Consider the following 72,089-nt stretch of genomic DNA (forward strand, 5'->3'; position numbering starts at 1 on the left):
AAATAGGCTTGGAAGCCTTCCACCATGAATCAGCCTCATTCTTCAGTTGTAACCCAGCACAAATGAGTTTCTGGGGTTCTATGCATTCTACCACCTCAAATATCTTCTCCATTTCTTGGATCCATCAATCCGGCTCTAAAGGATCACTCCCCACCTTAGTGAAGATAGGTGGTAAGTGCCTCTTAAAGGATTCCACTACCTTTGTAGTAGTGGCTGTTAATGAGTAGTATGGGGGATAAGCTAGATAGTGTTGATACGGTGGTGGCATCATGTATGGAGGGGTGTCATAAGGTGAAAACCATGGAGTAGCCACAAGTGGTGTACCCCCTGGTTAGTCTTGTGGTGGTACTACAGGTGGTGACCTCCCTTGGGTATCTACAGGTGGTGCTTGAGGAGATGCACCCCCCAGTTGAACTCCGGCACTTGGCACAATAGGAGGATCTTATGGGAAAGGTACCCCATAGGGGTGTTGACCCATTTGCATAGGATTCAACTATTGGTGCACATTATCATAAAGGTTTGCTACTACTGAAATGCCTGTTGCGATTGTTGAATGAAAGCCGTAACATCATTTGGAGTAACAATGGGAGGAGGATTAGGATTTCATGCGTAGGTGAGTCCTCAACTATTTCTTCTCATCTAGGACTCACTCGGGGTCGAGGCCCTCAAGGATTAGGTGGTCGTCCAATAGGACGAGGACCACATGGGGCTCCTCGTGCACTACTACTGGATTTAGTGCGTACCATGATGCTTTGTATCTGAATTGCATCAAAGTTAAGTATGATTAAGTGCCACATTTATCACATGTAAGCACAAAATCAAATGCACATCATGCCCTTGATCATGTACTCATACTGCATTCCATCATTATGGCGCACATCCAAGTATTGATTTCCATATAGTAACATAATTACTGTCACACCCCGTTCACACAGAATTGGATCGATTACCGAGTTAACTCTTGTTAACCCAAAATTTGCCAGGATCATCTGATACAGTAACCACTACACAGCATACACACAACTAAAGAAAGCAATTTTTGTATTTCAGTGGAAGTCTTACATATGTATATGCCAGTAAATACCCCAATATTTTTTATACCCAAATTGTATTACATAATACATTTACATGTGGGCCTGTAAGCGTGATATACACACAAGAAATACAATTTAAACATCTAGAGTATAAAAGGGGGAACATCATAAAATAATCAAAAGAATCTTATGTAGGTATTAGTGTTGTTGTCCCATAACACAACTCTCGCATGGGCACTCGGCCCCGTGCCCAAGATCTTCAAGGACCCATCAGTCCTCAGTTGGAAACTCCACAGTGGATCTCGGCTCTAGCTCTTCAACCGGATAACCTACAAGATCATCTAAAAGTGATGTATGCGCGGGATGAGCTCACTAGCCCAGTAAGTGAAAAGAAAGACTAAGTAATCATTCGCAATACAAAGGCACCTATATGTATTAGTGTTGTTGTCCCATAACACAACTCTCGCATGGGCACTCTGCCCCGTGCCCAAGATCTTCAAGGACCCACCAGTCCTCAGTTGGAAACTCCACAGTGGATCACGGCTCTAGCTCTTCAACCGGATAACCTACAAGATCATCTAAAAGTGATGTACGCGTGGGATGAGCTCACTAGCCCAGTAAGTGAAAAGAAAGACTAAGTAATCATTCGCAATACAAATGCACTTATATGTATGCAAGTCCATTTTTATTATCCTAAACCTCCTAAACATCACATCTAAGTCATAGGCCATGTGCTACTCACAACCATAGTGCACATATACCCCGGGTACGAGTCTCGAACTCCATCCCGCGATAGCATATAGGGTTGTCGGAGAAAGCCAGTTGTGGGTACCGGAAAGTAAAATGGGCCTTGCCCTGCATTAAAGTAAAATGGGCTTTGCCCTACATTAAATTAAAAGCAGTATGATTGACCCTCTTGTTATATCATCAAAATTGTCAACCATCCTAGTGATCGGTCGGGCGTACTTCTAACCGCCATTGTTAGTACACAACCTCAAGCTCCTCCCCCTGGTGATGTACCCAATACCTAAACCCCTGTTGAAAATGGTCATAGCACAAGGATATGTCATTCCTAACCGCATACTCCTATATGAGATAATACTACTGCATAGTGCCACTGCGTCCCATTTCACGGGCCACCAATGCATTCGTTTTCAAGCTGACAATGGCATCTAGTTTAGCAATGCATCATATTCAATAATTTAAAATCATCCATCTTATAACTCAAAGCAAGAATAAGCATTTAACAATTAAAGATATTAGCATATCAAGTCATAAATAAATTTCATAAATGCACATGTCAATGCATGCGAATGGCATTCTTGAATGACTAGGCTACACATAGTAATGAAATGATGACATGGCTAGTCTACAATAATAATGGAATGATGCAAAAACCTTCCAAAAATAAAGTCAATGTCCTCTTCCCACTTACCTAGTTGTGTACAATGATCACCCTTGGTACGAGAAAGATCCGACGTGCGAAGACGTGAGTTTCTAGTGAAACCTATCATAAAAGAGGTCGAGTTTAGTATATCTCCACTTTAGGTTCACAATCAAAGGAATACGATAACCTTAACGCATTTAGAATCACCGTAGGAGGTTGAATAAATTTGGACCCAATCGAAACCCGAAGAGTCGGATTGGTAGATCAACCGACAGGTGAGGTACCTACCAGTCCTTGCCCGTCACTTGACTCAAGGGCCTTGTAAGGACCAACGGGCTAGGAGTGGCAGGCCAGGTGCCCACCGGTCCTCACTCACTACTCGACCCAGGGGCTTTGCCTAGACCGACGGGCTAGGTGCCCACCAATCTGGCTCGCCGGTCGAGCTAACAACCCATTTAGGACAAGCGGGCTCCCGATTGGTGGGTCTGACCATTTAAAGGCACCCACCACTCAGAACCAAGATTTTTGTTATTCACTCCCATTCTTCATCCCACCTTGGGGAAACCATAAGGGGTCAATTCGATTGCATTTTTCACAAATATAAGGTCCCATATTGTGATTCTAACATAGATCTAGTATCGATTCAAAGTTTTAAGCTTTGGTTTTACCTCTTTGCTCAAGAACACCTCAAAAACCTCAAATCTTCTCTCTAGCTCAAGAGATCAACAAATGCTTCTTAAATCTTGAAATTTCTTCTTATAAAACCTTCATAAACAATATGTAGGTCCTTTATTAAACCTTAGGTTCTCATTCTTAAGAGGGATAAACAAGATCTAAAGGATTCCAACCTAAATAATAGGATTTCACATAGGGTTTCATAAGGGTTTTAGAAATATAGTTTTTACTCACCTCAAATCATAAATCCCAAGGCGAGGATCACGCTTCTGGTGTCGAATTCAAAAGATCTGACCCCAACGACACACAACGATCATCTTCTTTCCTATTTCTTCCTTCTTCTTCCTCTCTCTCTCTCTCCTTCGTTTCTCTCTCTTCTTTACTTTTCTCACCCACCTTGTAAAACAATAAATGAGGGTGAAGAAATGTAGTAAATACTATTTATACTTGGGTCAAAATATCTAATGACTAGAGTGGTAAGTCACACTGGTGGGTTTGACTCACCCATAACCACCCACCAATTGGCCAAAACTTAGCCGAATGGGTTTCAATGGGGCTTGGATCCGATATGTATTTCACTCTCGGTAATTAATTAACACATGTACCTGACATAATATGTGGCTGTGTACCTTTATTGTGCGTACATGACCCAGTGATACATGCAAGTACACAGCTTGGGCACACGGACTTCATTAGGCACCGACTCCAACTCATCTGGCCAACCTGAGTTCAAAGTCACCCTCACCATTATGTTATAAGGTACTTGTCTCAACTCGCTCAGATTCAGGTCCTGTAAGGCTAATCCAAACCAACCGAAGAAATTAAGTCGGGTTTACAAAGTAGGGTATCACAATTACCCCACATAAGCATGCATGAAAATTTATTGCACAATAGCTTATAATTCAAGCAAAATTGGGGTCCACAAGGCTTGAGGAATAAATCCCCAAATTTTGGGACATTTTGGCCTAAAAATCCACACTAGCGGGTGGGCTAGGTTTAGGACCCACCGATGGTGACTCGCCACGCGCGCGTGAATCTATTATGAGGGCAAAAACGCCCTCATTTTCAAACACTCTTATTTCTCACTTTTCCCTCTCTTCTCTAAATCGCTCAAGGCAACCCAAAAGAAGGTCTAGGAGCTCTTACAAGCATTTCTCTTGCCACATTTGGATTCAAAGTTTCTCAACACCAACTTCAACCTCAGGTGAGTGGTTTTCTCTTCCTTCTCTCTCTTAAATTATGAGATTTCGAATATTCTTGTTCATTATACCCTAAAATTTGTTTTTCTTTTGATTTCTTCCAACTAGAATGAATGTAGTATGTAAGTATGCCATCTATTTCATGAATCTCATCTTTAATCGTCACATGTGTCATTTCCATGGTTTGTTTAACCCAATTTTCCTAATTTTTGTTGTTTTAGGATTTTTCCCATTTTCTCTCTCCTTCCTTGCATAATGTGTGTTCAAACGAGTCTATCAACTCACATTTGGTTGCACAATAGTGGTGAGAATGTCACATTGCACCTATGTCCCACTATCTCTCCTTGGCATAAATCTTCACCATTCCTATGTTAGGGTTATTGAGAAATTTGGGGGTTTTCCCTTGTTTTGACTTCAAATATGTTAAGATATATATATATATATACTTGTATGAAATTGAAGCCTCCTTTACATGTTATTTCCAAATTTACTCAAAGCTAAGACATTCATCGTTTATGCCCTTCTCTATGAAAATTATCCCCTTTTTCTTCCTTTGGAAAAATCTGTCAAATGTCTCAGATTTATGCCAACTTGGCATTTGCATGGCTTTATGCCTTAAATAATTGTTTCCACTTATTAGATTTTATTTGCATTATGCATCAAATAATAATGACTTCATAATGTTCACTTGTCCGTACCTTACATTTATCAATGCATTGCTCTATCGACCTATCATTCACACATGATCGCATCATGATTACAGCATTGCACCATAGGGATGTTCTCCTTTTGCTTGTTACTTGATATACATTGCACCTATAATGTGCTTAATATGAGAGGGTCATTCTCACTAATCTCCTTCTTGGGATCTTACTGTCTTGTTTTTTTTCTTTCATCCCTTGTTTTTTATAATTTCCTCTTGAAATCTTATCAGTTTCTCATGTTTTTCTCATGAATTTTTTAGAATGTCTTCTTGCAAGGGCAAGGAGGCTGCCTCATCCTCTAGGAGTGGAAATGCTCCTAGTAGAAAAAAGAGGGGTGTAGCCACAAGTTCTTCCACTCCTCGCGCCCGGGCTAGGAGGAGTGTTCATGTGGACCTAGAGGATTATGGTGAGAGTCTATTCAGGAGCCTTCAGGTTTCCCTCTCTTAGTTTACCTTCTCCAAGAGGCCAGTCCTTATAGGGAAGACTGTTGTGATAGAGGACTTCACTCAGGTTCAGATGCTTGAGAACTTCACTGCCCTTGGCTGGCAAGCCATGCTTTCTGTTGACTCGATCAGTTATCCAAACCTCATCAAGAAGTTTTATTGTAACTTGGAGATTTCGTACAATGACAGGATGTATACCATTACCAACCGGGTGAAGGGACAAGATATTAGACTCCCTATTGAGCTATTGCCGAGGAACTTAGGCATCTCTATGGAGGGCACTTGGTATTACTGCCCACCTAGGGGTAAGGCCTTGGGCCCCTACATGAGTGAGACCCTCCAAAGACACATCTACGAGACCATTTGTGGCCATGCGGTCTGCCCTAAGTCTGAGACTGCCTTCATCCCAAAGGTCTAGGTTTTCAACCGCTTAGTTTAGTTTAACCTGCTGCCCTGAGCCGATCATTGAATCAGGTAAACTTCATGAGGGCTTACATGGCATACTGCATTTACATGGCTCTAGGGAATGCCTCTTGCATATGCCTCCCTTATATTATCATGAAAATTATGGAGTACCATAGCGTGCATCCATCTAACGGCAACTACCCATACGCCCGGTCCCTTACCAAAATATTCGAGTATTTTTAGGTGGACTTACAGGGTGAGGAGGGAAGGTCCCCATTGGATAGATTCTCCCGGGGTATTTTGCATAAGATGGAGTTGTATGATCTGATGGAGCCCGCAGTGGGGGATACTAATCAAGAGGAGGTTGATGAGGAGGAGGACGTTGATTATATGCCCGAGGCAAAGGAGGAGGTCCCAAATAATGTAATTTCAACGGAAATCTTATTATGTATAAATACCTGTAAATCCACATATACTCTAGATACCCAAATTGTTATACATAATATATTTATATGTGGGCCCGTAAACATGATATTTATACAAAAAATAATAATTTAATTTTTGAGAGTACAGAAAGGGGAGTACACCAAAAGAATAAAAAATGAGAACTATAAATAGAAAAGTCTGCTATTATTGCCCCACAACACAGTTCTCGCACGGGCATTCATCTTCGTATGGGTTCCTCTACGGAATATCCTACAAAATCATCTAGAAAATGTGCGCATGAGGGGTGAGCTCACTAGCTCAGTAAATGGAAAGAAAGAGTCACACAAGCAATTGTAATTCAAATGGTACTATATGCATAAGATTTATTTTAATCTTGTTTTATATAAGCAACATTTCCAGATCATAGGTTACGTGCTACTCACAACCACAGTGCACATATGCCCCGGGTACGAGACACATTCTCCATCCCATGATACATCCATAGGGTTGTCGGAGAAGGCTAGTCATGAGCACTCAAAAAATTAAATCGTGGCCCAACCATAATAAAAATGTAAATTGTGACCGAACTATAGCAGAAAATAAAATAAGTACGATTGGCTCTCTGAATATATCACCAAAGCTATTGACTGTTCTAATGATCAGCTGGGCATATTTCTAACCACCACAATGGTCCGTGATCGGTGCTTCCCCCTAATGATAACCCAACACCTAAACCACTATTGGGAAGGTCATAGCACGAGAGAATGTGAAATCCTAGCCACATGCTTCTATATAAGATAATACGATTGCATAGTACTTTCACATCCCATTCCATGGTGTACCAATGCATTCAGTTCCAAGTCGACTATAGCATCTATTCTAGGAATCTCATACATGTTCGGCAAATCCTCATCATAATCCATCAATGAATAAATCCATGCTCAAGATTCATAGCAAGTAACAATTAATTAGATATATAAAGATAACAATATGTTCATTTCTAAATGCGTCTACCAGCAGTCAAGCATATGTATGAGAATGGCATTCGAAATGTCGAGATAATGTATGAATAAATAGGATGCCATAAACACTCCCAAAATAAAATCAAAGTCCCCTCCCCACTTACCTATTCTTGTAGGAGAATATGCACTAGTGGTACAGGTAAGATCCAGAGTAAAGACAAATGTCTCGAAACCTAACACAAATAGGAATTTAGAATACATCCATTTCAAAATTGTAAAAAGATGTAAGATATGATCACAACACGTATAATAGCGTGAAGAAGGTCATTGGTGAGTTTCAATTCCAATGGAGCTCATTTGGTCTACAGGTTGGTCATATAGGCGGGTAGGTGAACCCACCTGTGCAATCTACCTTGGCAGATAGCACCCAGACATAGACCCACGGGTCATGCCGATGGGTCTAGTACCCGTTGCTCCTACCCATCGATAGGACCTGGGGCTAACCCAGATCCGGTGAGCCTAGAGGAGACCGGTGGGTTGTCTTACTCGCCTATTGGTTCAAAAGGCCAGGTAAGACTGGGGGGTCGCACTAGTGGGTCTGACTACTCACCGGTGCTACCCATCAGTGTTCTGTGGGTTTCGCTGAACTTCTTTTCTCTTTCATCCCACCTCTTAGGAACCCAAGGGGGTTGTTCCGACTTCATTTCCCACACATTTTAGGCTTCATCTACTTGATTATTCAATGGATCTAAGTTAAATCAATGTTTTTAGAAACAAATCATACCTTGGCTCAAGAAACCTCAAAAACTTAAGATTCCTCTTTCCAAATCAGAATGTCACCAAATACTTTCAATCTTAGTTTTCCTTTCCTCAAATCTTCAAAGAAAACACACAAGATTTCTATCATCTCTTTGATTTGGCCACACACAAAAGGGTTTCATCACATTCCAAGGGTTTATGACGTTACTTACCTCAAAACGTAGATCCCAAGGCACCAGACACTACTTTGAAGACGAAAACGTATGTTGCGGCCTCAAAAATCTAGGGGGGAACCTTCTTCCCTCTCCCTTCTCTTCTCCTTCCTCGTTTCTCCCTCTTCTTTACTCCTCTCACCAAACTTTTGTCGAAATCATAAATAGGAGAGAGAGAGAGAGAGAGAGAGAGAGAGAGAGAGAGAGAGAGAGAGAGAGAGAGAGAGAGAGAGAGAGAGAGAGAGTGAGAGAGAGAGAGTGAGAGAGAGAGACATAAATGCTATTTATACCATGGTTTGTAAATATCTACTAAGGCTTGTTTGGTTTTGCCCCTTTATGGACCAAAACATAATAAATCATGATATCGGCTAAACTAGTCGACATTATCAAGTGCACTTGATTTCATTACTACGAGAAACCCAAAATACACGTGCTCACCCAAGTTGGGTTTGCTGGGACCCACATTTCCCTTACAAGTGGGTCACACTGGTGGGTCTTACACCTACCAGTTGGCCGAAACAAGGCCAACCTTACTATATTTTTGTGGGAAAATGGAATCTTAATGCGTATCTCACTCTCGCCACGTGTTATGGACTAAGTTCTGGTCATTCGATAAGATATCATACCTTTCTTATTCGTACGTGGCCTTATGATACATACAAGGGCATGGATTTGGCGTGTGAATCACTTTGGGTACCGGCTCAATCTTGTTCGACCACCCCGCATTTGACGTCACCCTTGCTAACATACACCATAGGGCACCCGCGTCAACCCTTTCCGGTTCATACCCTACAAGACCAAACTAAACCAACTGATCAATAAACCAGGTTTAGGGAGCAAGGCTCTACAAAAATATTTGAAACATAACCTCAATTGAGGACCACTACCCTAAAGGGAAGTTTAACTTCAAAATTCGATTGTTGTGCCGACGCCGCATCATTGAGACATGGAAAAAATAAGTGTTCCTATCCCCTTCTTCTAGCCAGTTAATTCTGGATTTTTTGTCTCCACATTTTCTCCTCCTTTCTCTATTTCAATTTCAAGAAGCTTGTAAACTTCAGATTCTCTCTATTGGGGAAATAGTGATCAAGGCAGGCCCTAAATATGCTCAAGTTCTGATTTAAGGTTCTCAATAGTCTCAAAAATGCTACCAAAGACCTCCATATTATATTTCTTAAAGATTGTGCCACAATGTTGTATCTTCTTCATAATTTTTTTCATTGTTGTTCCTGCTGGAGAAATCAACCAACCTCTGATAGTTGTAGCTCCACAGTCAGGGTGCATCATCCATATAGATTCAAACCGAAAAGGTCGACGCCCATAAGAGATATTACCTTCAGTATCAATGACAATAGGGCAATGGTCAGAGCCAATAGCTGGTTGGACAAAAACCGATACATTCTCATAGCTTTGCCGCCAATCAGGATTGCATAGGGCTCGGTCTAGCCAAATTCTAATGTTGGAGGATCCACTTTGTTTATTATTCCAAGTGTAACAAGGACCATGGAATCCCAAATAAAAAAAAAATTTACAAGATTTCAGAAAATCTCTAAAGTCATCAACATCTCTTGAAACTTGTTGAGAACCACCAATTTATTCGTGCCATGATACGTATGAGTTGAAGTCACCAAAGCACAACCAGTTACCCTGTCTAGTGTAGGCAATACTCGAAATATGATCCCACACCTGTCTCCTCCTATGTCTCAATGGGTCTCCAAAAACACGTATAAAAAAGAAAGGTGGATATCCAGTCATACTAATCTTTACATCAATTAACCTGGAATCTGAAGATAAAACCATATGATGGATATGATCTTTCCACCACAGTGCAAGACCACTAGCTGCACCTTGTGGGTTAATAGTAACATTTAAAATTGCCCTTTCTTCGAAACCTTTCAAGGAAAAGAATCTGACTCTTTGTCTCCATTAAAAAAGCCACATCTGGGTTATCACTTTTAAGGAGACTTAAAAAGGAACGCTTTGTCAGGGGACTCCACAAACCCTGACAGTTTCATTGTAACCTGTGGGGGTGATCTCCAGCTTCCACATGGGGTTGAGTCAAAGAATGGGCCAAGGAGACTTGAGTATTCTGATGAGTCATTTCTGTATCCTCCAATGAATGGGATTCATCCTGAGTAACCCTTGGTCACTTAGTACTTTGTAAAACCTATAAATGTTGGGTCAAGTCATGGAGTGAAGTTTGAGAAAAGGGTATAAGTGGTTGTGGATTAGCTATAGGATTGATTCGTGTAGAATTTGAGGTTGGAGTTGTAAGAGAGCATTCTGAAAGATGGGGGCAACAAAACTGATAAAGCTTGGGCGATTTCTGGGTCTGTGGAAGGTTATGTAGGTAGTGGAGAATGTGAGGACCCCGGAGTTCAATTGCGTGATGTATGGTGGGTGGTAGTGATTGGATGAAGATGGGCTATTAGATAATGAATGAGTGGGTCATTGGGTTGAAATAGGTCTACTAAGAGGGCAATATATGCCCATAGGATTGGCATTATAAATTGTGGAGTCTTTAATCTGGTGGTTGGGTGGATAATAAGAGCTCTCATTATGGGTGAGGGTGTCAATACATAACCAAAATTGTTTATCGGAATCGAAACCGATCGATTATAACCAAATCGAACTGCACTGTAGTAAATTGATCTGGTTTTGGTTTTATAGGCCATAATTCCTATTCAGAATTGAATTGAATCGGAAAATCGATGGTTGACCAGCACCTAGTATTAAATACTTAAAGTGTTTTTGTTAAGTTTGTCTCGAATTCTTGACCCGTTTTAAAGATTGACCTGATCCGACATATTTTAGTGGCGACCCAAATGGGACATTTTCTGAGATCTGTGATGGAAGCAGAGGACTTGGGCCGATAGGCCCAAGCCCGAAGCCCATCACTGATCTCGTATGGGGGTGCGGTGGCTATGCCCCCACTGTATGGTTCGATCAGATTGACCGCGACCCGATGGGTCAAACCGTGATTTGGAGTATATATATATAATGTACTATTGCTTGTTGAGAAAGTCATTGTATTCTAGGGTTTTCATGCAGCTAGGGTTTCACGGTGAGTTTTTTTCCTTGCCGCTACTAGGGTGTAAATCTCTCTTCTGCATAGTGAATCATCTTCTTCTTCGCCCGAGGACGTAGCACACCACCCGGGTGTGTGAACCTTGTTAAATCTCTGTGTCCTACGGATCTATTGTCTCTTTATTATTCGTGTTTCTTGGTGTTTATTCTAACAAACTGGTATCAGAGCTCTGGGTTACTTCGATCCATGGCTTCAATGAAATACGATATTGATAGGTTTGACGGCAACATCAGTTTTAGTTTATGGCAGGTTCGAATGATGGTTGTTCTCACGTAGCAGGGTTTGAAGAAAACCCTATTTGGGAAGGCGAAGAAACCTGCAACTATGTCTGATGATGATTGGAGCGATTTGAATGATAAAGCCCTTTCAGCTATTCAGTTGTGTCTTTCGAATAATGTTCTACAGGAAGTTCTCTCAGAGAAAATGGCTGCAGAGTTATGGGTGAAGTTAGAGAACCTCTACCTCAACAAATCCCTCACCAATAGGTTGAGATTGAAGCAACAACTGTATACCCTTTATATGGGTGAAGGTACTTCTATTAAATCCCACATATCTGAGTTCATTTCTATTGTTACTGATTTGAAAAGGATAGATGTTAAAATAGACGATGAAGATTTGGCCCTATTATTGTTATGTTCTCTGCCTCCATCTTATAAGCATTTTAGGGATACCATGATTTATGGTAGAGAGACAATCTCTATTGAGGATGAGTTGACATCTACCAATAAATCTGATGGTGTTGGTTTGGTAGCTAGAGGGAGAACGAATGAAAGGGGTTCAGATGGTGACAAAAAGAAGGCTAGATCAAAATCTAAGCACAAGAATTTAACCTGCAATTACTGTAAGAAAAAGGGGCATATTAAATCTGAATGCTATAAGCTTTTAAATAAGCAGAAGGCAGATGGTGGTGCTCAAAATCAACAGAAAAGAGATGATTCTGCAGAAGCTAGTATTGCTGAAGATGAGAGTGAGTCTGATATGCTTTTGGTGACTAATGATAAAGTTAGATCACAGGATGAATGGATTCTTGACTCTGGTTGTTCCTACCATATGTGTTCCAATCGTGAATGGTTCTCCACATACGAATCAGTTTGAGGTGGAGTTGTGTTGATGGGAAATAATGCTTCTTGTATGACTATTGGAATGGGAACGATTAATATTAAATGTATGCTGGCATTGTTAGAACCTTGTCTAATGTCAGGCATATCCCTGATTTGAAGAAAAATCTCATCAGTTTAGGCACTCTTGATTCAAATGGGTGCAAGTATACAGCTGAAGTTGGAGTCATGAAGATCAGTAAGGGTGTTCTCTTATTGATGAAAGGAATCAAGGTTGGCAGTTTATATGTGTTGCAGGGTACTACAGTCACTGGGTCTGTTGCGGCAGCTTCATCATCTATGTCTGAATCAGATGTCAAAAATTTATGGCATATGAGGTTAGGCCATATGAGTGAAAGAGGGATGGCATCATTAAGTAAAAGGGGCTTGTTGTGTGGTCAGAGTACAGGAGCAACGGAGTTCTGTGAGCATTGTGTGTTTGGGAAGCAGAAAAGAGTTAGTTTCAGTACTGCTATTCACAGGACTAAGGGAACTTTGGACTACATTCATTTAGACCTATGGGGGCCCTCCAAGGTTGCTTCAAAGGGGGCTGGTGCAAGATACTTGCTTACTTTCATTGACGATTTCTCTAGGAAGGTTTGGGTCTATTTCTTGAAGTACAAAAATGAAGTATTTATCACTTTCAAATAGTGGAAGAATTTGCTTGAGAAGCAGACCGAGAAACAAATTAAAAGGTTGAGAACCGATAATGGCCTAGAGTTTTGTGAAGGTGACTTTAATGAGTTCTGCAAAAATGAAGGTATTGCAAGACACCATACAGGTGTTAAAACACCCCAGCAGAATGGAATGGCAGAGCATATGAATAGAACCTTGTTAGAAAAGGTGAGGTGTATGTTATCAAATGCAGGATTGGGCAAGGAGTTCTGGGCAGAAGCAGTTAACATAGCAACCTTGTTGGTGAATCGATCTCCTTGCACAGCTATTGAGTGCAAGATTCTAGAAGAAGTTTCGTCAGGTAAACCTGCAGACTACTCAAATTTAAAAGTATTTGGATGTCTTGCTTATGAACATGTAAATGAAGGGAAGTTGGAACCTAGGGCTAAGAAATGCATTTTTCTTGGGTATGGATCTGGAGTGAAAGGATACAGGTTGTGGTGTCCTGATCCAAAGTCTCCAAAATTTCTTATTAGCAGAGATGTTACTTTTGATGAATCTACTATGTTGCATCCTAGGAAAGAAGCTCCTATTCATTGTGATGAAGGTCAAGAAAAATCTAGAGAGAAGGTGGAGTTTGAAATTGGTGGTTCATCTTCAAACAAAGCACAATCTACTTTAGTCCAGCTGCCTACTTTTACTGAAGGAGATGATGCTCAAGAGAATCAAGAAGAACGGTACAGCATTGCCAAGGATAGAGCAAGGAGAAATATTAGACAACCACAAAAGTATGGGCATGCTGAATTTGTTGCTTATGCATTGTCTGTTGCAGATACAATTGAAAATAGTGAGCCTGCAACATATTCTGAAGCTGTTGCTTCAATTGATTCTACAAAATGGTTGATTTCCATGAATGAGGAGATGGAATCTCTTCATAAAAATCAGACTTGGGAGCTTGTGAAGCCGAGAACAGGGAAGAAAATAATTGGTTGCAAATGGGTCTTCAAGAAGAAGGAATCTACCTCAGGTGTTGAAGATACTCGGTACAAGACACGTTTAGTTGCAAAGGGCTATAGTCAAGTACAAGGAATTGATTTTAATGATGTTTTCTCACCTGTTATTAAGCATAGTTCTATTCGTGTCCTACTTGCTTTAGTTGCTATGCATGATTTGGAGTTGGAGCAACTTGATGTGAAAACAACATTCTTGCATGGTGAACTAGAAGAACAGATTTATATGCATCAACCTGAAGGGTTTGTTATTGAAGGTAAGGAGGACCATGTATGTTTGTTGAAGAAGTCCCTATATGGTTTAAAACAGTCTCCTAGACAATGGTATAAAAGGTTTGATTCAGTTATGGTTAGTTTTGGATACTCCATGTGTCAATATGACTGTTGTGTTTATTTCAGAAAGCTCTCTGATGGGTCATTCATATATTTGTTGCTTTATGTTGATGATATGTTGATTGCAGCAAAAGATAGGAATGAGGTCAATAAGTTGAAGAAACAATTAAGTTCTGAATTTGAGATGAAAGATTGGGGGGCAGCAAGGAAGATCCTTGGTATGGAGATCAAGAGGGATAGAAAAGCAGGGAAGCTGTGGCTATCTCAACAAAAGTACACTGAGAAGGTATTGAATCGTTTTGGCATGAAAGATGCCAAACCTGTAACTACTCCTCTTGCATCTCATTTTAGACTTTCAACTGCTCTATCAACTAAGACAGATGAAGAGGTGGAGTTGGCTCTAGTGCAGTTGGCTCCGTTGTGTATGCTATGGTTTGCACTCGTCCTGACATTTCACAAGCTGTCAGTGTAGTGAGCAGATATTTGTCATGTCCAAGTAAAGCTCATTGGGAAGCAGTGAAGTGGATACTTAGGTACTTGAAAGGGACCTCTGGTGTTTGTTTGGAGTTTGGGAGGAATGGTGATAATTTATCTGGTTATGTTGATTCAGATTATGCAGGTGATCTTGACAAGAGGAGGTCACTCACAGGCTATATATTTACTCTTGGAGGAAGTATGGTTAGTTGGAAAACTACTTTACAGGCTACAGTTGCATTATCTACTACTAAAGTAGAGTATATGGCAGTGACTGAGGCAATTAAAGAAGCTATTTGTCTTAGAGGTTTGTTGGGAGAACTCAGCATGAATCATGGGGTGACTGTTGTCCATTGTGATAGCCAGAGTGCTATTCACTTGACTAAAGATCCAATGTATCATGAGAGGACAAAGCACATTGATGTTCGGTATCATTTCATAAAAGAGATAATTACTCAAGGTAATATTCAAGTGTTGAAGATTGGTACTGAAAACAATCTAGCTGATATGTTGACTAAGCCTTTATGTGTTGGTAAGTTTGAGCATTGCTTGAACTTACTTGGTGTTTGTAGTGTTTGAGTTCAGCCCTTTGGAGGGCTATTGGAGAAGATGAAGATATTAGCTATTTGTTTATCTGTTGGAGGAGAATTCAAGCCAAGGTGGAGATTTGTTAAGTTTGTCTCGAATTCTTAACCCGTTTTGAAGATTGACCCGATCCGACATATTTTGGTGGCGACCCGAATGGGAAATTTTCTGAGATCTGTGATGGAAGCAGAGGGCTTGGGCCGATAGGATGTTCATCTGCATTACATCTTCTTATCTTTATAATAGACTTTAGCGGCTTTCGTATATCCAACGCCACTCGAGCCCTAAAGTAGTTTAGCCTTTGTCCACTACGTACTCCCATGACATGCATCAATCTAGAAACCAAGCCAACCTTCTGGACTAATCTAGTCTCCAACAGATAATCTTGAAGTTCATTTGGAATCTCATGAAATTGCACCCAAAATCAGTATTAGAGAAAGTCCAGTCTTTGGTAGCCTTCTAGCGCTCCAGGTCGATCAAATTTCTTGCAATCGACCACAGTGTTTCATTAAACACATTTTGAACATCCATTGGATGATCAAACTTCAACAGATAAGTATTGGTCTTAATCGAGGAAACAAGGACAATCTCGTTGGTGTTCCATGCCAACACCAACGTTGCAGTTACCGTTTGTCTTCTATAAGACTTTCTAGCCAAAACATATCCTGCAAGAGAGAGAGAGAGAGAGAGAGAGAGAGAGAGAGAGAGAGAGAGAGAGAGAGAGAGAGTGGGAAAGACGATCTTCAAACTAATCATCAAGTTCAAAAACACCATCATCTTCAGAATTATCATCTTCAGGAATCAATGGTACATGGTTTGTGAAGTGGTAACGGTGGCGGGGGGAGAGGTAGAGGATCTGTACTCATGGTTTGGGGTATAAAATTTTAGACGAGATCACTCTAGGGAGGGAGGAAAGAGACACACCAGATAGACAGTGGAATTTCCTAATGTGAGATTACTTAGGAAATCCTCGAGTGGCTATATCTAGTCCTAAACAATTTACTGAGGTTTCAGTAGGAGAGGCTATTGCTATAAGAGAGGGTCTTTTGGCAGCCTTGGCTAATGGGGTAGATAAACTGTTAGTGGAGTGTGACAATCAAGAGATTATTTCCTCCCTTCAGTCACTTGAAAGAGATTCCACACTTTTTGTTAGACCAATTATTGAGGATATCAAGCATCTGGCCACTTATTTAGAAGAATGTAATTTTGTTTTTATTCCAAGGGTTGCCAACTCTGTTGCAGATTCCTTGCCAAAATGGCTCTGTCCTTTTCGAATAGGATAGTTTGGCCTATTTCCGATCCTTGTTTGTCTGCTTTTATTGTCACAGAGGGCAGGTGTGTAATCCATTCTACTGAATAAATGGACACAATTTTCACCAAAAAAAAAAAAAAGAATGGGGGGCCAATAACATTTTTGACATTGGAGTCTTAACGTGTAGGTAATAAATAATTGGCGGTTAGTAAGAGTTGATAATACTATGTAATAGGTAGTTAGATATCATAAGTAGTGGGTTACACGTAAAATATGTGAAAAAATGATAACCATTTTGTAACTGGCATACCCCCTATTTAGTAGAAAATATAAAAAATTGAATCTCTAATTAGTCTCTCAAGATATAGAAGCCAGCTCCCTCCCAATTACTCAACATGGATTCTTATAATCTTCCTCAATGATCTTCAATAATATATGAGATTTTCCAATTTTTTTTTTTTTTTGGTAGAATAGAAAATTACTGATCATTATGTGAACTAGCAATGACTTCAAACCAACATAGGTCATATAGCCAAGGAGTGGAAATAGGCCAATCTGTCACACACATAAAAGACAAGGCCTTCCGAGCCAAAGCATCTGCAATACTATTCAAAGCCTGTGGAATACAATGAAAAGAAATAGAGATGAAAGATGTTACAAGACTTTTCACATCTGAAATAGCTGTAGCCGTCTCAAGGGGGGGATTGTGCCTTGCATCATTTAAATACTCATACACTTGCTATCTGTCTCCACCTGAAGATGAGTATATCCTGCTATAATAGCTGAAGATAATGCTTGACGTATTGTTAAGATCTCACCTTGCAAGGGTGAAGTGAGACGTTGAAGAATAGAAACATCTTGCAATTGAGTTCCATTATTATCCTGAAATATGAATCCCAAACAGCCGTGAGACTTTCTTCTAGGTAGAGCAGCATCACAATTTACCTTCAAGTATCCAGTTGATGGAGGCGTCCACTTACCTTCTTCACTTTCTTCCCTTTGACTTGGTGCAGGTTGAGTCCACTGGGGTTTAGTTGTCACCATCTGAAATTCAATAAAAGTCTTCTCTGCAACCATAGTTACCTCTTGAGGGCTCTAGTTCTTTATATTAAATACCATATCATTCCTAGCCCGCCATGAGTACCAACATAAGAAGGAGGCTATAGACAGAGATTCACGAGCTATCTTCTTATCATGGTGAAAAATACTATCCCAACCAGCTGACTAGTTTGAAAATATTGGCACCTGATCAATGGGTGGGATGTAAGACAAATAACTCCCAAACCATATGGCTTTAGTAAACGAACATTCAAGCAATATGTGATCAGACATTTCCTTTAGTGCTCCACATCGTTGGCAAGAAGAATCAATATGGAGTTGCTGTGACTGTAACCCATCACCTAAAGTAATACCCCTTGCACACACTCTCCACATGAAAGCTTTTACTTTTGGTAGTAAGTTGGTAGCCCAAATACATTTCCAAACGGTCTCAGGCATATGCTCCTATTGGAGACACCTTGATGTGGATGCTTTACATGCAGCTCCATCTTTATCTCTAACTTGCTTTAAATTAGATAATAGATGATAAACCAATTTCACACTAAAAACACCATCCTTTGAGGCCCCCCATATCAGCTTATCAGCACTTGGGAATAGACTTAGGTTGATCTTTAAAATAGCATCTCTATCAGACTGATGAAAAAACTGTTGCAATAAATATAATCTCCAATACCTTGTAACAGGACCAATAATATTAGCTACTGTTGATAATGTGCAGCCTACTGGCTTTGGATATTGGAGTTTATAATGAGGCAATGATTGTATCCATTTGTCCTGCCAAATATCTACTAAAGCACCATCCCCAATTTGCCATAACAAACCTTCCTGTAGAGCATCCCTTCCCTCCAAAATACTACACCAGCCCCATGATGGGTTATGACCCAGTCTAGCACGTAGAAAATCTAAAGTTGGAAAGTAAATGGACTTGATAAATCGTGCCCAGTGAGTTTCAGGAGATGACCATAACCTCCATGCCGCCTTAGCCAATAAGGCTTGGTTTTGTAACCTTGAGTCTCTAAAGCCAAAGCCTCCTCTATTCTTCGAGCGACCCAATCTCTCCCATGAGATCCAATGGATCTTAGAGTCATTTTCAGAATCACCCCAATAAAAGTTAGAAGCAGCCTTTCTAACATCTTCATGATGTGAAACTGCTAATTTAAAATGTGAGCCTGCAAAGTTAGACATAGGGGATAATGATGCTTTCAAGAGAATCTCTTTTTCAGCATGAGATAGGTACTTCTTCTTCCATCCTTGTAATTTATTCAGAGTTTGCTCCTTAACTTCACGAAATAAATCCTTTTTAGAAATACCAAAATCGGTTGGTAATCCTAAATACTTGGAAGGGCCATCACAATAAGGAACTTTAAGCACCCTTGACAACCATCTTTTAAACTTAACATGAGTGTTTGGACTAAAAGTAAGGCTAGATTTCTTGAGATTAATTTCCTGACTCATAGCCTTACAATATAAGTCAAGGCATTGATTAAGAGATGAAATTTCACCTAACTTGACCTGAGAGAAAAAGAAGACAATCATCAGCAAATAGAAGGTGGGTGATTGGAGTACCTCTATGCCGAACTCTAATTCCATGTAGGACTCAAGACCCCTCTGCTCTTCTGATAATTGAAGTAAGTGCTTGTGAGCATAAAATAAATATTGTTGGTGGATGGGGTCTCCTTGACGAATCCCTCTTGTTGGAGCTATCGATCCTTTGATACATCCATTAATGAGGAGGCTATAAGAGACCGATTGGATACAAGACATGACTCTACTAACCCAATAATGGAGAAATCCCAGCTTCAGAAGCATGGCCTCTATGAAAGTCCATTCTAGTATGTCATATGCCTTGCCCATATCCAATTTCAAAGCTAAGAATTTATCTTTCCCCTTCTTTCTCCTCTTTATGTAGAGAAACATCTCGTGAGCCACTAAAATATTATCTGAGATAAGACAATTAGGGATAAAAGCCGACTGGGTAGGAGATATAATTTGATGCAGAGGTCCATGTAGGCGATCAGCCATTAGCTTTGTAATAACTTTGAAAATGATATTACAAAGGCTAATGGGGTGGAACTGATCAGTTGTTTCGGGGTGACCAACTTTAGGAATGAAGCAGATATAGGTACGATTCAAATCCATATTGATAGACATACAAATATAGGTCATCTTTGATAAGCTCCCAATATCGTTGAAAAAATACAAGTGGAAACCCATCTGGCCCTGGGGGCTTAAGTGGTGACATATTAAATAAAGCAAGTCGGATCTCCTCCATAGTAGGTGAAACACATAAAGAATCATTAAGTTCATCAGAAACAATTGGGTTCACAGTATCTAATACTTGAGTTAAGGCTTCATTATCAACTAACTCAGAAGAATAAATATCAAGGAAATGGTTACATAGACCATTTGATTCCTCATCTTCAGTGGTTGTCCATTGTCCTAAGTGCAATTTAAGCTTTAAGATTTTATTCTTGTGACGCCGCTAGACAGTAGTCATATGAAAAAAAGAGGTATTTCGATATCCAGATTGTAGCCAAGTAATCATTGATTTTTGCTTCCACATCTCCTCCTCCTTTTGCAACTCCATATCTAGAAGATTTTCAAGTTCTGATTCCCTTTGTTGAGAAAAGGTAGAATATGGTAAGCCTTAAACATGCTCCAACTCAGCTTTTAGACCCTTAATATTATCATGAATATTACCAAAAACATCCCTATTCCATTTTTTGAAGACAATATAGCTATTATTAATTTTCTTCATAAGCTTCTGAGTAGCCGATGCTGTCAGATTGATACTCTAGCCTTGGGTTGCTATATTTTTACAATCACCATGCTGCAACCATTTGGATTCTAACCTGAAAGGTCTATGGCCATGAAATTTGCCTCCATCTGTATCCACTACAATAGGACAATGATCAGAACTGATCGCCGGCTTAACAAAGACTATGGCATCAATATACTGTTGTCTCCACTCAGGATTGCAGAGAGCATGATCAAGCCTCACCCTTATGTTCGAGCTTCCACCACGCCTATTATTCCATGTATAAGTAAGGCCATGGAATTCCAGATCTAGAAAATTGCAGGAATCCAACAAATTCCTAAAGTTATCATTGGCACGATTTGAAGATTGAGACCCTCCTACCTTTTCACGCCAAGAAAGATAAGAGTTAAAATCACCAAAGCATAACCAACCTCCTTGCCTTATGCAACCAATATTAGATATACGGCCCCAAACTTCTTGTCGCCGATGCCTCTGCAGATCACCGTACACACAAAGTGACAAAAAAAGGTGGGTCATCAGCTGTAGTGATTTCCAGATCAATAAGTTGTGGATCAACCATTAAGATATTCACTGTAAGACTATCCTTCCACAATAGAGCAAGGCCGCCAGAGGCTTCTTGAGGTTCTACAGTTTGACTACCATTAAAATTCCCTTTATGACGTAATTTGTCAATACAAGAAACTCAACACTTTTGTCTCCATAAGAAATACAAAATCCGGGTGCTCAGCCTTGAGGAGATTGTGAAAGGAATGTAATGTTGAGGGACTCCCTAGCCCTTGACAGTTCCATCCTAAGAGTTTCATTGTATCCCGTGGGGCTGATACTCGCCAGCCACCATGGGGGTTGTCCCTAAAAAAGGAGACAGAGCTGCAGACGCCTCTTGATTCACCAGTTGAGTAGCATTCACCATATCAGTATCCTTTGATGGCTAAGACTCTTAAGTAGCAATCCTTGGGTGTTTTAGAGATTGGACAGGTCTTGGGTGATGTAGCGGGTCATCCAATAAAGCCAACGGTTGAGTATCGGGTTGAGTGGGATGGGTCAGGCGAGACAATGAGAATCCCAAAAGGTGGGGTAGGAGGGTCGATAAGGCATGAGCAATCTCCAGTGTTTGTGGAAGTTCAGAAATTGGTTACCATCAGATCCTGATGATTGCTCATTAGATAATGGTTGAGTATGGAACGTCTGTGATAGAGGATGGGGTAAAAGGTTATTGTGATTTATTTGAAATGAGGTGCAGTTGGTGGGTTGAGATGAAGATTTCCACGTGGAGAATAAAAGGACAATGGGTTTATCATATAGTTGTGAGAGGAAAGGTCTGTGGATGGACCCATGAATGTAGTGGAGTTGACAGGGGAAAGTGATGGACGTGGGTTAGATTGTGGTAAAAGTAGTTATGGAGAGTGGGAGGCTAGAGGTAGTTATGGTTGTAGGTTGGATGGTTCTGGTTGATGGCCGGAAAACTCTATGCTGATCGAAAGGTTTGACGGTGGAGGCTGATGCTGATGGGTAACAAGGCTGAACAATAACCGCTTGCTCCAATAAACGTGCATCAGGAATAAGACATCGGAGATATGGATAAAAGCAGCGACGTTTGAAGATAGGGCAGGGTGAGTTTGGAAGGCATTTATGTGCAGCACAATGTTGTTGTTCTTCCTCAAATAATAATTGACATCTAACAAACCACAAAAATAACAAAATAGAGGTAAACGTTCATACCGGATATCAACTGAGTGCTTATCACCATTACGGCGTCGAATTTGTAACGTGGCTGTCAATGGCTTCTTGATATCTAGAGTGATACAGGCTCTATAATACTGCAATCGCTGTCCAGACCTCACCTCGGTGATAAACATAATTCTAGTTGTCGAACCAAGCATTCGTAGCAAACGAGAAACCAATTGGTGATCTAGCAATTCATCAGGGATGGCATGAACTTGCACCCAGAAATCTGTTGAAGCAAAGTGCCAATCCTTAATAGATTTCCCGCTATCGACCATGGTGTCTCATTGAGTACATTTTGCACATCCATAGGGTGCTGGAAGCGAAACAAATAAGTGTGATTTCTCAAAGGTGAGACAGTGACCGGCTTACTGGTATTCCATGCCGAGACGAGTGCCTCCGCAACTGCCTGTTTCCTTTATGGTTTACCCACCAAAATAAAACCCGCTAGAGTTAAAGAGGCACTATGTGAAAGGCGATCCTCTATATCGGCATCAACAAAGAAAACATCTTCATCAGTATCAGATAGAGCAGCATCAGTGGGCGTATCATCATGCACTGAGTCTGAGGTAAGACAAAGAAAACTCCGAATGGCCGGTAAAAATCACTCCAGCAAAATGGAGGAGAAGGATGTCATGCCACAGAGAGGTGGAAAAAAACCCAAAAAAAAAACTATCCATTTAACTCACATGTATACCCTTCTTCGACCTTAAATGATAGTAAGTGGGACAAAATGTTGAAATCATCATTCCCTTTTGTCAGTGTTAGAATCCAATACTTTGTGCTTCTTTAAGGCCCTTTTAAATTCCCCACATATCTCATGCTGACATGATTGTTCATCATAGGCCAAATTTAATATGAGAGATTAAGAAGGGAAATGTCTGAGGGACCACTATGAGATTTTCCATTTGATGTCCAGTATAGATAGGCTTAGAATCTCTATGATCATAATATTATCTCCTTCAATGGTAATAGTAGGGGTGTCAATCGGTCGGTCCGAATCGATTTCGGTCTGGGTTGAGTCGATTTCGGTGTGGGAAAACTGAAATCGAAACCGAACCAATAAAGAAATTTCGGTTTCGGTTTGGTTTCAGTTTCGGTGTGGTTTGGTTTCGGTTTGTCTTCGGTTTCCTAAATCGATTTGTAACCGGGTTGGTTTTGATTTTTGGTCCAATTTGGATTCGACTTTCCATACAAATGTATCCAAAACTATGCAAATTTTGATTTTTTTAATGAATTTTGGACTGTTTCGGTTTCTTACCGATTTGGTTTCAGTTTCGGTCCGGGTTTTGAGCCGGTTTTGGTTTGGTTTCAGGTTCATCCAGTTTCCGGTGCGGTTCGATTTGGTTTTGGGGTTGCAATACTCCAAACCGAACCGAACCAATAAGGCTTCGGTTTGGTTCGGTCTGTGTTGTTATTGGTTTGGTCCCGCCGGTTTTACCGGTTCGGCTTAGGAATTGACACCCCGAGGTAATAGAATGAAATCAGGTCATAGGTTTCAATCAAACGGTGAATACAATGTATAATTCCTGTCCGTTAGATCTTGGCCTAGTCGATACTAAAGATTCCAATCAAATGATAAATATCCCGGAGCATCTAAGGCTCCCATTCCCAACAAGGCAACAACACCATCTGTCACAACTCACGACGACTGCAATATCGATCTGGTGAACTGCAGCCAAAGCACGAAACGTAGAAACGATTTACCCCTCCTTTTTTCTACAATTTTTCTCAATTTCATTGAAAATTCTTTGTTTCTTTCTTCATGAATTGCAAGAAGTAAGAGTAAGGATTCGAGAAAGAGTTCTTTTGGAGCTCTTCCAAAGCTTCTCTGTTGTTGATTTCACATTTCTGCGCGAGAATGTCGGGTTGTTTCTCACCTTATTTAGTGGAATCAATAATCTAGTGATCGATCTACAGGCGACAGATTCTTTTACGGATTGAAATTACATTTCTGCAATGAATTCGTGGTTCAAAGTTGCAGAAGGTATTTGATTTCAGCTTTTCTTTTGATATTCTTAGTCGCTCTGTTTATCCGTCGACATGCATTTGGGTTTCTGACGAGTTTAAATAATGAAATTGGGGGAGGAGTAATGTGGACTAAAAATGTTTATGCTACCTGTCTGAAGCTTCTTGTTAGAAGAATCAAATGTTTCTTAGAATAATAATTTCATAGTTGATAGCACTTAAATGATCCGGCTTTTCTTGATGAGGAGATGCCTAAATTTTCCATAGGTAATGATAGGAACTAAATATATTGTTTGTAGATACTAAAATACAGAAGATTCGTAGCATTTACAGGATCATGAATAAGATTTTCGTTTGTCTAACAGATGAATCAAGTAATCGATAAAGAAACCTTGAAAATGAAAACAACTTTCGAGGAATGATGAAGTAAATGATAATCAGTTACATAATCAATGAACAGGAAAGGGGAAAATGCCGGACAGATTCAGAGAAGTAAAGGAAATGCCTTATTGTGTTTTTTTTTTTTTGTGAATCCCCTGTTGCAACATGTCTACAAAAACTTACTGAATTTTTATATTTAATGATACTATTCTTGTGGGTATGGGTGCCAAAGATCAAAGAAGTTTAACCATCTTCTGGATTCTAGCACTTCCTTCTCTTGTTAAGTTTGATAAATAAATAGGTCTTGACAATTAAGGATAGAGAAAATGGAAAAACAATTGAAAAAAGTACAGTCAACTCTATTTGTTAAAAACAGCCTCCATTGAATCTCTGCGCCTATCCCATTTTCTTGTTTTCTGAACCCTTCTTTGTTTTCTGAAAATAGCATTTGGCAATATGAAAGAGACAATCAAATATTTTGAGAAGTAGGGCTTCAAGAGAGAAATTCAAGAAACTGATATTGGAATCCAATGAATCTTTGGACATGGGAATAGTGCATTTAGATAATTATATAAAATTGAGAGAACCCGATCTCCCACCCTCCCCCTCTCCCCCCTTTCCCCCCCCCCCCCCCAAAAAAAAAAAAAATCAAGTGGTTGGTATTTGTTGAATTTTCATTGTGAAAATTAGGTATTCATTAAAGGAACTGTTTGACTGGAAAGAAACTATGTAAGTCCAATCTGATTCTAAGAAGTTTATTCAATTTGAGTGTTGAAGAGTTATGCATGAACAGTAGGAATGTTGTCGCAGATCGAAATCAGCAACTAGAGGCCAATTATTTGATGCCTAATTTTTAATGTAATTCAAAACATTAATGCAGAAGTATAATCTTGAAGTAAAATTGAAACAGAAACCTATATTTTTGGCAGCAAAAAGTCAGTTTGATGGCGAGATAGAGAGCCTAGACATGACTAGTAGCTAAATATTTTTCATGTAGCATATAGGAATCTCCAAATCTTGACTAGAATTTAATTCAACAAAAATTGTTTTATAATGTCGCTCATGATCCACTTACTTGAGCTCTTTTTTCATGTAGGAGGTAATTTCTTAACCCTAATCTTAGGGAGAATGTTGTAGAACCTGATGACTAAAACCAAGAAATCAGGGAACCAGATATGTGATGTTGAGAATACATATGTTTTAAGAGGAAACAAAATAGAAAAATAAAGAATGGAAACTCAGATATCCAAGAATTTAAACTGAACTCAGAAATTGAAATAAGAAGAAGTCAAAATTAGGCAAAGCGGGAATCTGATTAGGGATGGAGGACTAACTGATGTCTCTGGAATCGAACTTGCTCCCTAGAAACTCTGATCAAGTTCATTCAGATCTGTGTAATAAACCAAGAAAATCAACTTCCTCAGCAAGTTGTGGAGTCTCGTTTAATCAAATCAGACTTTTCTAAAAAAAAGTATGAGCATAAATTTATAAACACATTTTGGATCGAATATATGATCTAGAACAGAAATATATATATATATATATGAGCAGATCAGTAAAAATATGTTTAAAATGGGGTGTCATATGGTTGATTTAAAGAACTAGAGAACTGGAACCAGAACTGTAAATGGAAGAGCAGTAGAAAATGAAGAATATGTAGGAGTCCACATGTGAAATAACCTTCGGAATCCACCAAAGGGGAGTCTAATCATTCCACCTTAGAAGATCTGCAAGTCCACACAACAGTTGCAGAAAACTTTATTCATAAAATTGTGGGCCTCGGTTGAGCCTGGTACATCTGTTTGCAGAGTTCAATAGATCCTCCTCAATTCCTAATTCCATTACAAATCAAACTCAAAAAATAAAGCTAAAAGAATCCCATACAAGAGGACTGTTTAGACTCCTAAATCAACTTAATTTTTTTTTTCTCCAATGAGTATCTAGGACTTCAATTCATATTTAAAAACTAACAAATAAAACTTAATTTCTGACTTCTGACTAGGGACTCAACTGCTGACTCCAAACAGAAACTAATAAGCAAAACAGAAGCTAGCCCATGGCTGAGCTAAGACCTCAAGCCTGGATTCTTGTGCCCTTCTTTTTCTTGCCCTTGCCTGCTGCATAAATTTTTTATCCACTATTTATATTAATGGTAGGATACAACTTTAAGACCCTTTATTTGACTCTTTGTATAACTTGGACTTGATTAAAACAGACCCCAAGACTGAAAACCTTTGCTGTAAAGTTAGACTTCACTAACCTGAACAATCAGTAGGCACAAATTAATGAACACTTAGACTACTCTCATTTTATCTGCAATTAGTTCTTATGCACTCATTTTCGTTGGTATATTTTATTAATTTCATGCAGTATTGTCATTTTTATATGCATTTACATTAAAGTTTAGTCTATCAGCAAGTGTTTGCTGTTCTGGTTAAATCTTAGACAAGGACTGGATAATATATATATATATATATACATATTATTATTATTATTTTTTTTTTTTTTTTTTTTTTTTTTTTTTTTTGGGACAATAAAACAACTTAATTTTCTTGAATCAGACTTATTAGAAGTTGTAGATCGGAGAGCAAAGTTGGTCGTTGGGGAGTTGTCTGATGAGCAGTCTGACTCGCAACCATCAGGTATAGGTCTTGATATATTTTTATATCTGCTTACTCCTTTGATCATGTACTTGTGCTCTTATTGTCTTCCATTGGGTTTCCTTGAATCATAATTCCATGTTCGTTTCCCTTTTTTCTTTTGGCAATTAATTAGCATCAAATGGAGGGGAATCTCAGGCAAGGAGGACAAAATCAAGAGAGAAGGTCTTTGTTGACATTATCTCCTACCTCTTTTTTCATTTTCAAAGAAATTCACGTGGACAAACAATTTGAAATATGTTACACATTACAGGCTGAGAAAATCAATTATTTTGCAGGCTCAGAAAAAACTTTCCTCTAATGAACCCATTAAAACAAAGGATATAGCACGGGAGCAAATTAGCACACTTGAATTGGTGTCTAATCGGTCAAATGATAACAATAAGGTGGAGCTGTCATCTGAAAATATTGGGCCCGTGTCTACTAGTTCAACCACCCAGACAAGCAAAGAACTGCAGTCCAATTTCAACAAAGACACTGCTTCATCAGACATATCATTACCTGAGACACCCCTGAATGATGGGGGTAGTAAAGATGAAGCTAATTATATGACGGAAGTTCCATCTACAGTTAATGATACAGAACCTGTTATTTCATCCATGAGTGGTGAGCTTGCTGTTGAGAAAACATCTGAGGAACATGAAGATTCCTCTTTGGCTCTGTCTACGGCCTCTGTATTTGAGGCTGTTGATATGGATCTTCCAGCTGATAATGACCAAAATATTAGGTTGACAGATGAAGATACTGCAGTAAATATTGACCAGGAGAAAACTGAACTTGAAACTGCAGAGACACACAGTAACAATGATACACAAAAGAAAGATGCAGATATCAAAGACCAACCTTTTTCTGAGCCAAAGATGCAACGGGAGCATAAAAGTGATAATTATCCAATCATAGTGCAAGACCAACTTGACGAGGTAAAGTATATATTATGATGAATAATTGTGAGGTTGTTTACTGACCTTACATTTTGTATCTTTTACATGCTTAGATTTTTGGTGTTACCTTGACTAGCCCCTTTAGTTGATTAGCAGGCTCAAGGACTGCTTAAAAGTGCAATTTCATCCGGTCAGTCAAAAGAAGCCAGGTTAGCCAGGGTAAGCTCTTGTTTTATCATGGTAACCTTATAGACTATTTTCTGCTTCTCCTTTCTGGCTTACATAAAGTATCACCTGCACTCCTCTAGAAAGAAGCATAACCTCAATCCTGTCTCCCCAGGGCAGGGCTTGAGGAAAAATTTGCATGCCGTCCAGCAATTGACAATTCGTGCAATGTTTTAGTTGGCAAAATGTGAGGATCTGCACGGTTGGTTTCTTCTTTGTGTTTGCTACTTTGCTGGGAAAAAGTTCCTTATGGAACTTCTGTGTAACAAAAAGATATTTTTAAACTACTGCTAATAATTTATCTCCAATTGTCTAAAATATATTTTAAGTCCTAGTCCATAGATCTTGCTCTACTACTCAAAGTCATAGTCCTGAGGATTGCAAATGATTATACTTTCTAGATGAATTTATAATATGGGCAACTTCTATGCTGCTAGACTAATGTATTTTACTGATGACATGAAGATAACTAATCTTTCTGACATCATTTTTTTTTTTTTTTTCAAAATAGGCAGATCATGTTTCAGATTTGGATTTCCTTGCAGATTAGGTTTTCTATATACTGAGTGCTTTATTAATTTCTGTTTTTCAACATTTAGGTTTGTGCTGGGCTCTCATCCCGCCTTCAAGAATATAAATCTGAAAATGCACAGCTGGAGGAACTTCTCATTGCAGAGGTTTTTGTTTTCCTTCTGGGGATCTAGTGAAATTCTAATTTATTCATATTGGCCCAAACTATATTATATTCTTCCGAGGAGACTTTGTTTACCAGTCCAATTGCTACCTTAACAGAGAGAACGTAGTAACTCATATGAAGCTCAGATCAGGCAGCTACAGCAAGATCTGTCCATATCCAAGATGGAAGTGACTAGAGTTGAATCAAATATCTTGGAAGCTCTGGCTGGCAAAAATTCAGAAATTGAAGCCCTTGTCAGTTCAATGGCTGCATTTAAGAAACAAGCTACTGTTTCTGAAGGAAAGTTGGCTTCTCTGCAGGTATCTTTCTCATATCGATAATCCCAGCTCTATGTTGGCTTATTGTTGAATGGCTTCATATCTTACAGTGTTGCTAGAAGGTGTAAATTAGCTAGATCTCTTTTTTAACCATCACAAGATCAATACAAGCAAATACACCACAAGATCATATTTATGAAGCAATGTCAATACCTTAACTAATTAAAAATGGGCTTGCTGGCCTTGGTCCTTGCTGGAGTTGGGGTTTTATAGTTTTATATTGTCTGGAGGGGGTTCAGACAAGGCAAAAGCAGCAAGGCGACCAAGGGGTCCAATGCACCCACCTAGCCGCCAAGGCAACTCCTTGACAACCATGACTACTTAGTACTTTCTGCCCTAGCAAGAAACTGCGGTGTGTCCCTCGAAGTTGATCTTGAGCAATATGTCTTGTTCCCGTTGTTTCTTTCCCCTTTCTCTCCAATATGAGTTGACGTGTGCATTGTTGATACTCTAAGGTGTATTCTTAGGTCCTTGTCTTCTTCTCCTTTTTAGTTACTTTCCCTTTTCTGTTCTAAATTTTCTACACTCTTTCCAGCCCCATGATATTCCTTTTCTTCCTACCAATGTCTTCAGGACCATTGGACCTGGTGATTGGACCACTTAGAATGTCAACTGTGAGGCCACAATAATCTGTAATGACCTAGGACCACACATGATCCAAGAAACAACAGTGGACCCTTGGACCGCTGGTTAGGAACTTAGAGGTTTTAGCTGGAACATAAGTCTCGACACTCAGCTATAAAAGTTACAAACCTTTGCAACTGCTACCATTGCTTGAGTATATGGCAATAAATCTTAAATTTACTGTACAAAAAATGCTTAATTCCGTAGTGAAACAATGACAAGCATGATTCAAACCCAGGACTCATGCACTGGACCACTGAATGGGTGAGCAATGCCAAGTTTTGAACACAACACAAACAATCAGTAGTCACCTCAGACATGATTTTGTTCAAATTTTATTATAACAGAACCTGTACTGTTTGGACTGAGACAGCTGGGCACCAATTAAGAATGTCCCAACTTCTGATCCAATTATAAAGACACTGCTTTGTACCAATTAGGGCTGCAAATGGGGAGGCTAGGATCATGTAATGACCTTACCCATATCACCATATCCTCCTAGTCGAAATGAAATTCTTACCCTATCAGGTGAGTGAAATCCCATTACTTGGTGAGTAAACAGGTGAGGCGGGTCATCTAATGTGTTCAATAAAATTCGCACCTATTTATTGAACAAACAGTAAAGATATTTACCTACATGTGCAGAACACTACATTATTCCTTTTATAAAGCCTAATAAACAACCACAAAAACCTAATCAGGTCCTTCCATACCACCATTAAATCCTAGCCAGTAGGTAATGTTTTGACTCTCTATCTGTTTTCTCCTACCTTGCGGCAGAGGCCATACAATCAAATAACCAAGAATTTAAATACGACAATTGGGGTTGGATCGGCCACCAGAAATCCTGTTTCAGATTTCCTGATCCTGTCCAATCCAAACCAATTCTATATGTGATCCATGAGAAGTAAGGATCAGCCATAAATGTTTCCCAGAATTGTAGAAAGTTTTTATGAATCTGTAAATCATGACTGCTATGTAAAGTTTAAATGTTCTCTTGATATTCCCCAACATTTTACCGTTTCGCCCAAAAAAAAATGAAAAACAAAGATTTGGAGGTATTTTTTAATGTTTGTGATTTGCAGGAGAAGAAACACCATGCCAATCTTACAATATATTGCAGAAATCCATAGATCTGACCTAAGTACACTTCATCTGCATTTTAATGAGAATCACTTGAAGAAAAAATGAATCTGGGTCTGAAATACCTGTAAATAACACCTTAAGAAACAAATTCAGATCTGATTTTTCTCTCCCCAAACTAATTCTTTTGTTGATTTGATCAGTCTACCCCATAGATATCTGAAAAATGGTTTCTTCCCAACATTTTCTGCTCTTGAGATTGTGAGATTCGAGAACTACAACAAAAAATCGTAGCATTGTAGACTTGATTTTTCTTTTCTTCTCTTTAACTGATGACCAATCCACGCTGGTAAACCTTAATTTTCTCTCTTCTTTCAATTATTTTCTCGATCTACCTAGCAGGCATTCTTTCTCCTAATTAACCCTATCATAGGGGTTCAGTTCACCCTTCATGGGATTGTTGAGGAACAAGACTTCTACATCATAAACCCTGGACATCATAAACCCTGGACCTTGATGGATACATTTATGTTTCCCCTACCTAACAGTTCAAGATTTTAGGCTAAGTGGTACACACATGGTATCAGAACAGCGAGGTCAAGTGTTTGACTCCTAGGAAGTGCAATGGGGTTCCCCGACACTTCTTCCCCTTCGGTTCCACATGAAGTGTTTCTGTGTGAGTGCATGTCAAGTGCAAGGACCATGGGATGACAAGCCTGCACATGAACCTTGTGTTGGGGGGGGGGGGGGGGGGGGGGGGAGTGTTGATGTATACATTTATGTTTGCCTTGCCTAACAGTTCGAGCTTTTAAGGTAAGCGGTAGCGCGCAGACCCAACCCCTTAATACTTTCATTAGCGGTAGCCCATGGCCTGCACCCTAACCTACCTACATGAAAGTTGTCCCATCTAGAAGTTCACTAAAATCCAAAAGCAATCAAATCCATCTCAACCACTGGCTATATTTGCAACTTCTTCACAGTCAAGTTTTGGCCATCAACTCTATTCCTCTTAATCTGTCAGCTGTACATTAAGATTCTTTCGCTGCACCAAAATATAGAAATAGAATCCCCTATAAATTTTTGAAAGTCGAAGTGTATTCTTCAACCTGCATCACTTTACTCAATTAAAATCAAGTCCTCGAGGCCCTCTTACATTCAACAGTTTACGCTTTTCTTTAAAATCCCTTCCAGTCCTGCCCTGCATTTGTTAGATGATATTCTTCTATTATTTGGCAACCCCCATTGAAGTAGGATCTTCCATAATCAGTGATTCTTAGATTTCAATGGAGTTGAAATCCCACAAATATAGGTGGAGATTTCAGTGTTTATGGTCATTTGTTTTGGATATAAGAGATAAAGCCTACAGTTTCAATTTTTGTTTCATTCTTATGTAATTCATCACAAAAGTGGATCAATTCCTGACAGTTTGGATATTAAGATGCCAACTAAAAGGAACGCTGAACTTATATTCTAGCTACTCAAGTTGTAACTATGGTTTCCCATAAGAAAGTGAACTTGCTAAGGAAATTTTCTAACAATAGAGAGGAGCTTCCTATAGAAGCAATAAGCTAACACAAGGTATAAGGCTTCTTTAGGCAGGTATATGGTCCTGGAAACATCTTATGGCCTGGTATAGGTTCTAGACTTGAGTTGGGATTGATCATGGTCTTAGAATTATTTATTGGTTTTGTTTCATATTTTTCCCATTTCTTGGATCTTGTGTTGTAGATTTTGTAGGTGGTAGGCCCATCATCATGAGACCTACTAAATAAGTGCCACTTTTATTGGACTTTAACATTGTGGAATAGTAGACGTCATGTCTAGTGCCTCATGAAGCTTATTGACCACAAAATTCTAAAAATGGTGTTGTTACCAAGATTTAAAATATCGGCATTGCATATGATATCAATACCCACCGATATAGATACAATGTGATACTGCCAATAAAATATGATACGGACTGATACTTTAGACCTATCATATAATAACCCTTTTAAATATACCGATATGATATGATACGTATTGATACCCACCGATACCGATACGGACCGATACTTTGAACTTGTTAGGAGTTAAGATAAGGCTCTTCTCTTTTGGTTTGTTATGCTAAGATTCATTATTTGAAATTTCTCCCCTTGGGGGGTTTTTTTTGGGGGGGGGGGGGGTTGGAGGGTGTTGTGATTTCAATCCCTGGTGTATCTGAAATATCTCCCCATAATTTTGCCCAATTTTGACTCTTGTCGAAACCAAAATATCTTGGCCAATCTTGCCACTTCCGCTCTAAATTTTGAACCTGCTTGACTGCTTTATCTTCTTTTGGATATTTTGGATGTGACCTGTTTATGGGTTATGGGGTTCTTTTTAGCAGGCTTATTGATTTAGAAACTCAAATTTTCATTAAAAAAAAAAAAGGTGACATTTAGAAAGTAGTATCCTCAAAGCTGTCTCTTTTCTACCAAATACGTGGGACATGAAGAATGGAGAATAAAACAACAAGAAGCTAATTCAAGTGTCATATTTTTTTTCTTGTGCATCTGTGAGCATCCCCCTTCAAAAACTAAGCTTTAATAATTTTTGTCTGAGGGAAAACCTGTACAACCTTTTGACTTGTCTTGCTTTGTTATACAAGCCTTTGATTTGGACTTTTTAAGACATTTGTTAATATAGTGATGGTCTTCTCATATTTCAAATCAGGCAGACTTAGAGTATATTACGAGGAACCGGGAACTTACAGAGACACGGATGATGCAGGTATGGACGTTATATGTTTTGCTCAATATATATAGATGATTTAGTCTTTCTAGATCTTCATATGTGTGTAGGGTTTTTTCTTGGTGTTTTTGGAGTGGAGGTCTTTGATTACGTTGTGGCGCATGAAGTTTTTCCTGTTTCTCAGTTAATTGTTAGTATTTTTGGTTTTCGGGATTGGTGGGCCTCTATTTGCTACCTTTATCATCTCTCTATCTCTCTCATATTCTGTGGTGAACTTATTTTGTTTCCCACCGTGGAAAAAAGGAAAGAAGGAAATTCTGAGATTCGAGTTTGTGTGCATTCACTAGGCTTTAAGGGAGGAGATTGCATCTGCAGAACGGAGGGCAGAAGATGAGCGTGCAGCACATAACGCTACCAAAAAGGTTTATCACTGAATATGTCTAAGTAATTGTTTTAAGGTTTTTTGTTTTTGTTTCCCTGCTCTGTGATAATGTGTTTCATCAACAGGCTGCTATGGAAAGGGAAGTAGAATTAGAACATAGAGCCGCTGAGGCATCGACAGCCCTTGCAAGGATACAGGTAAGGTATTGTAAGAACCAATGATGTTGATCAAATGCCTACAACTAGTTGAAAATGTGTACTGAGTACTTACTGAGTACTGATTGAATTGATCCATCGTGATTATATTTTGAACACGTTGATCTTTTTTTGGAACTTTACATAAATGACGGTGAAGTGTCTACTGAAAGATAATTACTGAATACACAATAATTTATTTATTTTTCTAAATTTGGTCCTTTTTTATTATATAGAGTCTAAGTAATTCTGAAGTATCGAATCTACTGTCAAATTCCTATTATGTGTGGTGATCTCATCAATCAACTACCATTCATGGTACAAATATTTATTTCGTGAATCTTTTCTTATTACCAATTGCATTCTGACAGCAGTTACTTGGTTTTGTGTTAATGTCCATAGAGTTAGAAGTCTTGTCAAGGGAGGGTTTCTTACTTTTGCAGATGCATGTGTTCCCAGCGCAGCAGCATAATCATCAGCTATCAAATTTTTTTAATGGAAGCAAATATAAGAACAACAAAATGTTAACCAATTTCATTCATGATATAAAGAAAATATGCGATAATAAGGATCTTTAAAATGATAAGCTTTGTAGTGAAAAGCCTGTTTATTTTCATTGTCATCAATCATCATGAAAGAAGTTAGAATGTGGCTGCATTAGTCAATCTATTGTCACCAGTACTGACACTGCCTGAGACTGCATTAGTCAATCTAATGTCACCAGTACTGACGCTGCCTGAGACTCCTAAGTTTCACATACCCATCATCTTTATGCCAACATTTTGTCATCACTAGCTAGGGACTTCTGCCTTTCTTATCTCAACATCTTTGGTCCCTTCATCTCCTTGACACATAGGTCAATGTCATAGGGCGTGTGGTGTAAGACATGCATGGCCAACATGTTGTCTGCAGGCAAATGTGATTATAGAACAAGGAAAAGGACTATATACAGCAAAGGATTTGCTATGACGTACATGGATGATCTACTAGTGCCTTCCCTTCCAACTTGTCTAATGCGAGTTGATCTTTGTCCATTGAGATGAGATATTCCCTGCGGATCCTACGACTTTCACATGTCTAGTCAAGTTTATGTTTCTCCAAGGACCTCAATCATTAGTTATAGTATCTCCAAGGGTCTCGTCCATTAGACCCCCAATCCAACCAGTCACCAAAGTTTTATCACTATCTAAAAGCAAGCAATGGACTCCTGATGGTAGTGACAACTGGAGCCAAAGATGATAGTCCTAGGCTCTGTTTTGACTGAATCTGATATACCAAGTGGTCTCTCTTATACCTAAATACTTGTAAATCACCAACCAAGCCTTTTCCCAACAGTCAGTTACTTGAATCTTATTTTTCCATTCAACCCTGTTTGAAGCCATATTCATTCGTAAACCTAACGCTTCCATATGCCTCTAAATTTACCTGATAGAAGCCTCTAAATTTATCTAAAGTTCCTATCCATCAAGGTTCAAGCAACCCTGGTCATTGTATTGATAGTTTAAAGTTCTATTTGCCTTTTTTTATTGGCATAGACCTAATATATGTTATTTAGAAGAATCTAGTTACTCTCTCAAAAATGCAATATCATAGAAATAAATTTTTTTTTCTTTTCCTTTTCTTTAAACACCATGAAGAAGTCATAGCTATTAAGTGCTAATAGAATCTATGATTTCATTGCAATCTTTGGCAATTGCCTCGTTATTCAGAGAGCAGTGGATGAGAGGACAGCAAGGGCAGCAGAACTAGAGCAGAAGTTGGCATTGCTTGAGGTTAATATTTGTGTTTCATAAATGAGATGGAAGCTTTTTGTTTCTCATTCCTAAAACAAGAATACTATCTTAGTCTCTTCAGATTGATCATCATTACGTTTTATCAGGTTGAATGTGCATCACTAAATCAAGAGCTGCAAGATATGGAATCTCGTGCTAAGCGTGAACAGAAGAGGTCTCCCGAAGAAGCAAATCAAACACTTCAGGTAGAAAGCATATAAACCTGTAGTACGCTGGGAGTTGGGACTGATCAGATCTTTATGATCCAAGTCTAGTATGGTTAACCATTTGCTGAAAATAAAAATTTGATGCCTTCGTTTGGGTCTTGAAGTGATAAATACTCAAGATAATGCATTATCCTTTTTATCCCATCTTCATTGAAAGTGTTGTTTTTAGGCATATGTAATACTGTTAATATTCAGAATATCTTCCAGTGATTAGGCTAGCAGTGATTAAATCTTGAGATACAAAAATCCATTTACATTTTTTATGCTTTAATTTCATGGGAAAAAAAGGAATATACCTCATGTAAAGGAAATTTTGCAAAGTTCAATGTTAGGATCATTCCTCAGTACAAAATTTCTTCTCTAGTTTTGTGCTATTCACCGATGGGAACATTAGCGCTTACCAAAGAAGTTTTTTCTCACTTGTTTCAAGCAAACTTTCATGTTCTGACAATATTTAAAAGTTCCCATGTTCAGTCTTTTAATTTAGATTTTCAAATTTAAAGATACAGGCATGGCAAGAAGAAGTGGAGCATGCTCGCCAAGGACAAAGAGATGCAGAGAGCAGGCTTTTTTCTTTGGAGGCAAGTGTATTTTGGTCATTACTTGACAATATTGTTGTTAATTAAGGACTTATATTGTATATTGTTATCATTGTTTTAAGACCTCAGACCAAACCATTTGAGCTAATGGTTCATGGTGCAATGGTTTTGGTGAAACATGATACTTTTATGGGATTGCCATGGACTTTGCCGACTCTCACGAGAAAAGTGTTGGGTGATGATTTCAATTATAAATGACTCTTCTGAGTCAAAAACTTGTATCCATTGACTCTTGTGACTTCTCCTGAGACTTTATGCAACTGAATCTTGCATACCTCAAGAAAGTTGAAAAAGTTCACCCTGATGAAGCCAATAGTTAATTTATTTTATTTCTGTGTTTTAATAATCGTATATTGCTATCATAATGCCTTTAAAGGTTGTGTATAATACTGCAACCAACTAATGTCAAATTTGAGTATTAGTTTGCATTTTCATCATTATTCGTAGATTAAATATAAAAATCTTGAGTTCATTTCATTTTTGAAATATGCAAATCCTTTATTTATATCTTTACTGTTTCATATACTCTTATCCATGATTTAAAGGCTTTACTGAGTTGTTTTAAATCCTGCGATTAAGTCCTCAATGTTTTGATTCATACATGATTGTAAAACCTAAAAGAAAAACATCTGGATCTCAAGAAACTTCTTACGCTAACAAAGGGGTTAAGTTTATTACTTTATTTATGGTCTCTTCTACAAATTGCGCGTGTAAATTTATGCCGATGCACATTTTGATCCCATATAATTGATTCTTTTCTTAGGTATTGGTTGATTAATAATAGTGTTTCATGTTTGGATTGACAAGATGTGTATGAAATGAAAGTGAACTTCTCCCAATCATAGTATATGATCTTTAATTTTATAAATTTAAAGAAAAATATAACTCGACTCTGGAGTTGATTACAGTGAAAATAAAACTTGACTCTGGAGTTGATTACAGTGGTTTCTAAGTCATCTCCTCTCATGGGCCTTCAAATCATGCCAAATACTAAATCAGGCAGGCAATGGGCATACTTCCACGAATCTCTTCGGAGATCCATATTGGCCTGAAATTGAATGGAATTGACCAGAGTTGTCTGTGTCCAAAGAAATGGGATCAGAGGGAGGTTAGATTTCCTCAGCTTTTAGATTTTTGGAGTTACTCAGCTCAACAATCTTGTAGACTTCACCAAAAAGAGCAAGTCTCCTTGACATTTTTGCATTTTTTGTCGCCAAAGGAATGATATAATGGCCTCCATAGATTCCAATTTGAATTGAAGGATATAATCAGCCAATTTGATTCCCACTTTAAAATCATGTCATAAGATCATAGTTTCATTAATCATTTAGAAAATGTTCATATCCAACCACTTTGACCTAGTGATAGAAAAAGGAAACGAGCTGTCCTCTAGTGCACCTCTTCACTGCAGATATTAGTATTAAATATTAATGTTTATCCTAAGTGGAAGGCAATGAAATCACCTAGTGCAAGAAAAGAGGGGACTGGACTCACTGGAATCATGTCAACGCTGTCAGCCAAAAAAGATAAAGGGAGAAGACTGACCTTATCTTGCTGAGCACCATTTTCCAAACATCTTGCTTGAAAGGTTGAAAAATCCATTGAGTTGATTAGCCTGCTTTAGTTACACCTTTGACCAATTATTCAGACAATACATTACACTTTCTACCTCTCCAAGAATCAAAGTTGGGCGATCCAAAGCCTGTAAATTGAAACTGCCCCCTCCCACTTGTAAATCTGCCTGTTAGAATTATCAGTCCACATTCAAATAGAGGATCTTCCCCCCATTTCATATTTTTGAGACCAAAAGATCTCAAAACTTTGTTGACCAATGGCACATCAACTATTTTTCCACATCAACAAGCATCCACTTCAATAAACATGTTGAGGGGGAAAGCAAAAGTAGGTGCCAGGATCCTACACACCTACAATTGCCATACAACAGCTATGTTTTCGTATAGATTCAATGGATATGTTCTCTACGTCATCTCCTTATTTATTATATTGCACACCAATGTGACTTCTCCATGTGTCCTTATAACTTAAAAGTGAATAACAAAGACCATTGAAAAAGCAAGGGGAAGAGCCCCATACATGGTGGTCATTTGAGATGAGAGAAAATTTGACTTATCACCTATCCAAGGGATTTACTATCTATCCAACTATCAAAATGCCAAGTCAAGGCACACCTAGTGCACAAGACTCCCGCCGCTGCGGGGTCTGGGAAGGGTCATGATGTATGCAGCCTTACCCTCACTTCATGGAGAGGCTGTTTCCTGGCTCGAACCCATGACCACTTGGTCACAATGGAGCAAACTTAACCATTGCACCAAGGTCCACATGGCAAAAAAAAAGAGGCGTGGGAAAATTTCTACAATGATATGCATAGGAAACCTTTTTCTTATAAGTGAATGCTTGCTAATGTGACAAAATATTTGAGATGGGAGACTTCATGGGGATATTCGGTTGTGGAGTCAAAAATCCTAAAAGTGCGTGGAGTGGACTTATTAGTACTTTTCTTTCTTGAAAGTATAAAGTTTATGCCTTTGGTTATTTACTTATTAGTTGTTGGGGAAAAAAAAGAAAATGTGAGCTTCCATGCTCCAATACAAATTTCTGAATCCGGTTATTCAAACCATTGAACTGTTTGGACGGGTCTGCGGTATGACCAGAGGATCCGAACAATTACAACTTTTCAGTGGTATTTTGCTATGTGACAATCCTGTGTTGAAACAAGCAGTGTGGTTTGATATTCAATGGTAGTAGACCCACTGCAGGATCCTTCATAGCTTTCAAATAATTGCTGTTAGATCCTTTTAACTAGTTGTTAGATTTTTACAACAGAAAATTTCATGTTTATGAGTCTTAGTCTGTTTTGTATGATATTTAGAGGCAACCCATTCCTATTTGGTTTTTCTGCTACATTGGTGTAGGATTTATGAATTACAATTTGAGCTTGCTGCTTAGTCTCTTTATTGTTACTTCTGGCAGGCTGAAGTTCAGAAAATGAGAGTGGAAATGGCAGCCATGAAAAGGGATGCTGAGCATTATTCTCGGCAGGTCAGCAGCTTCTGTGTTTTATGAGAATAGATTTTGCTCCCTTAGTTACTAAATGCACTACATTCAGATACCCTTGTTTTCAACTTTCATATTGGTGTCATCTTATTGAGATAAGCCTACAAACTATATGATGTAGTTCAACATTGTTGCAGAGGGTCCTTTCTGTTCAAACCTTAGAAATTCCAAAACCTGGCCTATCCACTGAGCCATAAACAAAGCTTGGTCACTGGTTCAGTTATGGATCAAATTATCAAACATTTGAATTTCTACTTCAATTGGACAAGTGCTAGCTCAGATTGAAGTGTATCAAACCATCTATTTATCTTTAAACCAACATTATACAAATTATTTTTTTGAGTTTCTATGAACTTTTAGATGAAAATGCAAGCATTTGTTTTGGTTAGCCTACTATTATATATGGTTTATGGCCTGGCCACGTATTCAATTTACATGTCCTTCCATGTTTAACAATGACTATGAATAGATATTGTCACCTAATGAATACTGATCTATTGACATGCCAAAATTGGGATGTCTACTATAATATGTGATGTAGGGGGTTCCTAGGTGACTAGGTCTCCTACAAGATTAACTAACTAGGTAGGGTTAACTCAAGGGGCTTAGGTAGATAGGACCAAAGAAACTCAGCAACAAGATTAATCATGCAAGATAAAACGAGACTAATAAACAAAGTAGCCAAAAAGCAATAATAATCTACACGGAAAAACATAAAAATTCTTACTCAAGTTTCAAGTGGGGACATGGGGAAGGGAACAAACGACATACGAATGTTAGGTTCAGCACAAATCAATCTCGATACCCAAATTAGATTAGCAAACAATCAATATCCTCTAGCAACCAACTAAAGTAAAAAATCAGCAAGGGTTCTTTGGAGATGTAACAGTGACGAAACAACTTAAACAACCGGTAAAAATAGGCATAAACAAAGGGCAAAGGCTGGCTTCAACGCCAATGGGCTGCAATATATAATAGGGTTTAATGGAGGTGGGGAGGGTTTAGTTTAGTGTTTTACCATACTGCTGTTCAGATTTGAGTTGAAAAGAAGAGATCAAGGTCCCCCAAAATAAAGAGATGCAGTCCACCTTTAGTTGATGAAGACAAGTCCAGCCGATTGTAGAGAGATCAGCACCGACGGAGAGTAAATACCAACTGAGAGTAGCAGTAGCCGAGGGTAGCAGCAGCAGTGATGTAATGGCAGCAATGTGTAGCAGCAGCAGTGATGTAATGGCAGCAGTGTATAGCAGCAGCAATGATGTAATGGCAGCAGTGTGTAGCAGCAGCAGTGAGGTAAGGGCAGCAGTGTGTAGCAGCAGCAATGAGGTAAGGGCAGCAGTGTGTAACAGCAACAGTGAACATCGAAAGGGGAGATCAGCAGCAACAAAACAGCAGCAGAAAAATAAGAATGAAAAGAAAAGAGAGGGAGGCGAGACAAGAGAGAAGAGAGAAGAGAGAAGAGAGAGCCGAGAGGCTGAGAGGAGAAAGAGGCGAGAGAGAAAAGTGAGAAAACGAGAGAGAGAGAGAACCGTGAGAGGGGTGGGGGTCTGTTCTTGGCTTTTTTTTCAATTAACATTCATTCCTCAACCGTGGCTAAGCCATTACATAAATATCAATTTAGTTACTAAAAATAAAAAGAGTCAATTGACTAGTAAATAAAGACTTCCTAAAAACTAATCAACCAATAAAGTAGTTTCCTAATTAATTAAAAGATTAACAAGGAAAATAATATACTACAAATAAACTACTAAACTAATAACTAATGGGGCCCACAAGATCTTCTAAAATCTGGAAAGAGAAAGGGACTCGATCCAGCGTTGGAATGGCTGGATCGAACTTTCCTTCTTCCTCCTTTTTTCTTCTTCTTCTTTCTATTTTTCTAGCCACAAAGATGGTTGCTTCTTCTTCTTCTTGCGCCTGTACACCTTGATGTCCCCATCAACTCTCCCTGGCTTGGAAGAATTCACCTCTGGTGAATTAAAGCTCATGTAATACTCAAGTAGGTCTGGGTTGAGTTGTTGGACTTCTTTTATTGTGATCCAGGTGTTGTCAATTTTCGGACGCCCATGCCACTTGACCAAGAACTCTCTAGAACCTCCAGTGTGTGTGGACACAATCCTCTCATCAAGGATTTTCTCAATTTCTTCAGTTCTCCTTGTGACCTTAGGCACAGGTGGTAACGAGGTGGGGGGAAGTGGTTGGCTTGGCTCAGAAGTCTCATCATTGTTGAAAGGGAAGTCTTCAAGGTCATCAGGATAAAAAGAGGTGAAGGTAGAGGTACCATGGTATGGGACTAGGTCTTCAACATTGAAAATATTGCTGATCTCCATGCTAGCTGGAAGATCAAGATCATACGCATTGACACCTATCCTCTTGAGTACCTTAAACGGACCTGTGCTACGAGCATGTAGCTTGCTCGCTTTTCCGCTAACAAAACGTTGTGGCTTGATTCTTACCATCACCATATCACCCTCTTGAAACTCTTGTAGCCTTCTGTGCAAATCTGCCTTCGATTTGTATTGCTCATTGCTCAGTGCTATCTGTCTCCTTATACCTGCATGCAAATCATGTATATGCTGAGCAAAAGATTCGGCTGACTGGGAGGTCCTAGAACTAGACACGACTGGGATAAGGTCTATGGGTGCCCGAGGCTGGTATCCTGAACAAATCTCAAAGGGGGACAGACCAGTGGTACGGTTCTTAGAACTGTTATATGCAAACTCGGCCTGGCTGAGGACTCGATCCCAACTGGTAAGGTGTTCTCCTTTGAGGCAACGCAATAAATTCCCTAAGCTCCTATTAACAACCTCGGTTTGGCCATCGGTCTGAGGGTGGAAAGCTGAGGAGAAATGGAGTTTCGTTCCCATCATCCGCCATAGGGTCCTCCAAAAATGACTAGTGAACTTAACATCCCTATCGAACACTATGGTGAGGGGTAACGCATGGTACTTGACAACCTCACTAAAGAAAAGTTTGGCTACTATGGATGCATCGGAGGTCTTAGAGCATGGGATAAAATGGGCCATCTTCGAGAAGCGGTCAACAACCACAAACAGAATCGTGGCCTCTCGAAGTTCTTGGTAGACCAAGCACGAAGTCAATGCTAAGGTCTTGCCAAGGGGAGTGGGGAACGGGTAGAGGAGTGTACAAACCCGTGTTTTGCTTTTGTTGTTTGGCAGTCTGGCATGTCTTGCACTTACCCACAACTCTAGCAACATCCCTCTTCAGTCCTGGCCAAAAGAATCGGTCCTCAACGAGGGTGATGGTCTTATCACGACCGAAGTGGCCAGCAACTCCCCCAGCATGCAATTCCCAGATTAGGAAATCTCGGAGTGAAGTCCTGGGAATGCACAACTTGCTTCCTTTAAAAAGAAAGCCCTCCCTAAGTAGGTAGTCCGAGCGGTTAACTGGGTTGCCTTCACTCAAGGAAGTGAACGGCTCACTAAAATCAGGACAGGTGGGGTATTGGTCATTGACTCGCTCGAACCCTACAACCTCTACACTCATTGCTTGGAGTAGCACACTAGCCCGACTCCTAGCTTTGGTGCGACTGAGGAACATGTTCACCCGGCTCAGTGCATCTGCAGCAGTATTCTCGACACTAGGTCTGTGCTTGAGTACAAAAGTGTACTCTTGGAGAAACTCAATCCACTTGGCATGCCTTTGATTGAGTTTCTTTTGGGCACTAAGGTATCTCAGAGCTTGGTGGTCAGAGAATAGTACGAATTCTTGTGGTAAAAGGTAATGTCGCCAATAGCGCAATGATTGGACAACCGCATAGAATTCCTTGTCGTATGTAGAATATCGTTGCCTAGCTTCATTAAGCTTCTCACTAAAATAGGCAACAGGGTGGCCCTCTTGTCCTAGGACACCACCTATCCCAATACCAGATGCATCACAGTTAACTTCGATGACCTTAGAAAAATCTGGGAGGCGCAGGACTGGAGCTTCAGTCATAAGCTTTTTAATCTCATTAAAGGCCTTCGTAGCACTCTTAGTCCATTGAAACTCCTTTTTCATGCAATCGGTGATAGGAGACATAATGAAACTAAATCGGTAGATGAACCTTCTGTAGAAAGTGGCTAAACCATGAAAACTTCATACTTCATGAATGTTAGTTGGCTCAGCCCACTCTACAATCGCTCTCACTTTCTCAGGGTCAGCAGATACTCCCTGAGCTGACACAACAAATCCCAGGAAGATGACTTGATCACTCATGAAGGTGCACTTCTTGAGGTTGATAAAGAGTTTCTCTTGTAAGAGCACATGAAAAACCTTTTGTAAGTGATCCAAGTGGGAAGACGGGGTCTTACTATAGATGAGGATGTCATCAAAGTAAACCACAAGGAACTTGCCAATGAATGGTTGAAGCACTTGATTCATTACCCTCATGAAGGTGCTAGGTGCATTTGACAAGCCAAAAGGCATGACTAACCACTCAAAGAGGCCATCCTTCGTCTTGAAAGCTGTCTTCCACTCATCTCCAGGCCTGACCCTAATCTGGTGGTATCCGCTCTTGAGATCGATCTTCGAAAAGATCGAAGAGTTGGCCATCATATCCAACATGTCATCAAGCCTAGGGATAGGGAACCTATACTTGATGGTGATCTTATTGATGACCCTACTATCAACACACATACGCCAGGTGCCATCTTTCTTTGGCGTGAGCAAGGCAGGTACAGCACACGGGCTAAGGCTTTCCCTAATGAATCCCTTTTGCAACAGTTCATCCACTTGCCGTTTGAGTTCGGCGTGTTCTTTGGGATTCATTCGGTAATGGGGTAAGTTCAGGAGAGAGGATCCTAGAACCAAGTCAATAGCGTGCTGGATGTCACGCATAGGCGGTAACTCATCAGGTAGTTCCTCAGGGAATAGCCTCTCGAATTTCCTCAACAAGGGTTGCACTTCTCTAGGAGCCTTAGTGAATAAGCGTGACCTATCGGTATTACTCTGTATGGCAACTAGAGCATAAATCACCCCTGACTCGTGACACTCCTTCAAATTGTTGTTGATTTAAAATGTTGAGTGTTTTGGTGGGGGCGTGTTTGGATGTACTTCCCTTGTGTTCTGGAACCCTAACTTCCCTAGGGGGACTCGGTGTCTGTCTGATCTTCTTCCCTTTGAACTCAAAGACATAGGTGTTAGACTTCCCGTAATTGGTGACGTCCCGGTCATATAACCAGGGCCTACCTAGAATGATGTGGGCAACATCCATCTCTAGGACATCACACCACACTCGATCTCATGTCCTGCAAAGTGTAGGGGAATTAGACACCTCAGATTTACGGGAATGGTGGACTGATCAACCCAGGCAACCTTGTAAGGCTTGGGGTGGGGTTCAGGTTTGAGGCCCATTCGAGCAACAGCACTCTTGGCGACCACATTCATGCAACTCCCGCTGTCTATGGCGACGCGGCAGTTCCTGCCTTGATGACATGTGTAGGTGATGAAAATATTAGTTCATCGCCAATCATCGCTATTCTTAGGTTGTGAGACCATGCAACGCACAATGCCGAGCTTGAGGTCACCGGCCTCCTCGGTGTCCTCATCAGATATGGTCTCATCTGGCCTCATCTGGCCTATGGTCCTCATACTCATGGTCCTGAAAACCCTCCTGGTCACTTTCCTCAGGGGTCTGCTCTCCTACATAAAGATTCCTATTGGGACACTCTCTGGAGAAGTGACCAAACCCACGACACTTGAAGCACTATTTTTGCCCGCTACTCTTGGGTGCTTCTCCCAAAATTCCTTTACCCTTGTTGTCAAATTGACGCTGTGGTGCAGCAGGGGGTTTTGGGAATCTAGTTGAGCCTTGGGGTGGTTTTCTAAATTGGGACTCCCCAGCTTGGAAGCTCTTCCTCTGAGAATAAGTTTTCATGGAGGATTCCACCTCAAAGGCTATCCTGAAGGCCTGTGGAACGTCTCGCACCAGGTGGGGTGCCATACGAGACTGAATTTTGGAGTTGAGCCCGATAAGGAATCTGGATAGTGTCTGCTCAACATCCTCCCGAATACGGCTTCTAATTTTTAATTCATTGAACTTGCTCATGTACTCGGTCACAGTCAACTTCCCTTGCTTTAGGGTATTCATCTCATTCAACAACTGGAGCCTATAAGTGATAGGCAAAAATTCCCTCTTGAGCCGCTTTTGCATCTCTACCCAGGTGGTGATTGGCTCAAGTCCTAGGTGGTCCTCCTGGTACTCTAGGTCTGTCCAGAAGTCCTGGGCAGCTCTAATAAGCTTGAACTTAACAAATCGGTAGCGGACTTCCTCTGGCATATCATAGAAATCGAAGTACCTATCCATCTGCTTGATCCAATCCAGAAGGATCCTAGTATCAATCTGACCATCGTAGGTAGGGGCATCTACCTTAATCATCCGTCTGACATCAAAGCCCCTATCATGGTGCTCATAGCCCTCATCATTTCCATATTGGGTTTGGCATCTTGGCGGTGGGCCTCGACCCCTACCCTGTTCCCTACCACGCCTTAGGCCTTGGAAGTTATCCCCTATCCGGTCATAACCATCAGTCTGGTTATTTTCGTTTACTTCCTCAGGGTTAGGGCCTCTGCCCTAGGTTCAGTGCCAGTTATGTTACGGCCTTGCCGTCCATCGAGGTTTTGGGCACTTGTCTCGAGAGCATCCAACTTATTGGCAAGGGCTTGGAGATGGATAGCTTGTGTTTCCTGTATGGTTTGAACGGCTTTCATGAATTCAGCCAGTTGCTCTGATTGGGTGGCGGTGCTAGGAGGGTCAGATATATCTTGGTATGCTCTACCACTACGAGTGGACATAAGGAGATGGGCAGCCAAAGGTACGGTTGCCACCAAAGACTCAAGGTCTACTCAGGATCTCCAATTGAGATAAGTAGTTAGCTATTTCAATCCTGAGGTCAGAAATCTCCCTCTCGAGTATATGCTTTTGGAGGGAATAACGTTCAATGCTATTTGGTCCCGCCAACTTAATAAAGAAAAGGGTGTCCTCTAATCTATGGTATCGCTCTCTTAACTCAGACTCGACCATGGACAAACGGTGACGGAGACTAGACCTCAAAAGATAAGACATGTAAACAAGGGACAGCAGTACTTAATTACCCTCAACCTAGACAAAACCATGCTCTGATACCAAGATGATGTAGGGGGTTCCTAGGTGACTAGGTCTCCTACAAGATTAACTAACTAGGTAGGGTTAACTCAAGGGGCTTAGGTAGATAGGACCAAAGAAACTCAGCAACAAGATTAAGCATGCAAGATAAAACGAGACTAATAAACAAAGTAGCCAAAAAGCAATAATAATCTAGACGGAAAAACATAAAAATTCTTACTCAAGTTTCAAGTGGGGACATGGGGAAGGGAACAAACGACATACGAATGTTAGGTTCAGCACAAATCAATCTAGATACCCAAATTAGATAAGCAAACAATCAATATCCTCTAGCAACCAACTAAAGTAGAAAATCAGCAAGGGTTCTTTGGAGATATAACAGTGACGAAACAACTTAAACAACCGGTAAAAATAGGCATAAACAAAGGGCAAAGGTTGGCTTCAACGCCAATGGGCTGCAATATATAATAGGGCTTAATGGAGGTGGGGAAGGTTTAGTTTAGTGTTTTACCATACTGCTGTTCAGATCTGAGGAGAAAAGAAGAGATCAAGGTCCCCCAAAATAAAGAGATGCAGTCCACCTTTAGTTGATGAAGACAAGTCCAGCCGATTGTAGAGAGATCAGCACCAACGGAGAGTAAACAATAACTGAGAGTAGCAGCAGCCGAGGGTAGCAGCAGCAGTAATGTAATGGCAGCAATGTGTAGCAGCAGCAGTGATGTAATGGCAGCAGTGTATAGCAGCAGCAGTGATGTAATGGCAGCAGTGTGTAGCAGCAGCAGTGAGGTAAGGGCAGCAGTGTGTAGCAGCAGCAGTGTATAGCAGCAGCAGTGAGGTAAGGGCAGCAGTGTGTGACAGCAACAGTGAACATCGAAAGGGGAGATCAGCAGCAACAAAACAGCAGTAGAAAAATAAGAATGAAAAGAAAAGAGAGGGAGGCGAGAGAAGAGAGAAGAGAGAGCCGAGAGGCTGAGAGAAGAAAGAGGCGAGAGAGAAAAGTGAGAAAACGAGAGAGAGAGAGAACCGTGAGAGGGGTGGGGGTTTGTTCTTGGCTTTTTTTTCAATTAACATTCATTCCTCAACCATGGCTAAGCCATTACATAAATATCAATTTAGTTACTAAAAATAAAAAGAGTCAATTGACTAGTAAATAAAGACTTCCTAAAAACTAATCAACCAATAAAGTAGTTTCCTAATTAATTAAAAGATTAACAAGGAAAAGAATATACTACAAATAAACTACTAAACTAATAACTAATGGGGCCCACAAGATCTTCTAAAATCTGAAAAGAGAAAGGGACTCGATCCAGCGTTGGAATGGCTGGATCGAGCTTTCCTTCTTCTTCCTTTTTTCTTCTTCTTCTTTCTATTCTTCCAGCCACAAAGATGGCTGCTTCTTCTTCTTCTTGCGCCTGTACACCTTGATGTCCCTATCAATATGTATGAGCTCATGTAAAGCTATATTTATTGGATTCACATTTCTTGCCAATGATTTTCCAGGAGCATATGGAACTCGAGAAAAGATATCGTGAACTAACTGATCTATTGGTACGTCATACTTGGAATTTCTTCAATCATTCAGAAATTAATGTTTTTATTGATAAGTTCTGCTGGATTCTTACATTGTGCAATTGGAAAACTATGATTCAGTACTATAAGCAAACACAACTTGAAACCATGGCTAGTGAAAAGGCTGCAGCAGAGTTCCACATGGAGAAAGAAATAAAGCGTCTTCAAGAAGCACAAGTATGTCTTTTTTTGGCTGGTTTATTGGTTCCCATTTAATTTATCTTAATTCATCTCTACCAGTGTTTCTATTATTGCTACCTTACTGTTTCTTGCATATAAAATTCACTAGTTCACTGAAATAGGTTGAAGTAGAAAGAAGTAGGGTCTCTCGTCGTGCATCATCATCTTGGGTAGAAGAGACTGACTTGAAAGTTCTTGAGTAAGTTACATCTTCTCATGTCAGATTTGCATTTGCCTCCATCCTTGCTCGAAAGTTTAGGATAATCTTCATTCTTCACCAAATGAGATATCTTTTCTGTCTCTTTTGTTTAATGTGCTATTTTTGGTAATCCATGACATGCTTCAAAATTTCTGGGCACCAAAGAGAGATATATTTTGTCTCAACTAATATATAATTCAGTTTCAGGTAGTTCATAAAATGCTTTTTAATTGCATGTAAGGTCAAAATTAATGGAATGTTGTTTTATGCTATAGGTAGTGCATCTTATCCAAGCTTTTATTTCAAACTGTGGTGTGGTAGACAAACATCGAAGATGTACCGATGTTTCTATGTTGTCTCTCAGAGCCAAATATATCATTTCCCCCCTTTAGTGGCAAGTACTTATCATTTTTTTTTTAATGGAATAAAACCTGCAGGCCTCTCCCCTTGCATCACCGACATATGGTTGGGGCAAGCATACAGGTGTGTTAAATCCTTATGCCTTTTTTTTCAACTCGTTTGTTGTGCACCCCTAGTCCCATTCTTTTTTTTTTTTTCATAATTTGACTGTTAAAATTATTTCTTGTAGTTTCAAAAGGCAGCAAAACTCTTGGATTCAGGAGCTGTCCGTGCTACTAAATTTCTCTGGCGATACCCTGTTGCTCGAGTGATCCTACTGTTCTATCTTGTAAAAACTGACCACACAAATTTAATTGGAAATTGGTTGCAAAAAGATGTTATATAGGGGGCTAGGAAATTCGTAATGACTGAATGAACTCATTTGCAGGTTTTTGTACATCTCTTTCTGATGTATCTGCTGCATCGCCTTCAGGTATGTATGCTTGTTCCCACATTTATTACAGGAGACTGATCATAAAGGGACGTTGAGTTAAATAAACACTTTCCTCTATGGCTGAATGATTCTAATTCAGATTACATTGATCACCTGAGGCCCAAGAATCGAGGAATGCATTAATTTCTTTACTTGACTAATAAGTCACGATAAATATTATTAGTCACGATAAATACATAGTCACTTGTATTTTCTGTGGTTTTCTATTCTGCCTTCGGTTTAATTTGATTAAGGCTCTGTCTGGTTGAAAGTAAAGGGAAGGGAAGGGAAGGGAAATGAAATGAAACTAAAACAAAACTGCAACGCATGCAAGGAAATACTCAAAGCACTTCCATAACCCCTGTAAGACTTTTTGGTGTCAAAGAAGAGTGCCCCTGTCACAGCCATCTCTGTGAAGAGAAAACTCGATGAATTCTGTGTGGCCACAGGTGCATTGCACCGATGTGAACACAAGATGATGTATTGATATTCCCAAATGCTCGACCATTTTCCGGAGCCTTACATGCACATAATCGTACAAGAATATAATTGTTCTTGTATTGCACTAATAATCACATCCATTTGTAGATATGACCTCTGGTATGATATTAAAGTTTCTCATGTGTAATTTGATTACTATCGGCCAACTCTGATTTACTGCACGATCTGTAGGAACAAGCAGACAGTTTCAACCCAAGAGAAGTTGCCGAGTCTATGGGACTTGCCAACCCGACCTTGCCATGAGACTTTAGATGCTGCAGGTTCAGAAGCTAGCTTTTTGGAGTTACCAGCAAATTCTGCTGCTTGTGGGGATACAAGAATATTACTTTCTCCCTTTACTTGCCATTCCTGTTCAACATCAAGCATATGTAATTTTTTCCCCGACAGTGGGAGGTGTGACATATCAATTCATTTTCTACTAGTATATCGTAAATTAGAGGCTGGTGTCCAAATGTTAATGAAAAGAGAGTTGGATATGTGTCAATATATGTATATACTCATCCATATATTATGGAAAGCAATTGGATTTATTTTTTCCCCCAAGAAATATCTCCAGTGTTTTGTTGTGGTCCTAAAACATATGCACCATTAATATTGCATTTTGGTTTTAGAAAATGATGGGTTACTATCAGTCACTATAGATTACTAAATACGACTTTCCCAATTTCCTAACAAAGTTATTTGCTTTTGTTTTGCATACTTAAAAAGTGTGAACTGAGATTGTTTCTTTAGATAACAAATTATTCTCTTGTGAGTGTTCTCTACAACAGTGAGTGTAGAGGATGACTATACACCAGCAACTCAAGTTATGCCACGTGGCATATGGGATAAAGCTGGAATATTTCTATAGACCTATAAGTCTCAAGTTAACATGTTTGAGTTTCAACCCAAACGAAGTTGAATTAGTGGAAAAATAAAAAATTGAAAAATTTGAGAGTGTAATGACAGTATATGGGTGGATATGCCATCACATGAGAGGGTATGTGATTAAATTTGATTCAAAAATTTGATGTGTGGTCAATTTACACCATTACCTATTTGTCCATGTGGGTAGAGAATCTTCACTTTTGTAAATCCTTAATCTACACAAGCAATGGTCTTCAGTATTCACACCCCCCCCCCCCCAAAAAAAAAAAAAAGTCTTCGGTATTTCTGATAAATAGTTGATGAGTCTAGTAATTGACATAAACAAATTTACCAATTAGATTAACATATACAAGTACTCCATTTTTTGCAACCTCAATTCCTCCACATTGTCCAGAAGGGGAACTCCGGAAAGGTAGAGAAGGGTTGGGGTAAGTGTGTTGGTCTGGCCTAATTGGGCTTTTTCACTTTAGAATCTTGAACCATGATCGATTCATTTAAGTAATTGGGCCTCATAAGCTAGGCATGGTACTGTTGATAAACAGTCAGTCAAGTACCAATCTTTAATTGGGCTAAACAGGCTTTGCAGGGATTTTAAACCGACTACTAACATATTTATCTCTAAACGGGTTATAACCGGGCTTAGTTAACAGTCTCTAAACGAGTTCTAAGTGGGTTATAAATAGGCTTTAAAATTGTTAAGCTATTAATTGGTCGGTCCTGGTTGAGCACTCATCGGTTAGCACCCTTGCACCAAGACTGATATATTATAATCGGGGGAGTCTAGAACCCGACATGGACTAAGCTGGTTTGGTCTTTAAATGGTCGGGCTCTGGAATTGACACCTCTAAGTAGGGAGGACTTGAAATACTAGAAAAAGGAATCTCATCCAAGCATTACTTACATCATCTATTTTGCATGGGTGCTGATTTTCTGTTATGTAGATGGTTGATTACGGTCCTTAATCTTTGGAGATATAAGTTATGGTCTAGGGTTATCACTTATCAATATTCACATTCTTTCTCAATCATATTGTCTATTATGTATAGAAACTTTTCTTTTTTTTTCCTTTAAAGTTTCGTACGAGAAAAACTTTCTTAGATATTGTTAGACAGAGCATATGGTTTTTTTTTTTTTTTTTTTTTTAACCAAACAAGGTAAAATGATACCTTCCAAGATTCTATTACAACACATTTCAATCACATGTCAGTTAAAACATGTTTTTTTACCATTTTATGTAGTTTCTGAGAGTGAAGCTCCCAGCTCCAGGGTCTAGTGTCTAGTGTCAAAGGATATTTTAAACAAGAACGAGACCCACCATCCAAAAAGATATAGAAAAGCAAAGTTACAGTAATATGATGCAGATGAAGAGAAAATGCATCCAGAATAAAATTGAAGGGCAACACTCAGCCGGCCCACATCCTCATTTTTCCATATCAGAGTCTCTTACCCTCCTGCAACAGGCAATGGGAGTATAGGGCATGGTTTGTAGCGATGCAGGCGAGGAGGCCCTACGGCCTATCAATAGACTGAGCCACTGGGACGGGCCGTCGTCACATTAGGTGCACGTTGGAGTGTCACTTACCACAACTATTGCCGACGATAGAAACACCCATAACTCGTGCAATGAGCACTCTTTGATCCTTAGAAAACTCCAAATCTGCAATGCTCGTTCATGGTTCACATGCTGATTGCAATTAACACACCGGAGAGCAAAACCAAAGAAACCCACAGAAAGCACTGCCATCTCACAATCTCTAAATTTCAGATGTATCTTACAATATCTAAATTTTGTTGTAATCCTCTCTCTCTCTCTCTCTCTCTCTCTCTCTCTCTCTCTCTCTCTCTCTCTTTTTTTTTTTTTTTTTTTTTTTTTGTATATATAGGTTCTCTCTCTCACACAATTTTATTTAGATTTTTATGTGTATATATAGGTTCTCTTTCTCAGATACTGATGTAGATTTTTATGTGTCATATAATTCTCTATCTCTGCATTTTTAAGTGACTACACAATGCACTCGAGGGTATTTAATTAACTAGTTATTGCATAAAACAACTTCCTCTCGAGACTAGAGTGTCTTTGACACTTTATATGGAGCATTGATTCTTAAATATCTCAACAACATGCATGAATCCTTATTAAGAGTTAATTACTTGAAAGGTAGTGTAATTTGTTGTAACTAAGTGGCGAACTAAAAGATTACAACATTCTGTTAATCGCCTTTTGTTTCCACTTGTCTCCTCTTCCCCCTAACTTTGATGAAGTTTCTTTCTTTTGTTTCTCCCCTCCCCCTTCTTTTAGTGTACCATTCTTTTCTTTGTATGTAATTTGCCTCCACCCCTAGTTTTTCTTGTATCCCTCTTGATGGTTGTTTTGTCCCCTCCCCTTGGTTCTTCATTTGTTTGGGCGTCGGCCTTTGGATAGCCTTGGCTTGGTTTTGTATTTCCTTTTTTTCTTTTCTTTAATATATTTTTATTCACCAAAAAAAAAAAAAAAAAAAAAGAGTAATGAAATACCAACTTCTCATAATAAAGAGGTCAAGAGTTCAACTCTACTTGGGCCTACCTATCAAAAAAATAAATAAAAAAAATAAAAATGAAATACTAAATTATTTTTTTTTAAGTTGAAGATATTAAATCATTTTAATATACCAAATCACAAATGTTTATTTTCTGTCTCCTCACCTGGTTTTAAAAATCGGATCTCATCAATTCCAATTAATACTGATTTACCTATATCGAGGCCGACTATGTTAAAGTGAGTCTAAGAGACTAGAGAAAAAAGGAAGTTCGAATGTGAATACTAACTTGAGATAGTAAAAACTAACCAAACTTGGTAGAACAAACTTGAACACTATAATTAGTTCCATTAATGACTTTGATTTCGATGAAGTAAGTTTTCTTTGAAGATGGGTTGATGAGTATACATGATGAAATTAATCAACGATGGAAGTTCAAGATCATTAGCCATGGTATTGATTGATTCATCGTGGAGGTGATGAGACATTGATGTCCAAGACATTCTGTAAATCTCCATTGCTTGCTTTTTATATCAATTAAAATAGATCTGCCACTATAAATTCAAAAAAGTTCAATTGAAAGATGAGACCAATTAGGTCGCTCTTTCTTCATATTTCCCTCATTTTTGTTCTTTTTGGATCGCCCGAGGCAAGTGAATAATGTTGAAAACTTTTCCATCTCTATAGTCTTTCTCTTCCTTGTTGCCATCATCGAAAGAGAAACAGAAATACCAAATTGAAGAATTTAAAAACCTAGAAAACGATCTCGACCTAAGAGACTATAGGCCTTAGCCTTGCGAGGGAGTAGGAATAAAGAGGGAGAATGAGATCTTCGGAGTTTTAGAAATATTAGAGAAAGTCGGCGAAGAGAGAGAGAGAGAGAGAGAGAATTATAGTTAGAGCAGGACTCTACTAGTCTACTCTATTTGTATTCCATTTTAAATATTCTTAATTTTTGGTAAGTTAAAACACTTTTGAATCTTCATTATTTGATACATTTTTAATGGCCGTTACGAATCCTAAGTCAAAGTTGTGTATAATACGCATATTTTTTCTTATTTAAATGTTTCAATAAAAGTCATAATTTGACGTATCAATCCAAAAAAATCCGTATTATATGCGTATTCTATAGGTACCTGTATTATACACCAATAAAACACATATAATATGTTTTATACTTGTTAATACTTTTAGTTTGGGGGAAAAAAACTCAACCCCGATAAAAATATATCATTAACAATACATATTATCTAACACAACCAATAAAGTGCATCAATTATCTCATAATTACGTACGAAAAAATAGAATAAAGTAGATTAAAAAATGTGAAGAACTGTTGGGTAATTGTATTACAATTTCTTACAAAATATAAATTGCAATACAAATCTTTTGCAGTAGAAACTATGTTGTTGTAGTGTTGATCATTAGCTAAAATGAAATGAGAAAATATTGGAAATAGATGTTAAATCTCCACCACAACTACCGAAGAAGCTTCGAACATAATAGAGGTTGAGTCACACTTATAGTGCAGCCTTTAAGGTAATTGATGTCCTCTACTGTCAAGAATTATTCTGCATCTCTACCTCAAAGATAAAACAACCTCCCACTAAAAGATGAGGCAGTTCTTTTAGTCCCTTCTACGAGCAAAAAGCTACAGCACAGTAGTCCCCCTCTAACATTATACAAGACTTAGAGAAAATGGAAAGAAGAGAAAAACTTGTATGGTTACAATAAGTAGAAATTGATAAAATATCAATGTGCGAATGTATGTCTTTGCAAGGTATTTGATTAGGTTTATGTAGACCCAAAACCAACCCTCGCACCCTCTTGGATTCCTCAAGAGTAACCTCTAACTAATGGCAAGTTAATTGGAGAAAAATGTCATATAGACATGAATTGGGAATTAATTCAATAAATTGAATTAATCCCAATCAATTCTCTTTGCCCACCCTCCACTTTTGGTAATGACCATGAATGGAGTTTAGGGCTCCCATAAGGCGTTATTAACTATTTTTTAGCCCACCTCCCCACTCAGGGTAATAACCATGAATGTACTTTAGGACACCCATATAATGACATTGACCATTTATCTCCATTTGGCAATAACCTATGGCATGAATTAAGAATTAATTTCATAAATGAAATTAATTCCTATCAATTCTCTTCTCCCACCTCTCTACTCATGGTAATGGCCATGAATAGAATTTAGGGTTCCCATAGGGTGTTATTGACCATTTTCCACTAATTTGACCCCAAGGGTCCCACACCATAACAAGACAATCAAAACACAGAAAAGAAAGACTTCCTTTTGAAACTTAAATATAATAAAATAGATAAAAAATCTAACAAGAACCCATTTCTAAAATAAATAAAAAAAAAAAAGACTCTAACCACCCTTCAAGATAAATTGCCAAAGAAGTTCCACACCCATTATCTGCGATATGGCATATCTAATGGCAAACTCACACTATTGAACGAGAAGTTGATCATATGTTAAATTTGATGTTATAATTCAATTGAATGGCATAACATATATTCCATACATTTTCTTAAATTTAAATAGTCTAAAGTAATTCAAAGATTGATAATTTTTTATGATTATTTTATATTTTGACATGTACTCAAACTAGGCATATGATAGAGATACGGTCAGACAAAGGATATGGTTTTTTTATTTAGTAAAAAGTTTAGGAGAAAAATTCTTTATTTGTTGTTTCCATTGTATTATTCTCTTTATTTGTATCTTATCATATCTAAATTTGTTGTAATATATCATACTACTATTAAAAAGTGCATACTCTCTCTCTTTGATATACTTTTTCAAAAAGACGAAAAAACCATTGACATCTACAAAATAAATTTCTAAATGACCAAAAAACCCCTCAAAATGGAACATGAAGAAAAATAATAATTATCTCTCTCCCTTTCTTTCTCTAAACGTGGAAGAGAAACGAGGAAGTAATTCTTGCTATTACTCTCTCTCTCTCTCTCTCTCTCTCTCTCTCTCTCTCTCTCTCTCTCTCTCTCTCTCTCTCTCTCTCCATAATTAAATCTCTATAATTATTTTAAAAAACATTTCACTCATCTTCTCACCCCTCAAAATGGAAGATGAATAATAATAATAATAATAATAATAATAATAATAAATTCTCTATAATTCTCTTCCTCTCTCTCTAATCATCTCTATAGTGCCTCATCCCCTCTCTCTCTCTCTTTCTTAAAAATTGATGTATCTTTCTCCCATAAAAAAAAAAAAAAAAAACTTGAACACATAATAATGCACATAAAGGGGAAGTTTTAAGAAAATCCTCGTAGTTATAAATGGGGCACATATAATAACGCAGAAAATGGAAAAGTTAAAAAAAAAAATCCCTAATAATTAGTGATGAGCACATTTATGTGTGAAACCTAGTGTAGTAAAACATGCATTTTACATATTTACAATGGAGTTACCTTGGGTTTTACTCTCTTTTTGCAGGTTTTATAATTTCAAGGCCTTAAAAACTATCAGACGTTATATCTCTAATTTTACACGTAAAGAGGTCCAATTTCTTTTCATGATTACGAAGAGAATGAAATTCTGAGCAAGATGGACGTGTTTAATTGCAAGTACACATTCGTTTGGTCAACCATATAAGTGATTATTATTTTTTGACCAGAAAAAGAATAATGGATCAGAACTGAACCGAGATGCAGAACGAGCCCGTTTGCAGTTGTCCCAGAGGTACAAGGAATATTTCAAATGCTAACAAGGATCGATGGACCACATCCTTAAGTGATTGAAAATTCGGTTTTGGTAACAACAACTACCTAGCTAGTTGGTGAGTTATGGTGTGCAAAATTCTTTGCTTATAAGGAGGTCTCAAGTTCGAACCTCTTAGCTATCATTTTGTTAAGGTTTTTTTTTAGAAGATTTTCTCTCAAAGGGTTTCTTACGCAAGAGGAGAGAGAAATAAGGAAATAAAGAGAAAAATAGAAAAAGGGAGAAAAAAATGGGAAAGGAAAAAAATAATTAAAAAAATCATTGGAGATTCCCTACTTCCTACAATTCTCTATCTTCTCTCTCCTCCACCTCATCAACAAGATAAATTTTTTTTTCTTTAGCTTCCCTCCCCCATTCTCTATATAATAGAATTAACACAAGGGGAGGAGGCACTTCATTCTTCTTCTAGGATTTTTTTTTAGTTGCTCTATCTCTTTCTCTAGCTCTAGTTCTAGGTTTATACTTTAAATACTTTTGTAAGTTCTTTTTATTCAATTAATGCAAGCACTTTTGTTTTTGAGTCAGTCTTTTATTTTTATTGTTTAAGCAATTGAAGTTGTAATTTTCAAGTTCTAATTCTAGGCTTAGTTCTAGGTGACAAGAACAAGCTATGAAGCATGTCTTTCAAGTTCAAATTTTTTTTTTTTTGTTCAAATTTGTTTTCTCTAGTACTAGAAATTTTAGATTTGGTTTATTCCAGATCTGGTTTTTAGTACTGGTAGTATCTCAAATCGATCAAGTTTTCAGTTCAAGTAAGTAGGCTCCTTCAGTAGTCTTCTTTCTCCCCTCTCATTCCCTCTTCTGACTACCCTTTCTTTCTTAATTTAAGAATTTAATTTCAGTCGTTACATTATTGCTATCCCTTTCTCATAAGGTTCATGGCTAGTGTATGTGTTGGCTTTGTCTCTCCTAGCCATAGAACCATCAATTTATTGTTTTTATTGTAATTGTCTCACTTTCCCTAAAGCCAAGTAGAGTAACCCTTGTAAGAGTGACTCTCTGGTCAAGTAGGGAAGCTCATATTATATGCATCTCTCGAGCTAAGTAGAGAAACCTACTTGTGAGTCTCTCTCTAGCTTTATCCCATTTCATTTTTTTTATTTTTATTTCAGCATTTTTTTTCTTCATTGTTTTTTTTTTTAATTGCATGGGTTGTTTATTTTCAGCTATTTATTTATTTAATTTTAATTGCGTGGCTTGAATCTTTAAATTCTTAGATGACGAATGGTTAGGACGTTATTTTAGATACATATGTTTAGGACGGTAATTAAAATTCGATCACAACCATTAATCAGTTCACTTTCATATTATTAAAAAAGCAAAAAAAAAAAAATTTAATATGGTTTAGGAAGTCTTATGACACAAGATTGTCAAATAAAAAGGCCATGAAGGCACATAGAATCCCTAGTAAAATTCTTCAGGATAATAAAAATATCAATTTAGACTGAATCCCCAGAGATGTGTATTCAGAGCTACCAAAGGGAAGCTTTTGGGGTTTATGGTTAGACAGAGAGGAATCAAAGTAGACCTGCCAAAATAAAAGCAATCAGAGACATGCTACCTCCAAAAATTGATAAAGAAATTAAATGATTCCTCATAAGAATCTAATACATTATCGATTCATAGCTCAGTTAATAGTGGTATATGAATCAATATTCAAGCTCTTTAAGAAACCAAAAGATGTGAACAAGCTTTTGATAAAATCAGGGAATATCAAGTTAATACCCCAGTGCCAGACCCCCAATCCTTGGGAAATTCTTGTTATTATATCTCCCTTTACAAAGACATCCATGGGATCATTGTTAGCACAACACCGCACATATGACAAAATGGAACAGGGCATACACTATTTAAGAAAGTAGTTCCTCCCATATTGACTTCTAACTCTCCCCCCCACTCTCTTCCTCAAGTACAAACTATTTTCTTCTAAACCTACCTCACAACTTGAGACACTATCAACAATGACTTCCACCAATAGTGATTGCTCGTGTGGACAAGGCAAGTTTATAATATGGACAGGTACAAGACATGGCAATAATGAGAGCTGTTGTATCCATCATTTACTAATGGTGGTGAGTCCTGAAGTAATGTTTTGAAAATTTTGTTCTACATTTTATGATCTCCTTCACAATTATTTGTTTACCCATTACCATGTCTTCTAACATGATATTCCAATTGTTTATATGTCCTAGGTTTGATGCAACTTGTGCTTATGGTATACTTACGTACCCATATGTAATTCCCCCAAATGTTACCCACCCCAGGTATACTTTACCTAAAAAAAACAATTTTCAATACTTTGTTATCAAAATATATTGTTGGTGTCAGAATCAAACACATGATATGGTAACAATGCACCTCTATGGATGGAATATCTGGAAGGATATATTTAATTTTATCATGTGGATCAAAGATTGATCTAACAATTGAATATTTAGGGAACGACTTAGATTGACTATATATGAAAATTGATACTCAAATTCAATCATTTAAAGTTTAAAACTCCCATGCATATGACGTTCCTTCTGAAATAAATATGACAAAACACTAACATCAAAATTGTATAACCAAAGATACTTAAATATTAAAAAAACTCCATGATGCCACACCATCAGATAAATATTACAAAAATAAAAACACCCTTCCACATACCTACCAAAGTCAGAAGTTCCTGTGTTCTTCCATCTCCAACATGTACCTGAAAATATATACCACAGTTAGGGTTTTCTCAATATGGGGTATTACAGTATCAGTATCGGCTGTGACTTGCTCGATACTAATCAATGAAAGGTTCAAATTTGTCCAAAAAATATTTTTCTACTAAAAAAAGAGGGCAGAATCATCCGATTCAGCCTGAAATGGCCGATCAGTCCACAAAACATTAATCTGTTCACTTTCTCAAGATTTGTTTAAGGTGCAACTAAGGGCGTGAGAACATATGATGAAGAAGGCAAGGGAAAGAGGGTCACCTTTTCTAATCCCTCTCTATGGAGACAGGGAAAACCTTCGCCTCCATTGATGAGAAATGTATAATGGATAGATCGAACACAGCTCATGACCAAGGTAACAAAGCTACTACTGAACCCCATACGAAGGAGAATATCATTGAGGAAAGACCATTCCACCCTATGGAAAGCCTTCTTCATATCCAATTTTAGAGTAAGAATACTCTTTTTATCTTTAGTCCTCTTCTTGATGGAATGGAAGGTTTCTTGTACAGTGAAGATGTTGTTAGAGATCAAACAGTCAAGGATGAAGGGTGACTAGGATGGAGCAATAATTCAGCCAAGGATAGACTGCAATCTTGAAGCTATGATCTTGATGATGATTTTGATAACCACTCCACAGAGACTTATTGGTCTGCAATGATCTACTGATTCAGGCTTTCCAATTTTGGGGATGAGACAAATTAATGTCTCATTACACGAATTTGGAATCTCCCTTGTAGAGAAAAACATGAGCAACAACTGCATAGAGATCATCTTTCGTTAGTTCCCAAAAACGTTGAAAGAATAGGGGTGGGAAACCATCTGAACCTGGAGATTTTAGAGGATTCATTGCGAAGAGAGCCTTTCGCACCTCATCAAGATTAGGAATTTTGTTAAGAGCTTTGTTTTCAGAAGATAAGATGCAAGGATCAATAGCTTCAACGACCAAGCAGACAAGAACATCATCAACTCCTTCAGATTGGAAATTTGAGTGATAATAATCTGATATTTACAAGTAAACCTCCTATTCTGAGTTAGTTTATCCTCCAGTTAGACATTTAAGCTTCAAAATACGATTTTTCTGGTGCCTTTGGGGAGTACTTGCGTGAAAAATCGGATATTCCGATCCCCACTTTGAAGCCAAGATAATCTGGATTTTTTGTGGCAGAAATCCTCTTCCATAACAAGGAGATTGTTTAGTAACTTAGAGACCTCATTCTCCCGAGCCTGTGAAGCAGATGAATAGGGCAGGGATTGAAGTTGGCACTGTTAGAACTTCCTATGGGTTTGAGATTGAAACCCTATGGAGGAAACCACACAGGAAAAACAAGAACACGAATCTAATAAAATTATGGAGGATCGATTTGTACCTTTCACCTAGTATGCTGAAGATGATTGATGTTGGTCACTCCCACTTTCGCTCTATTGGCTTGGCTATGGATCTTGGTATAACACGAATCTAATAAAATTATGGAGGATCGATTTGTACCTTTCACCTAGTATGCTGAAGATGATTGATGTTGGTCACTCCGACTTTCGCTCTTTTGGCTTGGCTATGGATCTTCTACAGCCCCTTAAACCTCCTTGGTTCTCTCACTTTAGTGGTAAAGTGGGGAAGAGTGAATAATGGTTGTAGGGACCCAAAACCTAGTATTTATAATACTGTCCTGCACTCAAAACCCTAAACCACAATGGTTTGAGCCAGCATATCCCTAAGCTTGAGAGTGGACCGAACCGGTTCATGTAATTTGACTCTCACCCATTTAATCAACCCGAATAATTAATTTAGCCCATAAATCCAACACCTCTATCAAAGGGAATTCATAATGAGGTGTCAACTTATGTGATTCTAAAAGTAGTAACATGTACACAATTTTTTTATACCATCATAGTTAATACTTGGTTAACCCTTTTGACAGATAATTTTATGTGAAACATTTGTTATGGCAAATAGTCTCATCCTTACTGACAGTTGCTTTTTTGTTATTCTAAAAGCATTGCTTTTGGGGGCCATGTCAATCTTCTTTTGATCTAGAAGAATCTCAAACAAAATGTCTCCGAAACACTTAATAATGGAACTATATCTAGGATGGGGATCAATTCAAAGAAGAGCACTTTTCACTGTTACTGGACGTTCAAGATGGGTTACTTTATAGATAATGTAGAAAGTCGAGAAGTTTCCTCGAAAAGTTACTATTTACTTACAAGAACCTCCTTAATTGTAATGCTGATTGTGACAAATGACAAAATTCACTGAACTTATTTTTCTTCTTCTTGGTTTACACAGTCAAGCCCTATAAGAAGGGTTAAAAGTATAATTCTCTGAAAACCCATATTCTCATCTGCCCATCAATCTAAGGGATAAAATTGGAGTTTTAAGTATAGCTCCATTCTTGGGGCTTCTCTTTGCACATTGTTGTCCTTCTCTGACATGTCCATTGGCTTTTTCAACATGGATATTTGGGCATCTCTCCCCCCACCCTCTTCAGGTTGTGTTTGTTCCCAGGTTGAAACAAATTTAAAGGAAAATTTCCAGGTAAACAAAGCCTACAGAAAAATTTCTACGCATGTAGTCATCCTTGTTTAGGGTTCCAATCCACAAGATCTGTTCTTTGATGAGAGGCATGCCACTCCTGTTGGACAGAAGGCTTGGATCTGGGAGATATCACCTGATATTATCACCATGAACTCTACAGTAAGCAATAGCAGAGTTATAGCTGAAAGGAAAGTAATTGCAGCCCTTTGTATCGGGGCTGATCCGAAGCAGATACATTTGCAACATTTAAAGCTGCTGGTTTTAATTAATGATTAAACACTGCCATGATTAAAAATTTGAACAGAAACTGGGTTAGGTCTTATCTGCACTTCGTACTCCATATAGTATACTGTTGAAACCCATTCCTACTCTACAAGGCATACCTTTGAAGCCCATTCATGCTCAAATGGGGTACTTCTGCCTATTCTGGAACCAGATATTGAGTTGAACATACACACTGCTTTGGTGATGATGATTCCACATCCTAAAACACCCTTACCAGCATCACCCAACTCCCACTAGTATCTGCAACTATTGCACTTAAGGGCTTACTATATTTCCAAATGGATCTTGGCTTCGTTTCCAATTCAAGATGCTGGAATCTGGGTTAAAAGTTCCCCTGTCTTCTAATGGTCTGAAGCTGCAGATAAAGACAAAGGCAAAGCCTGCAAAAAATGTTAAATGATACAGGGATTACTTCAGTTTACTCTTTTGCCACCATTTGCAGGATCGGTGGGGAACTTAACCTTTTCAGAAACATTTCAACTAGTATCACCCAATTCACATGTTTTCCTCTCTCTTAAATTACAATACACTGAAAGGTAAAGGCAAAGCCTACAAAAATGTTAAATTATACAAGGATTAGTTCAGTTTACTCTTTTTCCACCATTTCTAGGATCAGTGGGGAACTTAAGCTTTTCAGCAACATTTCAACTAGTAACACACAAGTCACATGTTTTCCTCTTACTTAAATTACAATACACTGAAAGGTCTGGGGCAACTAGGAGACATTGCCAGATAAAATGTCATAAGCCTCTGTGACAAATGGTTTTCCCCTCATTATTGAGTTTTTCCATTGGCCTGCATGTGAGCTTGACTAGTGTTTGGGACTTACTGGTTGAAAGAATGAAATAAGCTTCCATGTTGGGGAATGATATCTTTCCTTATGTGGTATTGTTGCTTTGATAAAGTATTTCTCATAAAGTCCAGGGATTCACCATGCATCCACTTAAGATACTCAATTCTTGGATTAAAAGAAAAAAAAGAAGAAGAAATGCATTCTCTAACAGGGATGGTGCAATAAGAAGAAATTCGATCTACTCAAATCAGATAGGGTCCACCAAACTAAGGATAAGGGTGACTATAGTGTTTCGATATTAAAAGCAATAAATCACTCTTCGACTGAAATGGTTATGGTGGTTTGGCATGGGTAACGCTTACATCAGCTCTCTAAAAAGCTCTACATATGGAGTTTTGCAATCTTGATTAGAAGTATAAAAGCCTCTTATCCCCCCCCCCCCCTTTTTTAGGAGGAAGTTCAACAACACTTATACAGTTATACCATTTGATCGAGCCAAATTTTTTTTTTTTTGAGTTAAACACAATGGAAACAACAATGTATTTGTACAGTGATCCAAAATTAGTCGGGATTATGGCTCTGTATAGCTAACTAGAACAGAAAATTCAGTTGAGTCCTATTCAAGACTCGACACAAGATTTGCAAGGCAGGAAACTTGAAGCAGATCAATTCACAGTTTATAGAAGCTTCAATTAAAATAATGGCGTATGTGAATCAAAGTAGAAGTTAAAAATGAAAATAATTCAACTGAGGATACCTGGCGAGCAAGAGAAAGAGCATGATACTGCATCCGAGGGCTGCGGCCAAGATCACCAAGAACCACAATGGCCGCTCTACCTCTCTTCCCAATCTTTTCTTATGTTTCACCTTATCATAATCAATTTTATCCCACATTAATACAATGCTACAAGAATATAGAAGCCTTCGAAAACCCAAATCAGAATTATAAGTGCAATGGGATTCTAACAGTCCAGAAGGAAAGATATAGAGATTGCAAAAGTAATCTTACCAGACATTTTGATAGAGATGTATTTCACCTAAAAGAGAAATTCTTTGTGCTGAGAAAGAACAATAAGAGACATCATGAATCAAGGATGCAGAATCTATGGCCGAGACACTACTAGTCTCCAATCCAGCAATATGTTCCGCAGATCGAAGGACCGCCCCTCCCCTGATTTATTGTCGGTCTCTACCGCCTGGATATCCTTCTGGCTAATTCAAGCTCAGCATGAGAATTATGGGCAAGCTTCATTGATTCATCATCCCCAAGCTTATGCTTCAACTTGGTTCGCCGGAGCAACGTGACGGGTTCAGCGGCGGGGGATGATTCGCTTCTGCCGGGAAAGAAGAGGAAGAAGTAGAAACGTGGGTCCCACTTCCACCAACTAACAATGGAAATTTTGATTTTAATAAAAAAATTAAAAGGAGGAAGAGGAATGGTAGTAGTTTACGTTTCGGCGAATAAGACAAAGTAGGAGAATTTAGGCTGGTATCATGTTTTTTTTTTTTACCCATGTAACAAAAATCATTAGTTAAAATAATTTTTGGTAAGAAGCTGAAAACTGCTTGGCAACTACTAAACAAATAGTTTGTAAAAAAAAAAAAAAAAAGTTTGATATGTCTATGAACACAATGATTTCTATAACTTTAAAAATTATATGGGAAAAATGACTATATCTAAAAATGTGGTGTCAACGTCACACACAAGATGGGTTAAATGATTGCCCTGCCCCAAATGAAAAGTAGAAATCATGCCTAATTTATGTTTTGTCATACACTCCCATTGGTTGTTCATCTATAGAATTTATTATTATTATTTTTTTTTTTTAAGAAATTGAAACAACCAAAGTACACAAAGTAGGTCCCACTTATTGTTAAAATATACAATAAAAGCATCTGCTCAACATCAATTATGATAGGTTTTTAATCTGATTTGCAATTTATTTTCGATAAACTTCCCATTGTTGCTAGGGGTGTGTAAGAAAAAAGAGGAAAGAAAGATATCACAGGACTTGCTGGTGGTGTAAGAGTCTATAAGAGTCTGAGAGTTTTGTTTTTTCTAGGTTTTTTTTGGGTGGGGGTGGGGGTGCGGGTGGGGGTGCGGGTGGGGGTGGGAGTGAGAGGGGACCGCAAGTCAGGTCAAACAGGCAGAGAGCCAGTGCCAGGCAATAGAAGTTTATGCTAAAATAAATGCAAAATGTTGAGGAGGTCACAAGAGAGAACAAGAGATTCAAAAGGGTTACAAACCAATGGACTTTGCCCAAAAATATCAATACAGAGAGTCTCAGACTGCTTCTGCCTTTTGGGCTTCTCCTTCCCAACCATGTATTCTATCATCAACTGTGGAATACACAGGAACACACACAATGAAACCAAACCTAGAATATTAAACTGTAGCCCAGTAGTTTGTAGTACTCTGTATAATAAATATATGAATGCAAACCGAAACATACTAATTAAAAATAGTTGGGATTGAAAGGCAATAGGAATCATCATGATGTAGGACAATATTAAGGTCTAAAAGCAATCCAACCCAACTCAACTTTAGGAGACTTGGCTAAATATAAAACTATTGCACCTTTCGTAGAGTAGCTTGATAAGAGGCCTTTTGACCCAACGAACCTGACTCTACCATGTGCCAAGGGGAAAGGGCACTAAGCTAGTCAGCCCACCCCTCCAAGCCCCCTTATGTTATAACTTACATCAATGAGAGAGAGAGAGAGAGAGAGAGAGAGAACAAAGCCGGGCTTGTCCTTATCATCCTTTTTATCTCATTCATATTCTTTTCTCCTCTTAGGCCTATATACGGCCTTACCAGTTACCGGACCCTTAAATGACCCTAATTCCTAATATTTGCCTGAACCTGAACACTTTAAGGGAACAAAGCAGGGCTTGTCCTTATCATCCTTTTTATCTCATTCATATTCTTTTCTCCTCTTAGGCCTATATACGGCCTTACCAGTTACCCCACCATTAAATGAGTCCCTGGGCTTTCTAATATTAAGTGGTTGACCCTAATTCCTAATATTTGCCTGAACCCGAACACTTTAAGGGGATTGTGCCCAAAGTACACAATGCACATTGGGAATTATTATGAGGCTACCCAAAGCCAAAGCCACAGCCACAGCCACAGCCACATATGCATCACTCATATATGTTCCTCTGCTACTTTAGAGAAGGTGCTGTAAGTGGTACGAACCCTAATTGATTCTTAGCCTCCACAATTGCATGTAGCTATGAACCATGATGAAAGGAATTATCCCAGTAACGTAAAAGATTTGGTTCAAAAAAAGAGAAACATTGAAACAAAAGAACAAGAATTCCGAAAGGTGTTCGATTGCAACATTCAAGAAGGGGAACGAAAACAGAAATTCTTTAATGACTTTCAATTGATCTCTATCATCCAGAGAGAGGGACTTACCTTCGAATAACCAGATTTAATACAATGCTTGTTGTTTCCCAAATGTGAGAATCTAAAAAATAAAATTCAGAAATCAAATCCCTAATATATATATATATATATATAGAGAGAGAGAGAGAGAGAGAGAGAGAGGGAGAAAGAGAAACTTACCCAAGTGAGAGGTAATGGAGAATCACAGGGAAGAGAAGAGGAGCCATGAGAGATGAGGGATGAGAGAGGCAGGTGAGGGCAAGGGAGTGATATAAGTTTCCCTTAAGAACGAAAAAACCATAATTGCCCCTCCTGTCAATATGGGATATCGAAATCGGTCTTGGGATTGGACAGGGCTGATACCGATTCGATCCCAAGAGGATCAGCCCATATCAGATAGATATACCCCTGATTGTCACTAAAAAAAAAACTATTTTTTACTTTATTACCTTTTGTCCGTACTGATCCAATGATATGACACCTGCCAAGAATTAGGATTAAATAGGGATGATATCGATCCAATTCAAACAATTAATTTAGGCATATCTGATTGGATTCCAAAAACATTGATATGGGTTAAATATATATATATATATATATATATATATTCCAAAATACCTATATTTCATATTCAAAAAAACTACAATGTTCAATATTAATGCATATATATTCAACAACCCATTATAAGTTCCAAAATATATAATCAATCATCAATTCCAAATTCATATACCATAACAAGGAGGTCTAGTGGTTAACTCTCCATCCATCCAATCTTAGCCATGAGCTGTTTTTTGGAGTATTGTTGATAAGTGGACAAGTGCAGGAGGAGCACCGTGTCCTAATCTACAAAAACAAAGGGGACATTCAAGATTGCAATAACTATGGAGGCATAAAACTTATGTGCCACACAATGAAGTTTTGGGAGAAAGAAACTGATGTCCGCCAAAGAAGAGAATATGATATCTCAGTTAACCAATTTGGTTTTATGCCAGGGAGATCTGCTATAGAAGCTATTTACCTTCTCAGTAGACTTAAGGAAAACCCATAGGACTGCCAAGAAAGATATATACATATTCTTTATTAACCTGGAAAAAGCCTATGACAGAGTCCCTCGAGAGTTAATTAGGCATATTCTAGAGAAGTGAAGGGTATTGAGCATATATGCATATATAAATAAAGATATGTAGGAGTACTGTTTTGTAAAGGCTTGCACAATTGTCCCCTAATTCTGAGTTTGTGCAGCTCCAACTGTGTTAGCCATCTCAAAGCTGGCCCTGACAATGTCAGCACAAATGCTTGGCCCATCTGATCATCTGTAAGTTGCCATGACTTGACGATACTCAAGAAGATCTTCAAATGTGCCTTGGGGTCCCCTGACCCATTAAACCGATCTGTCTGCCATTTAAATTTCTGAAGAACCAGTGCCCCAGAGAAGAAACTCATCTCATTGGGATCCGTTGACTGCCCCTCTTGGCTCCTACCCTGAATCATGCCTTCTAATTTTTTCAGCTCCTCTTTTATCTTCTTTTCCCTTTCTATTTCTGGACGCTCACTTTGCACATGGGCAGCAAACTCTTCTTCTTCTCCATCAATGACAATCTTGGGCGGGGCCTTAGGTACCACAGTGGTTCCTCTTAGTGTGGCTACCCTAGGCCATTCTGGCTCTCCTGAAATGGAATCCACCCTTGCTCGGTTCTTAGCAACATTTTCATTTTGATTAGGGACAAGATCCACTCTAGGCAGGTTCCTAATCTTCTGTAGGATTTGTGCCAACTTCTTCTTAAATTTGGCCATCTCAGCTTGCATAGTTTCCAAGGGATGAGCCCATGCTGGCTCAGGTGCAACACCACTGATTGGGTCCCTAGCAAAGGCTTCCATCCTGACTGGGCTCTGACACTATGATGAAGGATTGCCTAACCGGAGTGATACTGGACTTAGGTGAGTCGACCCGCTACCCTGACGAGTCCACGCGTACGACGGGAGATCTATTGGCCTTAGAATCATGCCTGATTCACAAAGATGGTTTGGCTTCAGAATCTTTTTTGACTTTCAGTTTTTTGTTTTTTGTTTTTTTGTTTTTGCAAACAAGCGTTTCATACAAGGTTAGTACAAACATGGGCGATCTTAGCAAAAAGTGGTCTTATGAGGTATCCTACATTATTGGATTCTACTCTCTGTTATTTATCTCACTTGACGATTTGTTCTACTCCAGGCGCTCGTAGAATGCACCTACTTGATGGCTCGGCATCCCATAGGATTTGATAGGAATCACCGCCCAGAATCTTACATACCAAACCATCGATATGTCTTTCCCTATTTTCTGATCTTTGACCGACAACCCACTTGAGAGAGAAAGCATATTCCTGACAACTTGAATATATCATAAGAACACTCCAACTTAGATCTCAAACAAACTTACTCAGTCAGCTTATGGCATTCCTAGGGGTTCTCCATTTATTTCCTACATGATGCAAGGATGCAGTGGACACAATAGGACCAAACAGGCTTCCTTGACAGGATCTATATACTTAAGGTACGTGATCCTTTTGAAATACCTGATGGTACGGTATCAAGGGGGTGGTATCCTTGCCCATTACTCGTGATTACACGCGAGATGAAGCAACTGGCTACAGGGTTAGATGAAATCATGCTATGAGTGTGTACAAGAGTGTAATGCAAAAAGTACTACCATATGATCTCAGAATACCATAAAGTGCACAGACCTCCTCGAGGGTGCTGCCACTATAGTGGTCATCCTCGCCGTAACATTGTGCTTTAAGCATTCTTGTATAGGAAGCGGGTATCATGTGCTCTTTAAATACTTAGTATATTGTGCACTAGCCGGGTGTGGGCACGAAAGGGAGTATCCTCACCACATGATTTCACTTCGGCCACGATGCATGATGCGGTTAGCGCATACAGTTACAAACATAGGCTAGAAAAACATGTTTTAATGCAAATACAATAAGGGAAATATTCTTACATTTAATGGTAGCATATAATATTGGAAGCTTGGCAATTCCCCAGTGGAGTTGCCACTGTGGAGGGGGTGGTCATCGAGCCGCACCCATAGGTCCCCTATGCCATCGCATCCTCACAGAAGACATGTGGGGGGCCTATTTCATGGGGCTATCCGCCTCAGATATATTTTAATAATACAAATAAACATTTGAAAACAATTGAAGTAGCCACCTAGGGTTTGGGCCTAAGACACGGGATGACGGACTCGAGATTGACTCGGTCTAGTCCAGAGTTTAGGGAAAGTATCAAGTTATGAAGTTAGGAAGGTGTTAGGCACCCACTTCACCCGGTTAAACCGGTCTTCCTATTAGATGATGGTTTCGAATATTCCCCTTTCTTTATGTCCTAACCCACATGCATTGCTATATTATTAATATACAATACTATACACATACTCAGGGCTTGTTTTCTTGATATGAGCTATAGTTGGGATGAGCACATCTCACTTATGAGTTCTCCTACAACAATAGCTACTAAGATACCATTGGTATGTATCCATTGGAAGCACAATATGGTAAGAAATTCCAGATGCACTCTATTAGGACAAGGTTCATGAGTGGTATATCTTGGACCCAGACTTGATACATGCCACCAGTGAAAAGGTGGGTGTGATCAGAGAAAGAATAAAGGTAGCTTAGTCTAAACAGAAAATTTATGTTGACGTTAGGAAAAATATATGGAGCTCGAAGTTAGAGAGAACATATTCCTTATAATCTGCCCAACTAAGGTGGTGATGCATTTTGGCAAGAAAGGGAAGCTAAGTCCACGGTTCATGGGGCCATATGAAGTATGAGCCCAGATCTGGTTAGTGGCATATAGGATAGTACAACTGCTATAATTGGATAGTATGCATGATGTATTCCACATATTGAAGCTAAGAAAATAAATCCCCGATGCAAATCATATCCTGCCTTACATACCATGTAAATTGAATAGTTATTTTTCCTACGTGGAGTAGCTAGAGAAGATTATCGACCGGAAGGAGCACACCCTCTGTAATCGTACTGTTTCCTTCGTTAAGGTACAACGGATGAACCATCCAAAACAAAAAGCATCATGGGAGCGAGGGGATGAGATGAAGAAGAAATATCCTGGATTATTCTACTTACTAGCTATGCTAAATTTTGAGAACGAATTCTTGTAAAGTGGGGGAATGTTAATCCAGTCAAATTTAAACTTTTGTAATATGTCTTGTGTCAAATGTTGATTGCAACAGTGATTTTTGAATGGTGGAAATCTCCTATTTTGAGGGAAAGGATGACCATACCTATTAGCCCAAGGCTTAGCTATCAAATTAGAAGGGATTCAAACCTTCCAAGCCTAAGCGGTGAGCGACCTAACAACTCCTCACTCAACCCCCCTTGTGTGGTGAAAACGACATAGAAAGACCTTGCACATATCCTAGGATACCCTCTTAAGGATTGGCATAAAGGGGGATGAAAACAAATAAGTGCAGCAATTGTACATACCAATGGCAACACCCAACCGGTTGGACAGTCTCCTACTGGTGGACATCAACTGGTGGGCCTTATTGTACTAAACTTCCTTCTTTGCCCATGGAACCTATTACGGGGCATCATGGCCAACTCCACCCATGCTCCAACAACATATGGAACCTATCCACTTGACTTACAAACTTTTTGGGTCCATGGTGGTGAGTCCACGTGATCTGATACTGACTTAAGCCATTTTGGTCCTAGCTCAGTGCACAAGCAAATGGTCATTAAGGCCTTTACCTGTATAAGGTGGAAATGAGCTTTGGAGCTCATTTCTCACCTAGGAAAAACGTGGGAGAGGAAGAGAAAG

At 38.8% G+C, this 72,089-nt stretch overlaps 3 protein-coding genes across 5 annotated transcripts; 1 reads left to right on the plus strand and 2 right to left on the minus strand.

The window, feature by feature from the left end:
* Positions 1-18,163: 18,163 nt before the first annotated feature.
* On the minus strand, positions 18,164-19,741 carry LOC122086886. Its single transcript, XM_042655808.1, has one exon. The coding sequence runs from the start codon at positions 19,739-19,741 to the stop codon at positions 18,164-18,166; it is 1,578 nt and encodes a 525-aa protein (XP_042511742.1).
* Positions 19,742-20,843: 1,102 nt separating this feature from the next.
* Positions 20,844-22,525, minus strand: LOC122085941. The gene is made up of 2 exons (XM_042654568.1): positions 22,218-22,525; positions 20,844-20,969 (listed from the first exon to the last, which is right to left on the minus strand). Exons 1-2 carry the CDS (start codon positions 22,496-22,498, stop codon positions 20,918-20,920), a joined length of 333 nt encoding a protein of 110 aa, XP_042510502.1. The 5' UTR covers positions 22,499-22,525; the 3' UTR covers positions 20,844-20,917.
* A 1,326-nt stretch (positions 22,526-23,851) lies between these two features.
* On the plus strand, positions 23,852-50,950 carry LOC122087073 (golgin candidate 1-like). Of its 3 annotated transcripts, none has more exons than XM_042656057.1 (21): positions 23,852-24,207; positions 27,131-27,211; positions 27,345-27,394; positions 27,508-28,149; positions 28,267-28,329; positions 28,935-29,012; positions 29,128-29,331; positions 33,751-33,807; positions 34,116-34,190; positions 34,276-34,347; positions 36,054-36,116; positions 36,224-36,322; positions 36,847-36,924; positions 39,934-40,002; positions 48,623-48,670; positions 48,773-48,868; positions 48,994-49,070; positions 49,508-49,553; positions 49,660-49,758; positions 49,858-49,902; positions 50,575-50,950. In XM_042656057.1, exons 1-21 carry the CDS (start codon positions 24,180-24,182, stop codon positions 50,644-50,646), a joined length of 2,142 nt encoding a protein of 713 aa, XP_042511991.1. In that variant the 5' UTR covers positions 23,852-24,179; the 3' UTR covers positions 50,647-50,950. The 3 variants fall into 3 exon arrangements, 2 of the variants coding, with proteins under 2 accessions (XP_042511991.1, XP_042511992.1); XM_042656058.1 differs by having other exon boundaries at positions 36,853-36,924; XR_006142646.1 differs by lacking the exons at positions 49,660-49,758; positions 49,858-49,902; positions 50,575-50,950 and having other exon boundaries at positions 48,981-49,070.
* The last annotated feature ends 21,139 nt before the right edge of the window (positions 50,951-72,089 follow it).

Source organism: Macadamia integrifolia, chromosome 8, assembly GCF_013358625.1.
Source record: "Macadamia integrifolia cultivar HAES 741 chromosome 8, SCU_Mint_v3, whole genome shotgun sequence".
Classification (NCBI taxonomy): Eukaryota; Viridiplantae; Streptophyta; class Magnoliopsida; order Proteales; family Proteaceae; genus Macadamia; species Macadamia integrifolia.

What these genes read in the sequence shown, in the direction of transcription:
- LOC122086886 (XM_042655808.1), bottom strand. Translation starts at nt 19,741, where the DNA reads ATGGCTGATCGCCTACATGGACCTCTGCATCAAATTATATCTCCTACC.
- LOC122087073 (XM_042656057.1), top strand. Translation starts at nt 24,180, where the DNA reads ATGAATTCGTGGTTCAAAGTTGCAGAAG. An exon ending in GGACAAAATCAAGAGAGAAG is followed by an intron (nt 27,395 to 27,507) that starts GTCTTTGTTGAC and finishes ATTATTTTGCAG; the next exon opens with GCTCAGAAAAAACTTTCCTC. An exon ending in AGGAACTTCTCATTGCAGAG is followed by an intron (nt 29,013 to 29,127) that starts GTTTTTGTTTTC and finishes CTACCTTAACAG; the next exon opens with AGAGAACGTAGTAACTCATA.
- LOC122085941 (XM_042654568.1), bottom strand. Translation starts at nt 22,498, where the DNA reads ATGGTCGATAGCGGGAAATCTATTAAGGATTGGCACTTTGCTTCAACA. An exon ending in AAGCACTCAGTTGATATCCG is followed by an intron (nt 20,970 to 22,217) that starts GTATGAACGTTT and finishes GGTGATCTGCAG; the next exon opens with AGGCATCGGCGACAAGAAGT.